The 72,089-nt window shown below is 40.4% G+C and overlaps 3 protein-coding genes and 1 long non-coding RNA gene across 4 annotated transcripts in view; 1 reads left to right on the plus strand and 3 right to left on the minus strand.

The window, feature by feature from the left end:
• Positions 1–8,211: 8,211 nt before the first annotated feature.
• Positions 8,212–21,378, minus strand: LOC138960908 (betaine--homocysteine S-methyltransferase 1-like). The gene is made up of 7 exons (XM_070332542.1): positions 21,238–21,378; positions 14,978–15,168; positions 13,668–13,862; positions 13,200–13,311; positions 11,023–11,201; positions 10,270–10,351; positions 8,212–8,847 (listed from the first exon to the last, which is right to left on the minus strand). The coding sequence occupies exons 1-7, from the start codon at positions 21,257–21,259 to the stop codon at positions 8,561–8,563; spliced, it is 1,068 nt and encodes a 355-aa protein (XP_070188643.1). The 5' UTR covers positions 21,260–21,378; the 3' UTR covers positions 8,212–8,560.
• Positions 21,379–27,428: 6,050 nt separating this feature from the next.
• On the plus strand, positions 27,429–47,874 carry LOC138962122 (coiled-coil domain-containing protein 83-like). The gene is made up of 12 exons (XM_070333841.1): positions 27,429–27,554; positions 30,837–30,930; positions 31,749–31,833; positions 33,670–33,838; positions 35,450–35,617; positions 38,033–38,124; positions 38,492–38,560; positions 39,868–39,989; positions 40,718–40,848; positions 44,682–44,768; positions 45,183–45,256; positions 45,555–47,874. Exons 2-12 carry the CDS (start codon positions 30,845–30,847, stop codon positions 45,735–45,737), a joined length of 1,266 nt encoding a protein of 421 aa, XP_070189942.1. The 5' UTR covers positions 27,429–27,554; positions 30,837–30,844; the 3' UTR covers positions 45,738–47,874.
• A 1,203-nt stretch (positions 47,875–49,077) lies between these two features.
• LOC138962123 (uncharacterized) lies at positions 49,078–54,222 on the minus strand. The gene is made up of 2 exons (XR_011454403.1): positions 49,842–54,222; positions 49,078–49,694 (listed from the first exon to the last, which is right to left on the minus strand). It is a non-coding gene; the product is annotated as an uncharacterized lncRNA (long non-coding RNA).
• A 12,802-nt stretch (positions 54,223–67,024) lies between these two features.
• The window catches only part of LOC138962124 (beta-1,4-N-acetylgalactosaminyltransferase bre-4-like), a 37,341-nt gene continuing 32,276 nt past the window's right edge, over positions 67,025–72,089 (minus strand). Inside the window, exons 3-4 of the mRNA XM_070333842.1 lie at positions 71,125–71,226; positions 67,025–69,621 (exon numbers count right to left, since the gene is read on the minus strand). Coding sequence (XP_070189943.1) covers positions 69,474–69,621; positions 71,125–71,226 — 250 coding nt within the window. The 3' untranslated portion in view covers positions 67,025–69,473. The remainder of the gene's footprint in view (positions 69,622–71,124; positions 71,227–72,089) is intronic.

Genomic DNA, 72,089 nt, shown 5'->3' on the forward strand with positions numbered 1-72,089 from the left:
TTTTTAATGACCAAAGTCATTAATTAATATTTAAGCCACCAAGCTGAAATGCAATACCGAAGTCCGGCCTTCGTCGAAGATTGCTTGGCCAAACTTTCAATCAATTTGTTTGAAAAATGAGGGTGTGACAGTGCCGCCTCAACTTTTACAAAAAGCCGGATATGACGTCATCAAAGACATTTATCAAAAAAAAGAAAAAAATATCCGGGGATATCATTCCCATGAACTCTCATGTCAAATTTCATAAAGATCGGTCCAGTAGTTTAGTCTGAATCGCTCTACACACACACACACTCACAGACAGACAGACACACACACACACACACACACATACACCACGACCCTCGTCTCGATTCCCCCTCCACGTTAAAACATTTAGTCAAAACTTGACTAAATGTAAAAATGCAAATGCCACACTGCACAAAATTATCAACATTACAGGAGAAAAATTCCAAACATAAAAAAATCCAAATTGTAAAGCAAAATAGAACACTCATTTTACGTAATCATTGACTGTGTAGAATATTTCAAAGGAAGACAACCCAACAAAATCTTCACATGTTACTGTTAGCTAGGGAGTCTGCAATCGTGTATCAACAGTCTGTTCTTTACCTTGAGCAGGCTCTATCTTTTCACTAAAATTTCTCAAAATCTATCTAATCATAATGATAAGTATATAGCTCGAATGAGTTAAGAATTGGAAAAAAACCTCTCAAATGGTATGTGTAACATTAACATATAGTTGCCTGCACAGTCACGTGAAAATGTAACGTCGTTACTAAAAATACATGTTCCATACCTATTTTGTTTTCACTCCACATTCCGACAGAAAAAAGAAAACAAGTCGCGTAAGGCGAAAATACAACATTTAGCAAGCTCAGTCGAACTCACAGAATGAAACTGAACGCATTGCATTTTTTCCGCAAGACCTGTCCACCGCTCGTGGCAAAGGCAGTGACATTAACAATCCAGAAAAGCGTGGTAGCGGTTGCGCTGAGGGGGATAGCACGCTTTTCTATATCTCTATTATTTTTAACTCTCTGAACGTGTTTTTAATCCAAACATATCATATCTATATGTTTTTGGAATCAGGAACCGACAAGGAATAAGATGAAATTGTTTTTAAATCAATTTCGGAAATTTAATTTTGATCATAATTTTTATATTTTTAATTTTCAGAGCTTGATTTTAATCTGAATATAACATATGTATATGTTTTTGGAATTAGAAAATGACGAAGAATAAGATGAAATTGTTTTTGGATCGTTTAATAAAAAAATAATTTTAATTACAAGTTTCCGATTTTTAATGACCAAACTCACTCATTAGTTTTTAAGACACCAAGCTGAAATGCAATACCAAACCCCGGCCTTCGTCGAAGATTGCTTTGCCAAAATTTCAATCAATTTAATTGAAAAATGAGGGTGTGACAGTGCCACCTCAACTTTTTACAAAAAGCCGGATATGACGTCATCAAAAGTATTTATCTAAAAAAAAAGAAAAGAAAAAGTCCGGGGATATCATTCTCAGGAACTCTCATGTCAAATTTCATAAAGATCGGTCCAGTAGTTTGGTCTGAATCGCTCCACACACACACACACGCACAGACACACACACACACAAACACACACACACACACACACACACACACACACACACACACACACACACACACACACACCACGACCCTCGTCTCGATTCCCCCTCTATGTTAAAACATTTAGTCAAAACTTGACTAAATGTAAACAAGTCGCGTAAGGCGAAATTACTACATTTAGTCAAGCTGTGGAACTCACAGAATGAAACTGAACGTAGTCCGCCGCTAGTGCAAAAGGCAGTGAAAGTGACGAGCCTGTTTGGCGCGGCAGCGGTTGCGCTGTGCTTCATTGCACGCTTTACTGTACCTCTCTTCGTTTGAACTTTCTGAGCATGTTTTTAATCCAAACATATCATATCTATACGTTTTTGGAATCAGGAACCGACAAGGAATAAGATGAAATAGTTTTTGAAACGATTTCGGAAATTTAATTTTAATCATAATTTTTATATTTTTAATTTTCAGAGCTTGTTTTTAATCCAAATATAACATATTTATATGTTTTTGGAATCAGAAAATGATGAAGAATAAGATGAACGTATATTTGGATCGTTTTATAAAAAAGTTTTTTTTTTACAATTTTCAGATTTTTAATGACCAAAGTCATTAATTAATTTTTAAGCCACCAAACTGAAATGCAATACCGAAGTCCGGCCTTCGTCGAAGATTGCTTGGCCAAACTTTCAATCAATTTGTTTGAAAAATGAGGGTGTGACAGTGCCGCCTCAACTTTTACAAAAAGCCGGATATGACGTCATCAAAGACATTTATTGAAAAAAAGAAAACAACGTCCTTGGATATCATTCCCATGAACTCTCATGTCAAATTTCATAAAGATCGGTCCAGTAGTTTAGTCTGAATCGCTCTACACACACACACACACACACACACGCACACACACACACACACACACACACACACACACACACACACACACACACACATACACACATACACCACGACCCTCGTCTCGATTCCCCCTCAAAACTTGACTAAATGTAAAAAACAGAATTTTCATTTAATTTTAACAAATCTGATATATATTGAAATTCATGTAGTTTTATGTCATTTTGGACCATTTTCAGTGTTAAAGGGGAAGCCTAACCCCATTAAAACTCAAAATTCAAAGAAAAAAATACGGCTACAAAACAGATCTGTTTTCTACCATTTTTTCCCCCAGTCTTTCATAGATCTAAAGCGAACCTGCAGACATATACACAACTTCAAAAAACTACGCTGCTGCTGTAACGGAATTAACGTTCATAAATTATGAGCTACCGGTACCAAAATGTTCAAAGTGAAGTAAATTCATCTTTATCTAAACAGACAGTACAAAACTCTGATGCCCGATGTGTAAAAAGAAAGTCAGTATCTACTGTGGTTTGATCTTGAAAGACTGTGCTTTCGTTTTTTCTGAGGTCGTTAATGTTCGATGAGAACAGTTTCTCAAATGCGAGGTGAATAACGCATGATCACGAACAATATAGGACATTTACTGAAAAGAAAACTCGGAACTTTCATACTACTGGCTTCTGGCTACATGAGCGGATAGGTGTGAATGCGTAGAGGTTACATCCCGAGTCTCAGTGATTATTAAAAATAATGGTCGAAGTTAGCGGATCATGAAAAATGCGAGCTTTAGCGAGCTTTTTCATGACCGCGAACTGAGACCATTATTTTTTATAATCACTGAGACGAGGTGTGTAACCTCTTTATTCCTCCTTTCTTCAGTTATTCAAAGAAAAGAGGAGTTTTTTTGCGAAAGTTTGATCGAATCCTATTCACTCAACCAGTCAACCTGCGCAGGCGATCGATTAATGCGCGGTTGTATAGTTCCGTGCAAATCATTCCATTCTGTTAACACTTCTTGTCAGTTTTCCTATTTTGGACTGAAATCAAGTACACAGATATGCTGTTATTCTGCTGTGGCGGCAAAGGCAGATATTGTGTGTTCTGTATATGTTTTGGTATCGCTTAGGATAGTGTTCTTTCGTCAAATGGGACCAGCAGACGAACTTTTGCACCCGTGTTCCAACGTTAAAAACTGTATGAAGTTCAGTTGTCTGGGGAAAATAGTGTATGAAACCGCTTTATGTTGTTTAAATTGATGAGATGTGTGCATTTGGTTGCGTGTGATCTGTTTATTAAATGAAATATTGTTGAAAACTGACCGTCGGATTGCAATCTGTTGTCGAAGAAACTGAGTGAAAAGAAATTTGAAAGGGGAACTACTCTTGTCGGTAGACAAAGTATGAGAGTTACTTGCCTTGGGAATTTGCTTGTGATGAACGTTTGTGCACAGCAGACCTAGATTCAGAAAACAACCAAACTCATGGATTTTATATGGAGATTCATGTGTTCAAGCCTGTAGTTGTTAATTTAAATGCGGTATGTTTGTATTGTTTGCTCCAGAGATGTATACTTCGTACATTAGAGCGTTCGGAACTTTTCAGTCGCAAAAGTAGTACCGACGCTTCTCAACCCATTGCGCTATCGAGGATTCAGGCTGTTGCTAGGTCGTTATTTGTTTGGTTGCTGGGTGTTTATCGAAAAATAACTAGCTCTACAAGTTTACAGAGGTAAAGAAGCAGAGGGGGGGATAAATACAAGTAATGTCTGTTTGTCTGTCTGTCTGTAAAAAATTCCATTTCAATCGGCAGAAATTAATATGTAAAGCGCGGAGAGCACAGTTGTGGTTCGCGCTATATAAGCTCCCCATAATAATAATAATAAATGATGATAAATAAATGAAAAAATTATTTACTTGAAAATTCGCGAACCGTCATTAGGGCCGCCATTTTGATTATTAATTCTACGCCAAACAGATTTCTATTAGAATGGTATATATCTGACAACTGTGGCAGTGCTTCGGAGTGACAAGAGACTCAATCGGTTTGGGATTGTTTTTGATTCATCATGTATTTTTTTGTATTATTTCCGGGATTATCTTTTTCAGCGCCGCTTCCGGTGAACATCGAGGTTGTGCTTGGGAATATCCTGTCGACTGCTAGACGTACAGACAGTGTTGACGAGTCTGTGGATATGTGATGCTTTCAGTTTTCGGGGTTCAACATTCGACTCCGAGAAGCTGCTTGCCCGAAACAGACCACAGGCGAAGGTGTCGTCCACTGGACTACTACTATCACAGAAAGACTACAAGGTACGTCACTCACCTTCGAGTCTTCTGTGTTCTTGGAGTCGCTTCCTGGGGAAAAATATTGTTCAAGACGGTTTGCCTCTTCCTACAGTCTGTGTAAGGTCAAATAAATACAGTTGAATGATTGTTTGAACTATATGCACCTTTAGTTTTCAGCTTCCATTCGCTGCAGGTTGTTTTTAACCATCATTTGGACGAATCTTCGTTTGCGAGCCGCCAATATCCACACGGCGTCTAATTATGCATCCGCACCGAATATGCATATGTTTTGGTTCCAGATATCCGAGTTTTTTGCTTAAGCGTGTTTCGTTTAGGCGAGTGCGGCTGTATATATATATGTGTTTTTGGTTTGATTTTTGTTTGTTTGTTTGTTTTTTTGCTTTTTTGTTTGACGGTATTATTAACTGACTGTATTATTATAAGCAGGTAATACGTCCATAATGTCAAGTATTGTAATCTGCATGTTATGTTAAGCTCCGGCCTTACTTGTAGGCGAACGGTATGTTGTAATTATGTCCGTCTGTCTGTTATGTCCTAATGTATACTTGCCATTTACATATTTATTATAAATGTTGATGGATGAATGATGATACATTGTAGACGGATGCATGTTATTGATTAAAAGCCTCACAATGATGTGCTTGGCAAAAAACAAAAAAACAAAAATTAAACATTTATTTAAATTAACAAAAAAGCGAAGATAATACAGATCACCATGCATATAAGTGCTAGTGAGACCTGGGACCTTTATTCACGAAGCATGGGTGCTTTTACTAAACATGGGTGTGTACACTAGTCAGATAATATATGTTTTAATTCGTTTCAGTTGTATTCAAACACGTTTTCAATTTAATGTGAACGTGTACGTCAACGCGCGTACGTCTTGGTTTGAAACACAGAATGAAAGACACAACTTATTTTCATTATAAAAACATTAATTTGTTAAACCGTCATTGCAGCATTTTAAAAAAATATTTTACGACGTTATGATTTGTACGCAAGCATATATAATAATGAAAAAAAGGTAATGTCTGAGATGGTTCCATGCTAAAATGGTCACGTGTTGAGTCACCTGTGGACTCGCTGCATTTTAGTATGACATTAATGTACTTTAACAAAGTGTTTCAGTTGAGATCTGACTTTTTCAATCTTCTTATCTAAGGGTTCTACAAAGTCAAAACTTACAGAGGAAATGCGCCTCAATTTGAATGTTTGATAATGAAAAAACACTTTTAAAAATGCACTTGCTCCATTTTGCCAGGACTTTGTAGAACCATCTTCATTATTTCTTTTTAAATAGGTTTTTGATCTGTGAGAGGTAGTGCAGTAAGTACTTTCCCAACTTCATTGGCGCAATTACGACTTTTCTCTCAAACAAACCCCAGTTTTGGGTAACCACTAGAGTTGTAGGAGTGGTTACGTGTTATACCATACTATACACCATTAATTTTTAGCTGAGGTAGTCAAGCTAATTAGCAATTTGCAAGGGTGCACAAATGTGAGCCAGAATGGTCGACCAAAACAGAAGATCGAACAAGGTAGGCCTGCCATTGTCTGCTTCTGAGATCAGTAGCCTTACAGACTCTCTTCTCTGGAATGGAAGAACATACAATTACATGCACACGGCTATAAGCTCTGGCTGGCTCATTCGGGAAGCCCCATCAAAACAGATGAACACCTATAATGCATGCCCAGACACACACACAGACAGACACGTACACATACACCACGACCCTCGTCTCGATTCCCCATCTATGTTGAAACTTGACTAAATTTAACAAGTATTTTATTCATTCGTTCGGCCCGGACGTAAAAAACACCAAATTTTGCCTTTGCAGGCGTTGTTCCACTCTAGTCTTGGTTTTTTTTACTCAGGACGCGTCCGTCTTATAGCGGCTTCATTGAGAAGACTTATGAGCATCTGAGATGGTACCCGACCAAAAAAAACCTGTAAATCCACGCCTATCAAAGATTTTTTTTTCTTCAAAAGCTATTTGCAAAATGAACAATCTATATGTCCATAACACATACTTTGATTAAAGTGAACTCGACTTGACAGCAAAGACCAATTTCTATCTTCCGTTTTTGCGACGACGACAAATTGCTCTATTTTCCAGCGGGAACGGCTCGCAAAGGCCCCGTCCCGACTGTGTGAGGGGGAAAAAAGAAGGTCACCGTCACTTGTCGTCGTGCTGAGTTGTCGGGCGTCTTCCCCGCAACGTCACTACTCCCAGATAAATTTAGATAAAAACACACACCCACACGCGACAACTATTCTTACACCCGAGAGCAGCTATGTACGCAGTTCTGTTTGGGTTCGTAATGTATTATCTGATCATTGTTAGCAAAGGCATGAAAGTTTGTAATAACATTATCCACTTTGCACAACAACAATAAAACTAATTATCTATCCAGCAAAGGCTTCATATTGATTTGTGTGTGTATTTCTTGCGTTACGGCATTCCTACTGACACATGTTCGGTCGAAAATGGAAGTTTTGTTGTGTAAATTGCGAGAGGTACCATCACAAAAGCGCAGTACTTCGACAATGATCTGTTGAATTTCTTTGAAACTTTCTGGATCTTATGCTATGGCTACATACGAAAAATACTTCAAGAACATGTTCTGATCGTCACAGGTATTTGTTAAGAGTGTATGGGCAAAAAAAAAAAAAAGGTCTGTTTACGGTAACCCGACCGACCCTATTTTTTTCGCGCGACCCTAGACATTTTTTTGGCATTTGGGGGAAAAAAAAATAAAAATAAAAAAATAACGTAAAAATATGGTTTTTTGGAAAAAAAATAAAAATAAAAAAAATAAAAAAAAATTCCCGACCTACCGACCCTATTTTTTTGGCCTATGTTACCGTAAACAGACCTTTTTTCTTTTTTGGCCATACAATCCTCCCTGGCCTCAGTGGAGGGGACACAGTAGTATGACGGCATAATTGCGACACATGTTTGAATAAATTGCCACGCGGCTCCAATTACACGGGGGTTGAACAAACAATGAGAACTGGTGCTACAAATGGTTACAAGTGTACTGTAACGTAATGTTGTTGAACCCTATTGTGCGTGTGTTCCATAAAAATAGTATTACTGTTTTAGTCAACAAAAGTCTCATTGTCCTGATTTCTGCACACCTCCTAAGAGGCTGAAAATAAAATCACCAAGGTTTTCGCTATTGACCCATTGACCTGTGGGACTGGGGATCTTCTTTCCAGTGCTGGTTTGAAACACTTGTCACAGGGACGAAAGAAAACTGTATTCACACACTGACACACACACACACACAGCGCACACACACACATACACACACACCGCACGCGCGCACATACACACACACATACACACACACACACACACACACACACACACACACACACACACACACACACACACACACACACACACACACACACAGCCTCTTCCGAGTAACACACATACGTACATATGTGTTAGAATTCATAATTGTATTATTGGCAGAACTCACTGAGTTTGATTGACAAAATGATCATTCGCTCGTGGCAATCTACAGACTGTCCAGACAAGCTGACACACCTGTTTACACACCAGTTTACCAGAAAATACAATTATTTGTTATAATTAAAAAAAAACTACACCTAGATGTTCACAAAACTTGCCGTTTCTTATTCACAAAACCTACACATCGATATTAAAAAAGCCTGCACTATTCACAAAACATACAGCTTGATAATTTTTTTTTAAACAAAAAAACTACAGCTTGTTATTCACAAAACTTAGATCTTGTTATTCACAAAACCTGTACTTTGTCGATCACAAAACCTAGACCTTGTTATTCAGGCTAACAGTTTCAATGAGTCCTTCCTGGTAGTATTTCTTGAAACTGGGATCCGATCCAAACACGTAGTGTTGACTCATATCCGGAGAGTATTTGCTGGAAGGCGGTGAACGGCCGTATCCTTCTGCCAGGACGCGCATGAAGTGTGAAGAGTTTCCGCAGCAAAGACCCGCGTACTGGACACCCATTGCACGACATGCACGTGCGAATTCTCCAATCTCTGTCCGACTGCACAAATGTGCTGGCAGGTCAACTGGGAACTCTCTTCGTCCTGAAATTATGCATGCAATCGATTAAGATTTAATTTCTTTTCACGTTAGAGATGATGTTCATCGTCAGCATTCCTACCAAAATGAATGCGAAATAAGCTTGTACTGTTCTTTTCGAGGTCTAAACTCTCTCTCTCTCTCTCTCTCTCTCTCTCTCTCTCTCTCTCTCTCTCTCTCTCTCTCTCTCTCTCTCTCTCTCTCTCTCTCTTTCCTACTCTGTGTGTGTGTGTGTGTGTGTGTGTGTGTGTGTGTGTGTGTGTGTGTGTGTGTGTGTGTGTGTGTGTGTGTGTGTGTGTGTGTGTGTGCGGCGATAGCGTTTTCGTATACATGTTCATGGTGATTATTTATTGTCAGGTTGAGATAATGAAGTATTGTGATGTATTGTATTGTATTGTAATAAAATGGATTGGATTGGATTAGATTGCCTTGTAGATTTGGTCAATTGGTGGGAAAGGTTTCGCTCGATGTGTTTGTTTGTTTGTTTGTTTGTGTTCGCATATAGATCTCAAGAATGAACGGACCGATCGTCACCAAACTTGGTGAACAGGTTCTATACATTCCTGAGACGGTCCTTACAAAAATTGGGACCAGTCAAACACACGGTTAGGGAGTTATTGGTGGATTAAAATTATACAAGGACTTATAGAGGAACATCTTAATGGTCAAAGGGAAATAACCATTCTCACTCAGTCACTGCCACCAACTGAGAAGGTTATTTCCCTTTGACGGGGGTGTTTTTCCTACCTCGTAGGAATTTCTTGTTGTGTTTGTGTTCAGAATAAAGCGAGATAATTCTTTACACGAGACTTGCAGATAAATGTCTATATTTTTAATCACAAATGTTGTTTGATGCCGGTGTATCGCCGACATTAACTTTGAAACATCTCTAAAGTTCCCGTCATTTCGGCAGAAAGATCGAACACCTTGTGTGTGTCGGTCCATGTTAGCGATTTTTGGGGTATATTTCCCATCCTCAGACTGTCATCAGTAGTAGGACGGGTAGGATGGCTTGGGCCTAACATAAATGGATGTGTGTGTGTGTGTGTGTGTGTGTGTGTGTGTGTGTGTGTGTGAAGGAAAGGGAGGGGGAGACTGAGAGGGTTAGGGGAAGTGTGTGTGTGTGTGTCGGTGTGTGTGTGTGTGTGCGTGCGTGTGTGTGTGTTTGTGTGTGTGTGTGTCGGTGTGTGTGTGCGTGCGTGTGTGCATGTGTATGTGTGTGTGCGCGTGTGTGTATAAGTGTGTGTGTAAGTGTGCGCGCGTACTTGGAACATGCGTTCGTGCGTGCGCCTATGGTTGTGTGCGCGCTTGTGCTTACCTTTGTCTATACGTCGGTCTGTTTGTCTGTCTGTCTGTCAGTTTGTTTGTTTGCTTGTTTGTTTGTCTGTCTGTCTGTACGAAAGGCGCATTCCCACCATTCTGCTTACCTGTGATGGGGTCTTTGAGGGACTGCATAGTAGCACACTCTTCAAAAGTACGGTAAGGTACTGGAAGACAGGCGATAGGACCCTGTAACAGGTAGAAATACATTGAAACAGTTCCCTCCTTTCTGCAGACATACACATTAACACGCGCGTACACATACAAATTCAAAGAGAGAGAGAGAGAGAGAGAGAGAGAGAGAGAGAGAGACACACACACACACTCACACGCACGCACGCACACGCACGCACGCACGCACGCACGCACGCACACACACACACACACACACACACACACACACACACACATCTCCACTGTACCTCACAACGAGGGAAGTCAACGAAGCAGCTAGTCTACGTTAGACCTGATGCCTTTTTGCATACATCTATACATGTGCATGCCCATTACCGGTAGCTCAGTTGGTAGAGCACTGGATTTGTGATCGGAAGGTCGCAGGTTCGAATTCGGGCCGGGACGGACACGGGTCAACTTTATGTGCAGACCCAGAGACGGAAGCCATGTCCCACCCCCGTGTCATCACAATGGCACGTAAAAGACCTTGGTCATTCTGCCATAAGTGCAGGTGGCTGAATACACCTAAACACGCAGACACCTGGGTAGCGCGACACCGTTGCTGCTAGCTTTCCACTGGGAGGAAGCGACCCGAATTTCCCAGCGATGGGACAATAAAGTAATGAAAAAAAAAAAAAATACCATTAACCCCCATGACAATTTTGATTTCTTATCTTGCCCTGTACCTTGCAAGCCCGCCGGACCTCAGTCATGAGAGGCAGAATGGTCTTAGGCCCTCTGTGACAGTTGAGACCCACCACGTCCGCCCCTCCCTCTTCTAGCTGCCGACACGCCTCCCCCATGGGCACGCCATCGTACGTCTTATCCGTGGCCTGAGGGGCGAGTGTCACCACTGCCGGCAGACCTGGGAGACACATTATTCTTTGTGATTTTTGTGTGAATTCTTTGCGATTTTTGATTGTGAATTCTTTGTGAACCTACTTGGCTCGCTGATTTTGTCGACACGCCGCTCCAATGGGCACGCCATCAAACATCGTACCAAAGAGACACATTTTTCAAAAGGAATTCAAACCAACTTGGCTTGCTGATGCTGTCGGCACGCCTCTCCCTTTGCCTTCGACAAACACGGGGCGTACCGTTTAAAACCATCCCAGCTACTTATGCGTTGCTAAATTGGAACGAAATCTCTATTAAATGATATGTGGCAAGCTGGTACATGTAGTTTGTGAAATAAATGTAACCGAGTGCCGGTGTGACGTTTTCATCTTTCGCCGTGTTGATATTTCGCTTCTCGGCCTCGTTGATCTAGTATAAACTCTACACTGAACAAAAAACACCCTTCGATAGTACTGATGAGCGACCTTGTGTACCTTACATTCATGGGGCCAAATTTGTCCAACCAATTTGTTTTATTTAACTTAGAAATTTGATTCATCCTGAAATGTTTCCTTCTTACTCAAGGGACGTAACCACTCAGTACACGTTTTCGAAGAATTCGATTTTGGGGTTGAAATCTATTAAATTTTACCACCAATTTTCTTCACATGCAAGAAACTGACATGCTTTTCGTCCTTAAATAATTTCACTTCTTAATTTTACCAGGAAACAACATTTCAGTCTTGAGTATATGTCGAGGGGGAAATAATTATGTACACAGGCGAAAGATGAAATCGTGACACCGGAACACAACAATCACCTTTGGAGGCGAAGTCCAATCAAACAGGATTGAACATTTTAGGGCTAATTTCTTTGCCCTATAAACACTGTTTTGGTTACGCTAATGAAACCAAGAACACACAGGAAGACAGCAGCCGCCAGACCCCATCACAAACAGAACTCTACAATCCACAGGTGTCCAGCCGGCGAGCTATAAATAGCTCGCACTCAAAGGCCAACAGCTATGCAGAGCCTGCTGTGAAGGGCGACGGTAGTCTAATACGGAACGTGGATAGTATCAACTGATGCAGGAAATTGATGCATTCAGAACCAAGAATTTGATGCATCATTTTCACAAAAGGATGCATCATTTTCAAAAAGGATGCATCATTTTCCAAAACTGATGCATCCGATACGAAAATGATGCATCCTTTTAGAAAATGATGCATCATTTTGATGCATCATTTTGATGCATCATTTTGATGCATCACTTTCGGTTTTGTATGCATGCGAATTATCATTAATTTCCGGTCTTTCCGTAAGAAATGCCTGAGCACGGAAAAACTTGAAATGACATTTTGACGAATATAAACAGATTGGTTAGATAAAACAAAAATAAACGTACAACATACCATTAAATAGGGAACAAGTCAAAGTCACGGCATTATGCATTTTAAGGCATTTTTTGTTTTGTTTGTGGTTTGTCTTTTGTGCACACGAAGTTTTGAGGGTCGACGCCCTTGACCTTCGACTCAAACTTTCGTTTTCCGACGTTTTCAACATGGCCGAAGAAGAATCGTTTTTGACTGGTGTTCGGCGAACCTTTTCTTATTGTGCAAATGTTTTGCGATCGGGATCTCACACACAAGAAGCCCTTGAACGGTAAGTGTTTTTTGAAATGTAAAGTGTATGTCTGTCTTAATGTTAACCCTCAGTTGTTGAGTGTTGACGTGACGCGCTGTGGGGGAATCACCGGCGGCGAGTGATGCATCCAAACGATGCATCAAATTCGTGGTTTTGGATGCATCAATTTCCTGCATCAGTTGATAAAAATAGCTCGTTTCGCTTCGTATTCCGGTTCAAATTTGGCTTTTTGTTTGGCACTTTCCGGGAAAACCCGAAAATTCTGATGTATCCAAACGATGCAGGAAATTCGTTTTGGATGCATCAATGTCCTGCATCAGTTGATACAATCCGCGTTCCGTAGTCTACCTGTCACATAAACATATGATATGCGTTGACAAACCTTTTCCGTATTCCTTGATGGCCTCCAGGGCTACCTTGGCTTCCCCCAGCTCGCTGAAGGTCTCGGCCACGATGAAGTCTGCTCCTTCCTGCACTGCCCACTCTATTTGCTCCTGAAGTCATCATCATCATCATCATCATCATCATCATCATCATCATCATCATCATCATCATCATCATCATCATCATCATCATCATCATCATTGTCGTCGTCGTCGTCATCATCATCGTCGTCGTCGTCATCATCATCATCATCATCATCATCATCATCATCATCATCATCATCATCATCATCATCATCATCATCATCATCATCAAATTGTTCATGCTGCGGCACTGAAACCGACCTACTGACCCAATTTTGTGTGTGTGGCCTTGTCATCGAAAACAAACATTGTTTTGCCTCATGATTTGCTCGAAAGGCCTTCCCTTCCTTTTACCCGATCTGCATCATAATGTATTTCTGTACCTTGAACATGGCGCGCGTCTTAGCAACGGCCTCCTTGTCGCCTCGCTGGAAGATGGTGGTGTTGCAGATGTTGCCGGCCATGAGGGTACCCGTCTTGTCGGCCACTTCACGCGCTATGCGCAGCGCGCCCACGTTGAGCGGCTCCAGAAGGTCCTCTTTGCCGATCAGCCTCATCTTCTCCCGATGCCCGTAGTACTGTGGATGTCAGCAAGTTGTCATGGTTCTAGGTTTTAGTTGGCTTAAGGCCCATAGGGCGTTTAAGCTAACATATCACACAGCTAAATAACACACACAAAATGTGAAGGTATGTAGTCGAGGGTCATTAGAGCTGACATAACATACAGCTAAATAACACACAAAATGTTAAGGTGTGTAGTCCAGGGCCATCAGGGCTGATGTGCGCGAGGCGAAACTAGGTGATTCCGACTTGTTGGGAATAAGCCGCGGGTCACGGTCTGATAAGTTGAAATCATTACAAAATCTCAATTTCAACCAAACCGATCCCGTGGCTGCGCACCACCTATGTAGGTGGCACATAGTTTCGCTTCGTGCATACCAGCCCTTGGGAGTATATGCCACGACATTTTGCTCTGCATTGCCTCTAGGGGTTAGTGTTGCAAGCACGTTTTGTGCACTTTAATATGTCTTATTAATAAGTTCATCGTATATTATGATGTAAGCCATGCCTGTTTGTAAACGTGTTTGACATAAATGGCACAAGTCCCAGCACTCACAGAATGCGTCAAGAAATTTTGAAAACTTTCAGGACAGGTATACAGGAGTCGAGTGTAGAGACTCTTGTCCGGAATAAACTGCATTGATGGTACAATTTATCTCGACTCTTGCATACCGGCCCAAATATCTACTGTTTGAAGTTTATATCAGAACATCAAATGTGACTCTCCACCACGGAATGAGTCGCATGTCACCTTTGCATGATTTTCATATATTTACATTTTCCTAAATAATTTTGTATGCTCTATCCAGTGGTGAAAACCGTTTTAGAAAAGAGCGAAAACTGTTTGAGTTATAAGCCTGTGACTAAGGTGACCCACAGGCTGTTACCAGACACTCCCCAGACACTCGCGCAGAACCGCGCGAGGTGACATGCGACTCATTTCGTGGTGGAGGGTCACAAATGTCTACTATATAGAGACTCTTGTCCGGAATAAACTGTATTGATGGTACAATTTATCTCGAGTCTTGCATACCGGCCCAAATATCTACTGTTTCAAGTGTATATCAAATCTTCAAATGTCTGCTGAATAAGTCTGAAATCATTTTCGGCCATATAATAACCTTCAACATACCGTGAAAGCCAAGACAACGTCACTTCCTGCGTGAACAAACTCCTCGTGGAGACTGCGCACCAGATCCGGGTGTTTGAGAACCACTTCCGGTACAAAGGCCCCGGCCTTCAAGTAGCCTCGCCTCTCAAACTCAAACAGGTAACCCTCTGCAACAAGCACATTTTCCCCGGCAGTCAACCGCTCCTTCAGACCTGTGTAAAACAAAGTAAAAAGACATTAAAATCGGTTGCAACGATGTACCGTGTGTGTGTGTGTGTGGTGTGTGTGTGTATGTGTGTGTGTGTGTGTGCGTGCGTGCGTGCGTGCGTGCGTGTGTGTTAATGTGTGTGTTTGTGTGTGTGTGTGTGAGAGAGTGTGTGTGTCACGGTGAGTTTGTGTGTGTGTGTGTGTGGAAGTAGGTAAGGCCAAACAAACAAAAAAAGTCTGTTTACAGTATCCCGACGACCGACCCTATTTTTTCGCGGGACCCTAGACTTTTTTTTTTTGGCATTTGGGGGGGAAAAAAAATAGAAGTCCGGTTTTTGGCAAAATAACTGAAAAAATATGTTTTATTTGGAGAAAAAAATAATAAAAAATCCCGACCTACCGACCCTATTTTTTTTGCCTATGTTACCGTAAACAGACTATTTTTATTTTGTTTTGTCTAAAAGTACTGTACAATTTGTCATTCATGGGGTACAACTCAGCAGCACCTCGGAAGACCTTTATGTTGAGTACTGTTGCCCCTTTGTAAAGTTAGGTGGGTTTTTTAATTCGAAGGGCTATGTGGGTGTGTTTAAAATATGCAGTTTGATGATTCTTTAAAAATAAAAACGAAAATATATACAAGTAAACAAACAACTTACCACATAACATCGACGACCAAAGCAAAAGCAAACACACACACACACACACACACACACACACACACACACACACACACACACACACACACACACACACTGATTCACACACACACACACACACACTGATTCACACACATACGCGCGCCGATACACCTACACTGCAGAGACAGTCTGAGAGAGGGTGGGGCGCGAAAATACAACGACGCACATGAACGGAGTTTCACGGTGTCAACTATCTGTTACCACTCTAAGGACACTATATAATTTAATCTGTCAGCCTAAAGTTCGTGAAAGCCTCAGTGGCCTTAGTATAATTATTATAATTTATGCCCGATTCCGATCCATAGAACGTCACTCTTTTCATGTGACCCCAATTTATATAGTAGCAGGTGTACGCAGTGTTTCATATGCGGGTTTGTGCACAACGCACCTATAGCTTCTTCGCGAGTGTCAGCATTTTGATTACATCGCTCAACGGCTATTGCCAGTTATCTCTCTGACCGGACGCAAAACTCCTACGCTAATCTATCAAAACAAGTTATCTCCCTTATGTTGTTTGCGAGCCGTGTTCGCGAGACAAAAATAGTTGCAGATTGGCCGACTTCGATAGTGATCTCCGTTCTGTTCTTCACAGTTATGATAAAGACATCGTTCTAAGGTCAAAACAAGTCGAAATTTTGGGACTGCTGCCGGAAGGAGACCGTAATATATGGTTGCATCACTACAGAAAAAATCGTCTGCTTCAGCGAACGCCGAAACCAAACAGTTGATTATCACGTGACACTTTTGCCATATTTCGAGTTGTTTGCACAGTAAATACAGCCGCGAAAATATAGCTCCCTTGAAACTGTCTTACAAATCAATTCCTTTGTAGTTTAAACATTAGACAACACCATGAAAAATCATTATCGACGATCGCGAATCTGCCTATATCAATAATACATTACAAAAAGCTCTAAATAATTATGTTAAAACAAATCGGTTTCCAACTCAAGGCATCCTGTCAGGGAGAGAATGAGCCGAACTCATTTTGACCTGAGGTCAGGATGGAGTGTCAGATGCATGTACACACAAATACGTCAAGGTTGAACGCACATGTTAAAAGGGGTGAGTTTGAAGGCATAGTCCTTCACATGTAAACGATTCGGCTTACTATCTCAGTTCTGGCCAGGCTTTTACATGAGTAACCGGGCGGGGATGTAGCTCAGTCGGTAGAGCGCTGGATTTGTATCCAGCTGGCCGCTGTCAGCGTGAGTTCGTCCCCACGTTCGGCGAGACTGAGATTTATTTCTCAGAGTCAACTTTGTGTGCAGACTCTCCTCGGTGTCCGAACACCCCCGTGTGTACACGCAAGCACAAGACCAAGTGCGCACGAAAAGGATCCTGTAATCCATGTCAGAGTTCGGTGGGGTTATAGAAACACGAAAATACCCAGCATGCTTCCTCCGAAAGCGGCATATGGCTGCCTAAATGGCGGAGTAAAAACGGTCATACACGTAAAAGCCGTGGGAGTTTCAGCCCATGAACGAACAAACAAACATGAGTAACCGCCTTTCCTCCACTTGCACACATAGCAAACATTATAATAAACAACCTGTACGCTTTTTAACTGACACTAGGTCAATAAGGGTCGGTCTACCCCCCAATTAATGTCGAACAAAAAGAGACCATAATTTTTAGGGTGAGTTTTTTTTTTTGGTACTGTGCATGTATTTTCTTTTTGTATTGTTCGTGCACTTTCGTACTTCGCACGTTTTTGGTACTTTTTATATTTAGTCAAGTTTTGACTAAATATTTTAACATCGAGGGGGGAATCGAGACGAGGGTCGTGGTGTATGTGTGTCTGTCTGTGCGTGTGTATGTGTGTGTGTGTGTGTGTGTGTGTAGAGCGATTCAGACTAAACTACTGGACCGATCTTTATGAAATTTGACATGAGAGTTCCTGGGTATGAAATCCCCATACGTTTTTTTCATTTTTTTGATAAATGTCTTTGATGACGTCATATTCGGCTTTTCGTGAAAGTTGAGGCGGCACTGTCACGCCCTCATTTTTCAACCAAATTGATTGAAATTTTGGTCAAGCAATCTTCGACGAAGCCCGGACTTCGGTATTGCATTTCAGCTTGGTGGCTTAAAAATTAATTAATGACTTTGGTCATTAAAAATCTGAAAATTGTAAAAAAAAATAAAAATGTATAAAACGATCCAAATTTACGTTCATCTTATTCTCCATCATTTTCTGATTCCAAAAACATATACATATGTTATATTTGAATTAAAAACAAGCTCTGAAAATTAAATATATAAAAATTATTATCAAAATTAAATTGTCGAAATCAATTTAAAAACACTTTCATCTTATTCCTTGTCGGTTCCTGATTCCAAAAACATATAGATATGATATGTTTGGATTAAAAACACGCTCAGAAAGTTAAAACAAAGAGAGGTACAGAAAAGCGTGCTATCCTTCTTAGCGCAACTACTACCCCGCTCTTGTCAATTTCACTGCCTATGCCGTGAGCGGTGGACTACGAGTGTACGGTCTTGCTGCGTTGCATTGCGTTCAGTTTCATTCTGTGAGTTCGACAGCTACTTGACTAAATATCGTATTTTCGCCTTACGCGACTTGTTCTTGTCTTTCTGTTTCTTTTTATATTTAATCAAGTTTTGACTAAATATTTTAACATCGAGGGGGAATCGAAACGAGGGTCGTGGTGTATGTGTGTGTGTATGTGTGTGTGTGTGTGTGTGTGTGTGTGTGTGTGTGTGTGTGTGTGTGTGTGTGTGTGCGTGCGTGCGTGCGTGCGTGCGTGCGTGCGTGCGTGTGTGCGTGCGTGCGTGTAGAGCGATTCAGACCAAACTACTGGACCGATCTTTATGAAATTTGACATGAGAGTTCCTGGGATTGATATCCCCGAACGTTTTTTTCCTTTTTTCGATAAATGTCTTTGATGACGTCATATCCGGCTTTTCGTGAAAGTTGAGGCGGCACTGTCACGCCCTCATTTTTCAACCAGATTGGTTGAAATTTTGGTCAATTAATCTTCGACGAAGCCCGGACTTCGGTATTGCATTTCAGCTTGGTGGCTTAAAAATTAATTAATGACTTGGGTCATTAAAAATCTGAAAATTGTAAAAAAAAAAAAACATTTATAAAACGATCCAAATTTACGTTCATCTTATTCTCCATCATTTGCTGATTCCAAAAACATATAAATATGTTATATTTGGATTAAAAACAAGCTCTGAAAATTAAATATATAAAAGTTATTATCAAAATTAAATTGTCGAAATCAATTTAAAAACACTTTCATCTTATTCCTTGTCGGTTCCTGATTCCAAAAACATATAGATATGATATGTTTGGATTAAAAACACGCTCAGAAAGTTAAAACAAAGAGAGGTACAGAAAAGCGTGCTATCCTTCTTAGCGCAACTACTACCCCGCTCTTCTTGTCAATTTCACTGCCTTTGCCATGAGCGGTGGACTGACGATGCTACGAGTATACGGTCTTGCTGAAAAATGGCATTGCGTTCAGTTTCATTCTGTGAGTTCGACAGCTACTTGACTAAATATTGTATTTTCGCCTTACGCGACTTGTTTGTTTCGTACACATACTTGTTTAACTGTGCATGTTTAATTTACTATGTATCTATTCTTTGCACTGTACTGACGTGCTAGTACAATAGATATATGCAGGACTCCCCACAAACCCTCCGCATAGAGGGTCCCGGTACCCCCTACCGCTCCCATGGGGTCGCCTTCACGCGGCGGGAGTTTCCACAGAGCTACCCCACCCCTTTACTTCTCTTCTTTTGTCTTATTTCTGCCTTACCAGTCCTTTCACCTATATTTCCTTCCAAGAAAACTCTCCCTACTATTCCCTGCAGTTTTCCAATTCTTTTCTTGTTGTCTTATTTCTACCTGACTGGATCCATCACCTTTATTTCACTTACCAAAAGTCTTCTTTTCCACATCCTTATTTCTCTGCCCCCCGCATGTCGTAAGAGGCGACTAACGGATTCTGTTTCTCCTTTTACCCTTGTTGAGTGGTTCTTGTATAGAATATAGTCAATGTTTGTAAAGATTTTAGTCAAGCAGTATGTAAGAAATGTTTAGTCCTTTGTACTGGAAACTTGCATTCTCCCAGTAAGGTCATATATTGTACTACGTTGCAAGCCCCTGGAGCAATTTTTTAATTAGTGCTTTTGTGAACAAGAAACACTTAACAAGTGGCTCTATCCCATCTCCCCCCTTTCCCCTATCCCATCTCCCCCCTTTCCCTCGTCGCGATATAACCTTCGTGGTTGAAAACGACGTTAAACACCAAATAAAGAAAGAAAGAAAGAAAGAAAGGTACCCTCTACCTTTATGTATAGGGGTATCTTGGATTCCCTCAGAGAAACATCAAGGGTTTCACATTCTTGTTTTCGGAAGGCACGTAGATTTCTCTTGTACACAGGATCTTTGGCACACTCATGTCAATGTAACACCGACTTTTGGAAGATCTCTGAGCCCTTCAAAAAACTATTATTTGTATGTCAATTAGATTATCTCTGTAAACTTGATTCGGTAAATTTTCTGAAAACAGAACCGACGGTACGCATGATAACGGAATAGTTAAGGCCCGTCCAGACACTCCCGGCAGACCCTGTCCACATTTGACTTATGCTCAAAACGGCGCGCCGCAGCGTGCCATGATCGCGAAGCGTTATTTGCAGAAGAATAGCGCGTGTTCTAATTTCTATGACACAGACATAGAACGACGGAAATTTGACCAATCAGAGCAAACCAGAGCGATGACGTCAGCCGCTCGCGGCGCGCCTGTCGAATGCAACTGAACCTTCTTGTCAGGTGACCCGCTTGACTGATACCGCGTTGTGAAAAGAATCGTCGATGTGTGGCCACTCGGCAAATCCTGCGCGACGCACAAAACGGCCTGCGGCGCATAGAGCGTAAAGCGGCGGCCAAGTCTGGACAGGGCTTTAGTGTGTCCCGGGACCTGCTCTTTTCAGCCGGGTTTACTTCGTCACGGAGCCCCTGCATGAATATCTATACAGTACGTTTTTTAGGCTTCTTGTGCGTATGTTACAGGCTGAAAGTTTCCAAGAATAAACATGATTCTGACTTTTTTCTTTAACTAAAGAAATATAACTTGTTTGGGCATCGTATAGTGGTTTTTAAAAATTCGATTAAATGGCTTTTTCTTTCGTTCTCATGCTGTTCTTTCTTGCGTTTTAGCATTTACTTTGTGTCCTATCCTAACATCAAGTAATTTGTTCCCATAAAAGAAAGGTTGCCTCCATCGTTTTGCCACGCTTGCATTTGTCAGTAGTAAACACACGAGTTTAGAATGTGCATCAGACCAAAAGTAAATATACCAGCAGCGGTAAAACTGCAAGTAATGTTCTTACCTCGTTTGTCTAGTGATGACATGCTGAGACTGAAGAACTCTTCACTTTCTAGGTCTGTGCAGAACAGCAGCTTTGATACGCACGTAGGTATTCTGATTTTGAAATGTTTAACGAGAGTATATGTATACCAGCAAGCTGCAAGGAGAATGATATAATCCCACCAATGCAGTTGTGCGGCAGCTAGGTCAGTGTGCAACTCTTAAAGGCACAGTCCCTCCCGCGAAAGAAAAATAGGCTCACCATCTCAGACCTGGTCGGATTTTTCCGTGGGACAAGAACAGCCTTTTAATTCAATTAATATTTTGTGTCACTGAGTCTCGGTTGGTTCGTGGTTTGTACTGTATCTTCCTTCCCGTGTAGACTAAAACATGCCCATAGCTCTGTCTAGGCTTGTGTACCAGGGATAAGAGCGTTCTTCCTCTTGGACACATATCAAAATTCAACATCCTGACTGTTTCCTGTGCAAAATAATAATGTTTTCAATTCGTGCAGGTTACACGTGAGTTGTAGTATCTTTTGTACGTTTTAGCTAATCACGTGCATTAACTGCTGTAAAGTGATTTGTATCAAATTGATAAAAATCGCGTACTTTATTTCCAGATTGACAAAGGTTTAAATCATCAAATTAATTCAGCCAAAATGTCCCTCTCTGCTTCAAGGGCGCGCGCTGTGTGTGTGTGTGTGTGTGTGTGTGTGTGTGTGTGTGTGTGTGTGTGTGTGTGTGTGTGTGTGTGTGTGTGTGTGTGTGTGTGTATGTGGATTTGTTTATACTAAGGCATGCTCCTATCTTGTGTCACACTCGATGGCGGAACGGTCTTGTACAATAAGGGGGTTAAACAACGTTGTTTGGAGGTCAAGGACAACGCTACGGGAGACTTTCGTGATGTAAAAACGTGTATAGCTTTCAGAATCAGCGAAGCGTTAGTCAAACTGAACTATCCAACCATACATGCAAAGATATTGCAAAGCTGAATACAAAGTTTCCCATAAAGTGTTTTTTTGTTATATCTTTTTTGGGAGGGGTTGTTTTTAATTTAGTTTTTAGTTGGTTTTTTATATTTAGTCAAGTTTTGACTAAATATTTTAACATCGAGGGGGAATCGAAACGAGGGTCGTGGTGTATGTGCGTGTGTGCGTGTGTGCGTGTGTGCGTGTGTGCGTGTGTGTGTGTGTGTGTGTGTAGAGCGATTCAGACTAAACTACTGGACCGATCTTTATGAAATTTGACATGAGAGTTCCTGGGTATGAAATCCCCATACGTTTTTTTCATTTTTTTGATAAATGTCTTTGATGACGTCATATCCGGCTTTTCGTGAAAGTTGAGGCGGCACTGTCACGCCCTCATTTTTCAACCAAATTGGTTGAAATTTTGGTCAAGTAATCTTCGACGAAGCCCGGACTTCGGTATTGCATTTCAGCTTGGTGGCTTAAAAATTAATTAATGACTTTGGTCATTAAAAATCTGAAAATTGTAAAAAAAAATAAAAATGTATAAAACGATCCATATTTACGTTTATCTTATTCTCCATCATTTGCTGATTCCAAAAACATATAAATATGTTATATTTGGATTAAAAACAAGCTCTGAAAATTAAATATATAAAAATTATTATCAAAATCAAATTGTCGAAATCAATTCCAAAAACACTTTCATCTTATTCCTTGTCGGTTCCTGATTCCAAAACATATAGATATGATATGTTTGGATTAAAAACACGCTCAGAAAGTTAAAACAAAGAGAGGTACAGAAAAGCGTGCTATCCTTCTTAGCGCAACTACTACCCCGCTCTTCTTGTCAATTTCACTGCCTTTGCGTTCAGTTTCATTCTGTGAGTTCGACAGCTACTTGACTAAATATTGTATTTTCGCCTTACGCGACTTGTTTTTACATTTAGTCAAGATTTGACTAAATGTTTTAACATAGACGGGGAATCAAGACGAAGGTCGTGGTGTATGTATGTGTGTGTGTATGTATGTGCGTGTGTGTGTGTAGAGAGATTCAACGAAAACTATTGGACCGATCTTCATGAAATTTCACATGAGAGTTCCTTGGTATGATATCCCCGGATGTTTTTCATTTTTTCGATAAATGTCTTTGATGACGTCCTATCCGGCTTTTTGTGAAAATTGAGGCCGCACTGTCACGCCCTCATTTTTCGTGTGTGTGTGTGTGTCAGTATGTGTGTGTCAGTGTATGTGTGTGTGTGTATGTGTGTGTGTGTGTGTGTGTGTGGGTGTGGGTGTGTGTGAGTATGTGTGTGTCAGTGTATGTGTGTGTGTGTGTGTGTGTGTATGTGTGTGTGTGTGCGTGCGTGTGTGTGTGTTTAAAAGGAGAGAGACAGACAGACAGACTCGGACAGAGACTGACAGAGACAAGGAGACAGAGACAGACAAAGACAGAGAGACAGAGACAGTTTACAGACAGACACAGGGAGAGATAGAGAGAGTGCTCTTGTACTGTCGTTTTAAACTGACTATTTTGTGTATGATCTTTCTGGCCTAGATTCAACAACATTAAGCCTATTAACAGTCAACTTATATTTCAAGGCCAAGTAAACTGTCGATAAACTTACAAGTGTATAAACCTCGAGCTAGAATTAGATGCATGAACTTCAACAGCTTTTGTAGGGTTCATTCAACTATATGCTTAGGTACGGGGCACCGTTTTCATGTTTGACTTACATTTTCTCCGTATAGTGCTTATCTTGGGTGGAGAAGTGAGAGGAATAGGCCTTATTTAGATTATTAGAAAGCGTCATATAGCATGCACATGAACAAAAGGGCCTTGCAATTCAAATCCGAACGTCCCTGATCCTGTTTCAGTTGTGTCGTAGTGTTTTGTCTTGTCTTGTTTTGTTTTGTTTTGTTTGTCGGCATGACAGACACCGTCGAATTCGATCACCACTTTCACCCAATTTGTGTCTGATCTTGGCAGTACCTTCAGATTACTATTCCTTTTTGAATGTTATACTAGACCCAGGGGCGGATCACGTCATTTCTAAGGGGGGGGGGGGGTTCACATTTTTATAGGGACAATTCGACGACTCGAAGCGTTTAGTTGATGGTGCGAAGCGTTCGAACCTTCAAAAGGGGTCCGGGGGCAAGCCCAGTGAAAATGGAGCAATCTGAGTTAAGAAACTTCCCCTAATACACCTTCCAAAAGGCAAATTTAAGAAGACAAATTCGGATCTAAACAAAGACAATTGACCGATCTGGTGCAACCTGAGCCAACAAATGACCCAACTTCTTTTCAAAACCCTCACTTAGAAGACAAAGACCGGCTCCTATGGGGGTCTGGGGGCATGCCCCCCCCCCCCCCCCGGAAAAAGTTGATAAAAATTATGGAAAATGGAGGAATCTGGTGCAATCTAAGCCATAATTTTTTTTATTTTCAATTTTTGTTGTTGTAGGGTGGAGGGAGGGGGGGGGGGGGTGTGTTCCGAAAACGCTTAGAGTGTAGGTCACTGAACCTACAATTACTCAACGGGCCACGCTAGCTTCAGGCGCTTACTCATAGTTTACCACCTTTTGTTTATTTAAACGAAAAGATAAGACATATTGATATGCAACTGGAGAGAACCAGTTTTGAAGAACCAAATTTGGCACACCGAATGGGTAAATATCAAGAGCAGAAATTGGTGCAAAAGAAAAGACCGTCGATGCGTGCGACACCATTTATACACGCACACACACACACACACACACACACACACACACACACACACACACACACACATTCCCTGTCTTAGACATGCCCAAGAAAGCTCCTCTGAGACACATTCCACAAATCAACATCCTCACTGATCATTTGTGCAGAGTGGGACTTTTTATATGTATTCAACAACAACAAATATTATTATGATTTGTTTTAGATTTGTAGATTTTTTTTTGGTACTTAATTTCCAACTTTTCATAAGATTAGTTCATGATGCAATTCTTACTCTGAACAGATATGTTAGGATTGGGGATTTTGGTTTGTGACCAAGTGGACGGATGGACTTATCTCATGTATAAGTCGATCTGGCAAGATATGAGGTTGTGAGTCCAATCGTTGCACGTGAAGGAGAAGCTTAGCGCTCCCTTTGCAGGGCCTCCCGTCGTGGGTGAAAGTGGTTGAAATCGACTTAATTGGCGTCAGTCAGTACGAGTATATGCCTAAGTTTCGTGTAGTCTCTGATCTTACTTACTTTTCTGTGTTGCATAAGCCAACAGAAACACTTGAACAACAACAACAACAACAACAACAACAACAACAACAACAACAACAACGTGCGCACACACAAAACACTCACACACACACACACACACACACACACACACACACACACACACACACACACACCAGATTAATACAAATGAACTATTAGATTTATCAAAAATGTTTAAAGAATGCATGACTTGTAAATATCAACATGAAAAAGTTCATTCAAAATTCTGTAAACAAATTCTTGGGGTACATAAGAAAACTATGGTAGTACCAGTACTAGGAGAATTAGGAAGATTCCCAGTTAGCATTACAATAATATGTAATATCATTGCGTACTGGTTACACATATTGGATCTTCCAAAAACATCTCATCTGAGCAAAGTATATAATCTTATGTACACCAAAGGCAGTGAAACATATCCATGGATATCATTTGTAAAACAATTGTTACAAGTCATTGGATTAGATCATGTGTGGAAAAATCAATCCACTTTTAATGTCAAAAGGTTAAAATATGTTATATGTCAAAACTGATTGGAACTCCAATAAAATTAGATACAATTCTGGAAAGGTCAAATAAGAAGTTCACCAAAGTTAAATTTTTATCAAAAAATAGTAACAAATTATAAAACGGAACCATATCTGTTAAGCATAAAACAAAGAAAATATAAACAATCGTTGTGTAAACTGAGAATAAGTGCCCACGACCTGAAAATTGAAACTGGTAGATACAGCAATACAGAGGGCCCCAAAGGGTTTAAAATCGTGATCGTGATTGGCGTTTTTTTACCTTTCTGTGACCGTGATTGCCGAAATTTCCATTTCTGTGATCGTGATGGGACTTTGCCCGTGATCCGTGATGACAAAAAAAATCAAGTCTCGTGATCGTGATCGTGATGGGCATTATTGCAAAGCATTTTATTTTCAACGTACATTTTTCACAGCTGTATCACTCTGTGATCCTCTATTCGTCAAGGTGTTTGTGATCGTGAAAACAAAAAATCAAGGTAACTGTGATCGTGAAAGCTAAAATTTCCCTTCCCGTGATCGTGATGATACCCCCCCCCTTTAGGGCCCTCAATACACCTAGGGAAAATAGATTATGTGAAACATGTGGAGTAATAGAAGATGAAATACATTTTCTAGATAACTGCATAGAAAACAACCAATTACGAAAATCTTTCATGAGTGAAATTAATCTACCTATATATTCATATGATGTACCAAATCACTTTTGCAAGTAGACAAAGTACAAACTAAATTGGGAGAATTTGTATATAATTGCTTCAAAAAAAAGAAACAATGTAATCATTTGGTTATTTATCTTCCCGTGTCTTATAAACACTACGTTTCATGACAATAAAGTTTATTCGTATTCGTATTCGTATTCGTATTCAAACACACACACACAGTATGATCACAGGGGATCGAGTGTTGGGGGGGGGGGGGGGGGGAGATTTGAGTCTTATTAACAGAGCTATTGTATATTAGTTTCTTTTCTCTTTTTTTGTTTGTTAAAGCAAGCACTGTACGCACAATGCATCGAGTCAAAAAACCAATACTGAGGCAGTTCGATCGGTATACGGTAGAGCCGAATAAAGCTGACGTTATTTCAAAGAAATAAAACGAACAGCATGCAAGGAACGAAGGAGAAGTTAACACAATTATGCTTATTCTCATGGGTGTTTTTTTACTCAACCACGCCATGCTGAAGCGGCCTACGCACCACACCAAACAACTACAAACAACTACAAGCTGTGACAGCAGTGTTGTTTCAAGGGAGACAACCATGTGACTATGAAGGAGAAGTGATTGTGTGTGTGTGTGTGGATTAGTTTATGAGTCCCCCCCCCCCCCAAAAAAAAAAAAAAAAAAAAAAAGCCACCCTGATCGATTTCGGGCAAGTTTTTGATTTTTAATTCTCTTAATTAAAATCTGTTGCAAGTATATAGACAGAAGCCAATGAAAAATTTTCGCTTCCCTCCCCTGTAGTTTGGTTGCTAAAAGAAACAAAGATGGCGGCAAACCCTAATGTCTGACAGCTAACACTAGATGTTTCTGAATTAGACGCCTTAGACTAACGTCAGTTAAGCAGTGACACGCTGTTAAGGTGAGCCCGTACACACATTAAGAGTCCATCCTTAGTATGCTACTAGTTTAACCCATTTCCTCTAGCAAGTACATTTTCAACTTGATAAAGTTGACTCGGAATGCTGTTTCGGTGAACAAGAAGATCTCCAGCCATTGCGTTACCTGTGACTTCGACAAGAGGCTCGTTAGATTAAGCTCTCCAACATTCTGGAAAACATAATAGTTTGTACTGAAAGAACCAACGCGGATGATCTACCGATGTAAATTTCTAAGCAAAAGAACACACTTCGGTGTCAAAGGTTCTTGATCTTGATCTTGATAAGTTACGCCAACAGGTCCCAAGCTTGGGAATATACGTTGGCGGAATTTGGGGAGAGCACTTGGTGTTTTAGTCAGCGGTTGGCAGTTTTCCTCTGAATTCGTTGACCGTTGACGACTGGATCGTGTTGTCATCAAGGTTGTTCCAGTCAATAACTGTTCTTGTGAAAAAAGAGTACTTGTACACTGGTGTTTTAGTACACTCCACAGTAAAGCACTGGCTGTTGTTTCTTGTGATATTTCTGACTGTGGCTGATGATGTAAAGTCTTTGTTCACTCGTTGTTTCACTTGTCTTTTTGATTTTTGTTGCTGGATGAATTTCTCAGGGGGTACTGCGGGGACCAGCCCTCTGACCACTTTGAACAGAAATGTGAGTCTCTGTTGTTTCCGGCGTTCCTGGAGTGGGGGAAGCTGTAGTCTGCTGAGCATCTCTGAGACACATCCTGGGTTTCGGTCCCTGTAGTTTTGGGTAATGAATCTGGCTGCTCGTTTCTGTACATTTTCCAGGCTGTCTATATCGCCTTGTTTGTACGGATCCCAGACAAGACAGCTGTACTCCAGGGTTGAGCGGATGAGGGACACATAGGCAGTACGTCTACAGCTTTGTGGGCAGGAACGGAGGTTTCTTCTAAGTAGGCCGAGGGTGGAATTTGCCTTTTTGACGATTTTGTTGATGTGTGTGGTCCAGCTGAGGTCATCAGTAAAGGTGACGCCTAAGTAGGGATTGCTATTGACTTTCTGGAGAATGTGGTTGTCCAGGTTGTAGAAAAAGCTGGACTTGTTTCTGATGCTAAGGATGTAGCATTTTTTTGCGTTAAAGCGCATGCCCCAGGTGTTTGCCCATTCTTCCAGGGTTTTCAAGTCGGCTTGGAGTATGTGGTGGTCACTGTAGGAGTTGATGGTGCGGTACAGGAGGCAGTCATCTGCAAATAAGCGCACTTGTGACTTCACAGACGCTGGCAAGTCGTTGATGTGGCAGAGGAATAGGACTGGTCCGAGTACGGTACCCTGTGGTACGCCTGAATCTACAGGGACTTCAACTGACTCCTCTCCGTCGACTACCACTCTCATCAGTCTTTTCGTCAGGAAGTTTTGCAGCCAGCTGTGCAGGTTGCCTTTCACACCATAACTCTGTAATTTATACAGCAGGCTTGGGTGTGGCACAGTGTCGAAGGCTTTTCAAAGACAGCCAAACTAGTAACTACTCCGTGATTTGAGTAAAGTCCAAAAACAGGTGAAGTGTTATCATTCGGGGATCCTACATATTCTGTGCTGTTCTATAACACATTCCTAACTTTCAAGATTTCAGCTAAAACTTGCTTCCGTACTTGAAATCCATAACAGCATCATTTTAACCATGCATCCTTGTCTTATCAATCATATGATATCCAATATTTGACTTAATTTATTGCTGTAATCTTTGATTTGAGAGACAGCTTAGAATGTATGTGTGTGTCTAAAGGAAAGAAAAAGCACCACAAAAACAACAGCAACCGAACAGATAATAATGACATTTTTCACATGATTTCTTTGAGATGATAACCCTAAGTTTTTTTCTTTTTTCTCCATGTTTTTCATATCTATCTATCCATTAAAAAGATTGAAGCCGCACTGTTGCAAGAGCATTTTTAATTCATTTCATCAGATTTTTTAATTTTCATCAAACAATAAAAATATCACGCATTCCAGACTATGACGTTGTAGATCAGCTTCTAAGACTATAAAACTGATTAAGTGCTGTTCACATGGCAGACTTGCAACCAACTTTCAACCCAACTTTCAAGCGATTGTAGTCATGCAGTGGCAATTTGTCAAATCAAAATCGCTGCTCATGGTAACAGCACAAACGCGCAAACTAGTTTTAAGCGATATAGTGGAATTCCCCTGTATATCTATATATATATATATATACGACTTGTGTCTGTGTGTGTGTGTGTGTGTGTGTGTGTCCGCGATGCATGGCCAAAGTTCTCAATGGATCTCTTTCAAATTTGGTGGCCATATTCAGGTACACCCTGGACACAACCTGGTCGATGAGATATTTCAACACGTGCTCTCAGCGCGCAGCGCTGAACCAATTTTGGTTTTTCTCTGGATCCATTCCCAGTAACTCTTCCTTATCTTCTCCAGTGTTTTCAGCGTTTATCTCCCTTCCTTCGTGTGGCGTCAATCCATATTCCCGTTTCTATTTTTAGAAGGTCACTGTCGACAACGCTCAATCCATATTCCCGTTATACTATTTTTACAAGGTCACTGTCCCGGCGAAGCCGGGTATTACTCTTCTCCAGTGTTTTGCGCGTTTATCTCCCTTCCTTCATGCGGTGCGCCGGCTAAGCCGGCGTACACCCGGCAAAGCCGGGTCCCCGGCGCAGCCGGGTATTTGGCTCGACTTCTTCCCGGCAAAGCCGTACCCGGCGAAGCGGGTATTCATCTAGTATATATGTATATGTGCAAGTAAGGCCACGTATTGTAAAGAGAAAAAGGATATATGTTAGCAAAACTGAAAATTTTGTTGTTGTTTGTTTGCTTGCTTGTTTTTTTGTTTTGTTGTTGTTGTTTTTTTGACTTTAGTTTTTAGATTTGACAGTTTTTGCTGCATCTTTAGAATACATTTTCTCACATCATAGATTATTAGTTCCATGCGACTGATACATCTGCATTAAATGTGAATAATATTTGTTGTAGCTTTCATAATTCGAAATTCCTGCTATTTTTTTTCTTAAAAGGGTTTGACAGATTTTGTTTTGTTCATTAAACTCTTTCTGACATGTCGTTTTAAAGGATAAGTTATACAACAGGAATAATCATGAAATTTGTGGTGTTTTTTCCTGGTGTGTTAAGCACCATACGTATCAGGTTGTTGTTCTCCATTGATATGGTTATATGCATGCGGGACTGTTCCTCACAAAATATTTGAATAAATGATTGAAACCGAATTGAGGTAGATCATATGCACAATACCTTGTACATTTTCCCTTTCAGAAACCATCATGGGGAAGAAAAAGAAGAGTGGGAAGAAGAAGGGGAAGTCCAAGGAGCCCCAAATGACCGCTAAGGAAGCCATCCTAGCATACCAGTTAGTTATTTTCTGGTTGTTTAATTAACCTTCGCCGGTGGTCATGGGTCTCTGTGGAACCAGAAGGGTGTTTAATTGCAAATATCTCTTAAACTAGTTGGAATTTTTTAATGAGCTTTTAAGAATGCCTCAGGCACCTAAAAAGCACTATGTCCTAAATTTCAGCGAGAAGTAATTACAAACAAAAGTTCATATCTAGACTACAAACATCGTGGGGCCGTTCGGACCCATGTTTCTCAAAGAAGGAAATGAGAAGCATGGGACCGCACGACCCCACGATGACTTCTGTGTGTAGTCGATAACCCGGATGGGCTAAGGTTAATCTTTCTCTTTTTGTTTTACTTAAAAAATTCACCTGAGGGTGTTATTTTTCATTGGAAACCTCCTGTCTCTCCACACACCCCATATCCCTCTACCCCAAATCCCATCATGTGTGTTTATGTGTGTGTGTGAGTGTGTACGTGTGTGTGTGTGTGTGTGTGTGTGTGTGTGTGTGACTGTGAGGTAATAAATGTCTGCAATTGGTTTTAAACAAGATCTGATGTGCTTATTCTTGTGGCTTCACCTTGTTTAGCTTAACAAAAAAAAGTGAAAAGATATTGTTGAATTAGTGGATGTTTTGGGAGATATATGGGTTCATATGAAATCAAAAGAAATGATTGTGTCTCTGTTTTCGGCTTAAATTATTATTGATCTTTTATAGATCTGTAGATAAGAGCATGACATAATATGACGCAATAGACGAGACTTAACAAGATGTTAATGGTTTAACTTTTGGTTACAGAATGTGATTTGAATGGTCTATCTTTTGGTTACAGAATCAACATCGTAGAAAAGAAACTGGAGGATATGAGATATGAAATTCGGGGATGGGAGGAAAAGAATAAGAGGCACGAAGAAAGGGTGAGTCTTTGGTGCTGCAAGTCTCTAAATTCTTCTTCTACGTTCCGCATGGGCTGAAACTCCCACGGCTTAATTTACATGTATGACCGTTTTTACACCGTCATTTGGGCTGCCTTATGCCGCTTTTGGGGGATTCATGCTTGGTTATTATGTGTTTCTATAGCCCACAGAACTGAGATGGATTACAGGATCTTTTCCGTGCACACTTGCAGTCTTGTGCTTGCGTGTACACTTGAAGGTCTGCACATCAGTTGACCTGGGAGATCAGAAAAATCTCCACCCTTAACTCGATCATCCGGCGCGGCTGGGATCCGAACCCACGAACTTCTTCTTAGGAGACCGGGGTCTTATCCACTAGGCCATTGCGCCCGTCAGTCTTTAATTCATTGAGCAGCTTTTCTAATATAGCAGGCAGTACTGGTCTTCCGATGTTGTTTGTCTGCACGCTTATGTCAAAACATGACAATTAATTCAACCTCCAGCGTTTTTACATTTAGTCAAGTTTTGACTAAATGTTTTAACATAGAGGGGGAATCGAGACGAGGGTCGTGGTGTATGTGTGTCTGTGTGTGTGTGTGTGCGTGTGTGTGTGTAGAGCGATTGAGAGTAAACTACTAGACCGATCTTTATGAAATTTGACATGAGAGTTCCTGGGTATGATATCCCCGGACGTATTTTTTCTTTTGTTCGATAAATGTCTTTGATGACGTCATATCCGGCTTTTTGTAAAAGTTGAGGCGGCACTGTCACACCCTCATTTTTCAATCAAATTGATTGAAATTTTGGCCAAGCAATCTTCGACAAAGGCCGGACTTCGGTATTGCATTTCAGCTTAGTGGCTTAAAAATTAATTATTGACTTTGGTCATTAAAAATCTGAAAATTGTAATTAAAATTATTTTTTTATAACACGATCCAAATTTACATTCACCTTATTCTTCATCATTTTCTGATTCCAAAAACATATAAATATGTTATATTCTGATTAAAAACAAGGTCTGAAAATTAAAAATATAAAAATTATGATCAAAATCAAATTTCCGAAATCGATTTAAAAACAATTTCATCTTATTCCTTGTCGGTTCCTGATTCCAAAAACATATAGATATGATATGTTTGGATTAAAAACACGCTCAGAAAGTTCAAACGAAGAGAGGTACAGAAAAGCGTGCTATGCAGCACAGCGAAACCACTACCGCGCTGAACAGGCTCGTCAGTTTCACTCCGTTTTGCACAAGCGGCGGACTACAGCCATTGTGAAAAAATGCAGTGCGTTCAGTTTCATTCTGTGAGTTCCACAGCTTGACTAAATGTAGTAATTTTGCCTTATGCGACTTGTTTAATCTGCAAATATCCAGTATTTTACCAGTTATGGGGTGAAAATAAAGGAAAAGAAATTGTGAACTGGTCGGCCCTTCCGGTTTTTAGTACTGATCGAATGACATATCCAGTTCCTGTCCTTGTAGGATAGGGTGAGGGAAGTGTGATGCTGATGACGATGATGGTCGTGTTGATAATGCATGATAACAAAATGATGTTGACCATGACTTTGTTGAAGACACAACAGATGATTATATACCTGCATGTACAACCATATAGATTGATGAGAATGACAATGTCTTTTTAATGATGGTGATGATTTCAGTGATGATCATCGATGCTGATGAAGATGAAGTTTCATTTTATTTAAATAAAAAGAAAACACACCAGTTACCAGGTTAAGTACGTTTATATAGATATAATCAATATTTCGGCACGTTACAGCCTTCTTCGGGATGGTAAGCTTATCATAAGCTTAATTTTATTGTGTGTTTTTTTCTTTTTCTTTTTTAAACAGAATGAGAAGCTGAAAGAAGAACAAGAACTTCTGCTGCAACATTTGCTGAAGACCTCTAGAGAAACCAAACGTCTTTTTGAAAATGAGGAAATCAAAACACGAGAGCATGTTATCATATCCATGAAAGACAAGTGGGGTCGACAGAGAGACAGGGAAAAAGAGCTTCAAGGTTTTTTGTTATATTTTGATGAATGATAAATAATGTTTATTTAGCCTGTTTTTGCTTGTTGGTCTTAGTTTATGCCTCACGTAACAAGAAAATGGTTAGTAGAACACAGTAACACAGAGTATTATGTATGTGAACAGTTTCCCCATAAGTGTGCAGTAATTAACTTGTTTTAGGCAAACAAAAGTCTTTTCCATGATACATCATTACATGCTTAAACATCTAACATTATAAGTTATTGCTTGGAATCTGATACGGTTCACTATGAACATAATATGATGTTTTATGCAAATATTCAGAATTTGTTTTTAATAAAATCCCTGTTTGACATAAATGAATATCAAACTATATATTTTCACTGACCATATAAACATGCAAATTAAGCCATTGTACTTTTAATTTTAAACTAGTCTGTATTCAAATAATATAATAAATCAAATATGTTAAAATTATTACAAAAATGTGCGTTAAACATATTGACTTCATGTGGATACACTCTTGTGGTTGTATTTATAGAACCAAACAACAAGGAATGCAACTTAATTGTTACAATGTTTAATCATAGACATAACTCATTCTGATAATCATCAGTCCACGGCTATTGCCAGTTTCTCTCAAACAGCATGCTAAATTATTGCGCGAATCTATCAAAACAAGAATACAGAGTTATCTCCCATATGTTTTTCGCGAGCACTGATCTGAATTTGAGATCAGTGTTCGGGAGACAAAAATGATTGCAGATTGGCCGACTTCGACAGTGATCTCCGTTCTGTTCTTCACAGTTATCAGAAAGACATCGTTCTAAGGTCAAAACAAGTCGAAATTTTGAGACTGCTGTCGGAAGGAGACCGTGATATATGGTTGCATCACTCTCAACTGCATGGCTATATTACAGAAAAAATCGTCTGCTCTGGCGCGCGCGGAAGCCAAAGTTGATTATCACGTGACACTTTAAAGTTGTTTGCACAGTAAATACATCCGCGAAAGATAGCTCGCTTGAAACTGTCTTACATATCAATTCCTTTGTAATTTAAGAATTACACAACACCATGAAAAATCATTATCGACGATCGCAAATCTGCTTATATCCATAACACATTACGAAAAGATCTAAAGATGTAAAAAATTGATTTCTTACCCACAGAAAGAAAACGAAGGCATCCTGTCAGGAATAGAATGAGACCCGAAGGGAAGTAACTCATTTTTGACCTGAGTTCAGGATGAGACATAACTATGCATTCATTAGTACCTCAATCCAGCAGATTTTAAGGTGGACGGATAAACAAATAATGATGCGACACTGAGAAAGAACTAATTATCTCAGTTAATTGCTTCGATCCATCTAAAGGTGACAATTAATAGTCTGAAAAGACGAAAGAAAACTCTTTTGGTTGTAGATAGTCAATACTGTATAGACAAGTTTCACTGTATAAGGAATGCATGTTAAAGCCTGTCCGTAACTGGACGAAGTCGACTTTGCGAAGTATACTTCGTGAAGCTAGCCGCATGAAGCTTTAGCACTGAGTTTTGGTAAAAAAGACTTTGCGAAGTCCTTGCGAAGGCCACTTTGGAATCAATTAAGGACCAACTTAAAATACACTCATTTGGTTTCAGAGCTGAAGAGCCAGATAGCACGCAAGGTGGTGGAGATTGAAGAGGTGCAGCGAGAGGTCGACACCTGGGATCAGTTCCGTGATGTCGGAAGCCACTTGCATCAGACGCAAATCAGAATTCTGGAGCAGGAGTTGCGAGACATGCAGTTGTCCTTTGATGAAATGTCAAGTCAGTTTGTACATTAAATGCCTTTCCAGTTGATTTTTAAAGGGGTTATATATAGTAAACCTGCACTTACGGGCACCTCTCATAAAGCAATCACCTACCCACAACGACCATGCACATACAGTGGTACCTGCGATGAAAGGACACCCTTGGGACCAGCCAAAAGTGTCCCTACATTGCAGGTGGCCTTTCATGACATGTACACTTTGGTAGAGATAATACAAAAAGGGACAAAAGAAGTACGTGTCCTTTTAAGGGAGGTGTCCTCTCATGGGAGGGTCCACACATCGCAGGTACTGCTGTACTCCAAAGGATCCCAGACAAGTTTTTATTTTAAATGATTCATCTTTCCATTAAGCAACCACCTGTCTAAATAAATAACACTTTTGGACAGTCCTTTGAAGCCCGCTACTAACTACAGCCGAACCAAGCCGAACTAGGTTTGGCGAACGTTGCACTACATCGATCATCAAATCAGGGGATTCCCCTATTTTTGAGTTGCAGCTGCAACGTTTGAGGTTCGCCGATTCACTCCTGCAAACCTTGCAGCTCATCATGCATCTGTTACCTTAGGCGAACTGACTGTTCATTGGTTTGAATATTTGTGTATCTTCATCCTTGAAGAGTGACAATAATGGCGGCTATAATGCTGTCAACTTATCACAAGTCTGAATCTCGCGTGATATTTCTTGATCATGTGACCGGTGTCACCGAAACATTCGCCACTATATAGTTACAATGTAGTGCATGAACAATGAACAAGGCACGGTGTAACATTCGCCGAACCCAGTTCACTCGGTTCGGCTGTATAGTTAGTAGCGGGCTTGAGGGGTCAGTTATAGACAGGTGTATTTCAAGTGCTCAGGACAATCACAGTCAGTAGTTATCGAATCCGATATCTATATATATATACGACTTGTGTCTGTCTGTCTGTCTGTCTGTGTGTGTGTGTGTGTATTCGCCATGCACGGCCAAAGTTCTCGATGGATCTGCTTCAAATTTGGTGGGCTTATTCAGAGAGACCCCGGACACAACCTCATCGACGAGATATTTCAACACGTGCTCTCAGCGCGCAGCGCTAAACCGATTTTGGTTCCACCTGAGCTACCCGGGCCCCCATACCGACACACCAAAGCCAAAGTTCTCGGTGTATCTTTTTCAAATTTGGACACAGTATTCAGCCACACCCCGGACACAATATCATCGATGAGATATTTCAACAAGTGCTCTCAGCGCGCAGCGCTGAACCGATTTTGGTTTTTCTGTTCATTTCACCATTCCCAGTAACTCTTCCTTATCTTCTCCAGTGTTTTGCGTTTATCTCCCTTCCTTCGTGTGGCTTCAATCCATATTCCCGTTTCTACGTTACTATTTTTAGAATGTCACTGCGCTGTCCAGAACGCTTCCCTTGCACCCGTAAGTTGTTCTTACTGTCAAAGTGAAAAGGTCGAATCAATTTATAGCCACGCGAAAAATACACTGTCACCTATCTCTATATATTTATAGATATAGGTATATATAAATATATACGGCTTCTCTCTGTGTGTGTGTGTTTGTGTGTGTGTGTGGGCAAAACCTGTGGATTGTAGAGTTCTGTTTGTGATGGGGTCTAGCGGCTTTTGTCTGTCTGTATGTTCTGGCATTTGAGAAGCCACAACAGATAATATAGGGCTAAGAAATAAGCTCTAAAATTCTCAATCCCGTTTGACAGGACTTCGCCTTCAAAGGTAAACCGCCACGCTGTCTGTGTCTGTCTCGCGATTCACCCCGGCGAAGCCGGGTATTCCTCTAGTTTAATATATATATATTCTTATAGGAAACTGGCAATCATATTAATTGATTGGAAACTAAATAACATGCACATCAGAACTCATATATATATTCACTTAAAGGCATACTAACGCACTCCCGTGTTTACAAAGTGTAGTTTGCCCACAATCGATGTCAAACGCACCATAAGACCATATAATGACGATACGTCACCATGCGCGGACCATAATACATGCATTACAGCTTGTTCTAGCCTCTGAAAAAGTGAGGATGTCAACAAAGCCGCGGTGTTAGCTCCCTTGCATCAACGTTACATGTGTTGCCAAATCTATAAATAGGACGATCCAGATCAAAATGAAAATTCAAATATCTCAACATTTAAGGGGTCCTAGACCACAATATTTTGCAGGGAACTTAATTTAGTCTGTCTCCAGCAATTAGCAATTAGCGTGTATAGTCATCGAGTACATATGGCTTTAAGAATATTGATTGTGAAAAAAAGGAGAAGAGTATATGAACAAGCACCTAATTGTCAGAAGTGAAATGGAAAACAGAAGGCAAAAGCATAATACCTTTGAGGGTGGATGGACTTGCTAGCTGGGGTGTTTCGATCTTCAAACCTCAGATTTTCATTTTGTTCTGTTGCAGCTCACCTTCATCAAAATCTACTACAAACCAAAGCAGACATTGAGAAATACACTGAAGAGACATTGGCTCAGCAGAAGGATAAAGCTTCAGATGTAAGTTAATTGCAGCAACCTGGACAGAAAAAATAAGAATTTATTATTATTTCATTGTGTCATTTTTGGTAACATTTCTGATTTAATGTTTTGTTTGGATTAAAACAAAAAGTATTGGTGATGGAGAGGATATATAAGTCACAGGCCAGGGACAGATGGGGTTTGATGGAAGTGGGTTACAGTCTGCGGATGAGCATCACTGAGACTTGGTGTGCATGGATGTATGTGTGGGTGCATGTGTGCGTGTATGTGCGTGCATGCGTGTGTGCAAGTGTGTGTGTGTGCGCATGCACCCCTGATATAATGGCAGCATGAATCTATTAGCACATGTATGATGATGCTGATATATTTTATTGTGTTGTTTCAGAAAGCCATGGCACAGCTGGATAAGAATGATAGACAGGAAGTGCTTGACAATGACTGGCTGAAAAAAGAGGTGATATATCCGCTTGTTGTTGTTGTTTCATTTTAGATTGGTCTTGTAGCTAATGTTACACCCATTTGAAAGATTATAATGACCTCAATGTGGACCCCTTCAGCTGAATGAACCTCACATCTTCTTCTTCTTCTCCTTCTTCTGTGTTCATGGGTCGGACTCCCCCGTGGACTCGTAGGCACAAGTGGGCTTTTACTAAGTGTGTGTGTGTGTGTGTGTGTGTGTGTGTGTGTGTGTGTGTGTGTGTGTGTGTGTGTGTGTGTGTGTGTGTGTGTGTGTGTGTGTGTGTGTGTGTGCATGCGCACACCAGTTGGCTTCAGCTTTTCTTCACAGAGCAATGTAACTTCAAGTGATATTGTTCATTGACTAAAAAACAGTGAGACTTAAGCCGCCACTACCTGATGCAGGTTTTTGACAGTAGCATATTGAATGTGGAAAGCAGTGATTAAACCCAGTAAGGTTAACAAAAAAACCCACCATTGTTTCAGTTCACTTGCATTCATAGAAGCTAACAGCAATTCAAAATCTGGTGTTTAATTGTGACACAACTGTAGTTAACAAAACTTGATCAGTCTAGGCAAAAATTTAAACACATATCAGTGAAAATTTAAGTGCATATATAACTGCATGTTGTCGGGTATTACTCTGCAAATGTTTTTGAGTGCAGACCGTGGGAGTAATGAATGCCAGTAATCAATTATCACATTCCTGTATCACTGTTATCAGTATTGTGTCAGAGGGGCTATAATCTCCAGATGTGTAGCCCTGGGGAAATTATACATCACTGTCAATGAAAGAAGAGCAAATGCCCCAGAAACACAGAGTATGACAGTCTTCACAGTGGGGGAAAAACGGTCATACAATATAAAGCCCACGCGTGCCAATGAATCTACCTGGGAGTCACAGCCCATGAATGCCACAGAAGAAGAAGATGTGAGACTCAGTCTGAGTGTTGCGATGAACCTATAGATACCGGATTGAAGGTTAATTACTAGACAATCAGGGCATTTAAATGTCTTCCATGTGGAAGAGTAAACGTGCAGGAACTTGCACCTCCGGGACAACCTGTGTCTGGTCTGTCTGAAAACACCTCCGCATGAGGGATTTTGCAGCCAGCGCAGTGAAGATAAAGAGGGAAATTTTTTCTCTGCTCGTGCGGCAGCAAGCAGGATCTTCGATGTCTCTGAACTAAGTTGGTTAAACTTCGATGATTGTTCACATGCGGGTTTTTTTTTCATTTAAATTTTGTTGTTGTATACCTCAACATGCATCTGTACCTGCATGTGCCTGCCCTTTTATCATTTCAGGTACAAATCCACAGAGGAGAAACAGCGAAGGTGGGAGAAAGAGTGGAAGATCTGGAACGGACCAATCTGGAAATGATGAGCAAACTCTTTGACTGCAAAGTGGAGGATCTCAAAGTTTCAAGGTAGTCTTTTTGTTGACATTTGTCAGATCTGTATGATTGCGGTGAAGGTGGGGGTGAGTTGAGCAGGGGTCGATAAGTCGACCAAACGTGGGGGCATTCCCTGTAGGCACAGTTCCTCTAGGTGTTTTTCCTGTATACAGGGAATGCACCCGGGTGCATTTAATGCTGTTGTGTTTCACCAACACTCCCATCGCTAGTGATTGGCTCCTCCAATGTTTGGCAGAGGTTTTGCAAGAAAAGCTCACTCTTCCACAACCCATACAAACCCGACGGAGTTATATATTTCCGAAAAGCGTCTATTGACCGGCGACTGACGTACAAGAAACGTTGAGCTACTATAAACAGCCCACGCTCAAGCCGTCGAGGCAGGCAGACAACTCTGTCAGTGCAGAGCTGCTGAGAAGGGAGACTACTGCGTATCACCCTGTCACTCATGGTTGCATTCCTTGTATACAGGAAACAAGCCTACAGGAAGTGTGCCTACAAGGGAAGGCACCCATTTTTGGTTGACTAATAGACCCGAGGTTCTGCGTGAGTGGGTCCCAGGTGCACCGTCCGTCTTCAGGGTTTGAATTCTGTTTCACCTGTGTGCCACAGTATAAAATAAGTCTGTATTATTTTAATCACTGCGAGCTGCCTCTCAGGAACTAGCAAAATTAACACATTCCGGCTTAATTGTTCGATCGCAGGTCATGAAATTAATTCAAATGATGGTTTGCTTGTTTCAGGAATTTCTACCTTACACAGTGTGATGAGGCAGAAAACTTGGACCGGACAGGGATTTTGGAGATGGACCTGAGATGCCTCTCACCCTTGGACCCGAACAAGGATTCCATGGCTTCTCTACCTATCAAAAAGGGTGAGTTTTTGATAGTACATACGTGGTACCTCAACGTACTGTCTAATTGACTTTTGAAATGTAACCGGAATTTGGTCGTTATATGGAGGGGTGTAATATAGAGTTTTGGTTTGTTGTGTCGATGTCCGTGTCCGTAAATGATTCAGTCGAATGACATGGGCATTTTGCTTGATGCCACCCGCAAAGTGATCATGTTATTCTTTCTTTAAATGATTATAGTAACCAGTTGACTATTCAATTAATCCCCCACATATAGTTTTTTTGCTTGTTTAATCTAGCCCCGTAACTACTCGTCGGTGAAGGTTTCCAATAAACACACAGAAGTCGAATATAATATAATACGACGGGCGCTGTGGTGGGGTGGTAAGACGTCGGCCTCTTAATCGGAAGGTCGAGGGTTCGAATCCCGGCCGCGGCCGCCTAGTGGGTTAACTCTTACCAGTTCAGGGGTTTTAGGGCATATTTTACAGTGCTGTTGGTGCCTACTTGCCGAGTGGCTGGGTCATATTCTAAATGAAAAAATATAGAAAGTTATATATCAAATGAAAGGAAAATGAATAAGCTTTTCATCTTTGCAAAGATAATTGTGCTATCTTTAAAGGTAAAAAAGGTTATGGGGGTGACAACATGATTTTTGTTGAAATTTGTACTCCCATTTTTTGACTCACATGCGAAGCAAAAGTGAGTCTATGTACTCACCCGAGTCGTCCGTCCGTCCGTCCGTCCGTCCGTCCGGAAAACTTTAACGTTGGATATTTCTTGGACACTATTCAGTCTATCAGTATCAAATTTGGCAAGATGGTGTATGATGACAAGGCCCCAAAAAACATACATAGCATCTTGACCTTGCTTCAAGGTCAAGGTCGCAGGGGCCATAAATGTTGCCTAAAAAACAGCTATTTTTCACATTTTTCCCATTTTCTCTGAAGTTTTTGAGATTGAATACCTCACCTATATATGATATATAGGGCAAAGTAAACCCCATCTTTTGATACCAGTTTGGTTTACCTTGCTTTAAGGTCAAGGTCACAGGAGCTCTTCAAAGTTGGATTGTATACATATTTTGAAGTGACCTTGACCCTGAACTATGGAAGATAACTGTTTCAAACTTAAACATTATGTGGGGCACATGTTATGCTTTCATCATGAGACACATTTGGTCACATATGATCAAGGTCAAGGTCACTTTGACCCTTAAGAAATGTGACCAAAATAAGGCAGTGAACCACTAAAAGTGACCATATCTCATGGTAGAAAGAGCCAATAAGCACCATTGTACTTCCTATGTCTTGAATTAACAGCTTTGTGTTCCATGCTAGGTTTAGTTATTTGACCTTGACCCTGAAGGTCAAGGTCATGTAAAGGTCAAGGTCAAGCATGTGAGTCGTATGGGCTTTGCCCTTCTTGTTGGAACACGCGACAAACACAAAGAAGAAATTGTTTTTGTGTTCAGTTTATTTTAGATATGCTGCTAACTAGTCTGTTTTGGCATTCATTTTACATAACATAGCAAAGTTTTATTGAGTTTTGCTGATAAACAAAAAAGTTATTGTCACCTGAATACCCCCACCCAAATTTCAAAGTTGGACATTTCATGACATACGCATGCCTAAGGCAAAAAAAAAACCAAGTCGCGTAAGGCGAAAATACAACATTTAGTCAAGTAGCTGTCGAACTCACAGAATGAAACTGAACGCAATGCAACGCAGCAAGACCGTATACTCGTAGCATCGTCAGTCCACCGCTCATGGCAAAGGCAGTGAAATTGACAAGAAGAGCAGGGTAGTAGTTGCGCTGAGAAGGATAGCACGCTTTTCTGTACCTCTCTTCGTTTTAACTTTCTGAGCGTGTTTTCAATCCAAACATATCATATCTATATGTTTTTGGAATCAGGAACCGACAAGGAATAAGATGAAAGTGTTTTTAAATTGATTTTGAAAATTTAATTTTGATCATAATTTTAATTTTTTTAATTTTCAGAGCTTGTTTTTAATCCAAATATAACATATTTATATGTTTTTGGAATCAGAAAATGATGGAGAATAAGATGAACGTAAATTTGGATCGTTTTATAAAAAAAATAATTTTTTTACAATTTTCAGATTTTTAATGACCAAAGTCATTAATTAATTTTTAAGCCACCAAGCTGAAATGCAATACCGAAGTCCGGGCTTCGTCGGAGATTACTTGACCAAATTTTCAACCAATTTGGTTGAAAAATGAGAGCGTGACAGTGCCGCCTCAACTTTCACGAAAAGCCGGATATGACGTCATCAAAGACATTTATCAAAAAAATGAAGAAAACGTCTGAGGATATCATACCCAGGAACTTTCATGTCAAATTTCATAAAGATCGGTCCAGTAGTTTAGTCTGAATCGCTCTACACACACACACAGACACACATACACCACGACCCCCGTCTCGATTCCCCCCTCTATGTTAAAACATTTAGTCAAAACTTGACTAAATGTAAAAATAGTATGTTTATGGTATCCCGACCGACCCTATTTTTTCGCCACCCTAGACTTTTTTTTGGCATTTGGGGGGGGGGGGGGGGGGGAAATCTGTTTTTTGGCAAAATAACTTAAAAATATGTTTTTTGGGAGGAAAAAAAGGTCTGTTTTGTTGGCAAAATAACTTAAAAATATGTTTTTGTGGAGAAAAAAAAAAAAAAGTGCCGAACTAACGACCCTATTTTTTTGGCCTATGTTACCGTTAACAGACTATTTTTTGTGTGTGCCTAATAATGCATTCCTATAACTAACTTATAACAAAAACCCAGCTTGTTTCTGTCATAAAGTGTGTCTAACATATGAGTTTATCCACTGTCCGACCCATCCAATGTAAAATAACCCATTCTTTTTGATAATTAGATAATTGGTCAGTGGAAAACTACAGGGGGGGGCATCGTAAGCTTGCTTACGATGGGTAAGGGAGCGAACTGGTAAGAGTTAAGTGTGGAGATTTTTCCGATCTCCCAGGTCAACTTATGTGCAGACCTGCTCGTGGCTTATCCCCCTTCGTGTGTACACGCAAGCAAAAGACCAAGTGCGCACGGAAAAGATCCTGTAATCCATGTCAGAGTTCGCGGTGGGTTATAGAAACACGAAAATACCCAGCATGCTTCCTCCGAAAGCGGCGTATGGCTGCCTAAATGGCGGGGTAAAAACGGTCATACACGTAAAATTCCACTCGTGCAAAAACACGAGTGTACGTGGGAGTTTCAGCCGACGAACGCAGAAGAAGAAGAAGAAGAATATAATACTCTTGTATAAAGCCTTTATCCTAGCGAAGCTGGAGGTATCCCACGAACGCTATACTGTTCGACTTGAGAACTGTTCATGCCGATGATACATGATAAAGATGGAATCTTTGTGCCCGAACTCAGCCTACAGTTGGAGATGGAAGTTCATGAAAAATTGGAAACATACTAACTAAAATACGGTGGGTGCCGACCAATTCTTCGATTTTCGATCCAACGCCACCCAGGGCCGCTTTGTTGGGGTAGAATGTCCGAGACTACAGCAATTATGTTCGCACAATTAGACGACTTCACGATGTTTTTACATCAATGCATCTCTGGGGCCTTTCTCTCGCGCACGTGGCGTGTGTGTGTTTGCGTGTTTGTGTGCACAAGTGTGTGTGTGTGTGTGTGTGTGTGTGTGTGTGTGTGTGTGTGTGTGTGTGTATGTGAGGGGTTAAATGTGAAGGCTCACTAACTGACTGAATTTATGCTTTATGTCTTCGCACACAACTAAACCCACTTTGGGAGATTTATCTCTTATGTACTTTTCCTTCTAGTGTCTATACTTTGTGCTGTTTGTTTTGTCAGACAAACGTCCAAGAAGTTCTACACAGAAGGCTGTGGAAGATAAAGTCTTCTCCCTCACTGATCAAGCTACGTCTGAGGTATCCGAAGGTACGAGTATAACTCAAACTGATAAAAGGTACTGACTGACAAACAGACAAAACTACGACAGGCAGACAGATCAACAAACAGGCAGGAAGCATGTTTGCAGGCAGGTATGCCTGCATGCATGTAGACAGACATGTTTGACAGGCAGGCAGGCAGGCAGACAGGCAGGCAGGCAGGCAGGCAGGCAGGCAGGCAGGCAGGCAGGCAGGCAGGCAGACAGACAGACAGACAGAGACAGACAGGCAGACAGACAGACAAAGATGATAGACCTCTGAACAAAGAAAGAGAAAGCGCTTGATTACTGCAGCCTCTGAACCTCCAAACTTCAAAATGCAATTATTCATAGTTAGTGTTGTTTTCAAAGAGAACTCTGTTTTCTTGTTGGTGTAATTAAATATATATAATATTGTGTTTCAGCTGCTGATGCCGAGACTGACGAAGACGAGTATGATGCTGAGAGTGATTTTATGCTGGAGGTAGAAGACTTTGATGTGAGTTGTTGGTTTTGTAAATTAGACCCTTGATTTTTTTTATGTGACATCGCTGTGCATGTTTATGCAGGTAACATATGCTAGTATGATCAGTGCGTGTGTGTGCGTACATGTGTGTGTGTGTGTGTGTGTGTGTGTGTGTGTGTGTGTGTGTGTGTATGAGTGTGTTTATGCGTGTGTGCATCACAGTACAGGTGGATGTGTGTGTGTCACAGTGTGTGAATGCACCGTGCTAGTACTACGTTTTGCATGCTCTTCATATCTGCCCACAGACTTAATTTCATATGTACATGTGCAGGACTATTTGCGCCTGGGTCCAGTGGAACTGAAACTGCTGAGTATCGCTGGCGCCCATAAGCCCATCCACCAGATGAGTCGGCCGTCTTCCGCAGAAATGGCGCTGAAAGACTGCAAGCCTGACATGTGGCCCGTCACGCAGCCCATGCTAAAGAAAGTCGTTACACCAAGGCCGATCATCTAATTCAACTGTCCCTGTCCCCTTTTTGCTCCCCCTACCCCCTAGCACCTGGACACTTACCCCCTCACCACACCTTGTCCAGCAATGCATGATCCCACTCCAAACCAACACATTGCCCTCATTCCATGCTCCTTTGTTTTTGCGTTCATCCTGTTGACTGAAGAATATAATGGTGATCAGAGTCATATCACACTGTGAAATTGTGTTTAAGACAGTGGTTTGCATTATCTCTAAATTAACTTACCTTCGGTCTTCCTGTCATGCTGTTCTGCTAAATCCACCTGGTCGGCGAAGCCTGTGGTTGACGAATATAATGGTGATCATGAGTCATATCACAGTGAAATTAACTTAAGACAGTGGTTTGCATTATCTCCAAATACTTACCTTCGGTCTTCCTGTCATACTGTTCTTCTGCTAAACCCACCTGGTCGCGCAGCCTGCGATCACAAATTTCTTCCAAATCGGCTGAATGATGCACATTTATTTATGTTTCGACAGACCAGTTATACCTGGCAGTCAGTGGTGTAGTGAATCATCTTAAAGGCACCCTCCTTTTCACGAAAACAGTTATACCTGGCAGTCAGTGGTGTAGTGAATCATCTTAAAGGCACCCTCCTTTTCACGAAAACAGTTATACCTGGCAGTCAGTGGTGTAGTGAATCATCTTAAAGGCACCCTCCTTTTCACGAAAACAGTTATACCTGGCAGTCAGTGGTGTAGTGAATCATCTTAAAGGCACCCTCCTTTTCACGAAAACAGTTATACCTGGCAGTCAGTGGTGTAAGTGAATCATCTTAAAGGCACCCTCCTTTTCACGAAAACTGTTAGGCCGACTGTCGCAGATCTTCCCAGTCTTTTACATGGAATATAATTATTATATATGAGCATCCGTCCACTTGGATACATAGAAAAAATAAGCAGTCTGGGTTTTTATCTGTGCACAGTGAAGATTTTTTTTATGAATTCATTTTTTAGAGAGTAATTCATAAATAAAATCCCAAGTCACCACAGCATTGCAGTCATGAAGTTGATTTTTGATATGTGACCAAGTGGAGGAATAGTCTCATCCCTTGTAACGTCCTAGGCCTAAAATCTGAGATGGTTAATGGCCTAGATGCTTTCAGAGGAAGGAGTGTGTCTTTAAAAAAAACCACAGTGCTGTTCTTCTTTGAAAACCTGATGGTGATGTCATGGTGTAACAAAACAAAGCAATGTGCACACACAGGCTTGATTTCCCCTTGGTTCATTCTACAGTGCAAACTCAGCATTTCACTTGCTTCTTCCATTTCTCCTTTGGTTCGTTATATTTATTTGTTATTGTCTACCCGTCCGTGCATGTCGATCTGGCCTTTTTTTTTCTTCATGTGTTTTTTTTTTTTTTTTTGAACATTCTGTTGCTTGCATTTTCTTTTTTTTTTCTTTTTGATTGTACATGAAGAAGACAAAAAGAAGAAGAAGTACATTAATATTACCTTCTTTTTTTTGTAAGGCATTTTATTCTTTGTTGAATTGATAACAGATGCCCAAAAGTGACAACTTAGTTGATTATAAATGATAATATTTGTATACTTTTGGTAATTATCTAAAACAATGACAGGTATTGCCTGTCTATGTCCAACATGAGAACATAATAAGCAGTGGTTAATAACTCCTGTGGAATGGAGTATTTACTGATTAGACGAGTAATGAGTGAACATTGTATTTCTGACAAATGCAGTCTTGGGATAACCTGTTTGGTCTGTGATAACCTTGTCTTTACTTTAATTTGGGTTAAAACCAAGAGTGTTGTCAATTTCAATTTGGATTGTGTTGTGAGCTGACTTCTGTCTAAACTATTATTTTGGTGAATTTGTTTTTATACATTTCCATTCAGATTATGCAGAGGTTTTAATATGAACGCATGTGGGTGATCTGCTCAAAACGGCTGTTTGCATGCAATACTAAAATATGGTATTGTGTTTGTGTGCATGGTCTTTTTTTAAAATGCCTTTTTATTGTACATGCATGGGTATTTTGATATGCAGGCCATTGACTGGGTCATTTTTAGTTTTTATATGCTTGTTTCAAAACAGTAAAAGCATGCTACTCACACTTCCATTCACCAATGAAATAAGCGCAGTAAAGAGATTTTAAATTGAAACATGTGGTGTATAATTATTATATTTGTGTTTGTGTGTGTTTGTGTGTGTGTGTGTGTGTGTTTTCGTCTTTTTTTTGTTGTTCAGTGCTCGGTACATTTGTTTATTATTACTTTTTGTACACTTTTCTATTTTGTTGTTGAAATTCAGATCTTGTCAAAGTAAAAAAGTGTCTCTTCATCATCCAGATGTGACGAACGTTTTTGTTTTTTGTTTTTTGGGGACAGTAAAGGCTCAAACCTTTTACGTAAACTTCATTGATTATTGTTAACAATTATTCTTATGTATCATGACATTAATGATGTCTACAGCGATTTCACAGTGGCTTAAAATGCGCACAACTAAGATTTTGAGCTGCAAATTAACTCATTCGCTGCGTGTCGGAACTGGAATTCCGACACCTGTGTTTAGCGTTGGCTGCGTGCCGGTACTTGAGTTCCGACGGATATCACGAATTTTTAACGGTGTAAACGGTCCTGCTGACCAAGGGAAACAACCCCTGCAATGAACTTCTATCTGTCTACAGTGGTACCATTCACTGTAAACAGTTCCTTCCCTTAAATTGTTGGGATTAATAAAAATTTTGTTGACGGTGTGCGACCCACGTGTTTTGACTTTTCCAAGATGGCGGATCGTTCTGCTGAGACGTAGTAACTTGAAAAGAGTGCTAGAACGTGTTATTCAGTACGGTTCTGATCTTGACCTCAGTGATGATGATAGTGGAGATGATATTTTAGATTCTGGTGACGATTTTGTGCCAATGGACGATCATTTGGGTGATGATTCGGGCAATGCAAGTGTCGATCATGACATTGTGTATGATGAACCCATGACGTAGAAAGTTTTTTTGTTTTGCTTCAAATTGGATATTTTGCCTGGATATGAAGACAACAAAAGGTATGTACTTTCAAATGTTTCATATATTTTCTAAAAGAGTAAGTTCCAAACTTTGCAAAAACATAAGGTATGTAAGGTTATCTTGTGTTGTTGATTTTTAATAATTTTTTCAAAATGGCTCTAAATCGCGCGTTGGCAGGGAACACAGGGGAAATTTAGACGCGCAGCGAATGAGTTAAGAAAGCTCACCAAATAAAGACAGAAAGAAAGACCAAGACAGATGACAGACTGATAGACATACACATTCACACAAACACACACACACATTCAGACACATGCATGCATGTACCCACCCAGTGTACACAGTATTGACAAAAGGAAGATCATTTATTGCTTCAACATTCAAAACACCCCATACAGCAAGAATATGCAATATAGGTGCAAGCTAGGGGGTCGAGGATTTGAACCCTGAACACAGTCAACAAATGATGAAGTGTTGAGGTCACTGGCAAGCAAAGAGAAAATCATCCACACATCTGCCATCTCTCCCCAGACCACCCCCACCCAATCCCTCCCCTTTACAGGCACGGTCCTTCATTTGTAAGCAATTTGGCTCACCATCTTAGATCTGGCTAGGCTAGGCTTTTTTTTTCTTTTCTTCTTTTTCATTACTTTATTGTCCCGCCATCGCTGGCAAATTCGGGACGCTTCCTCCCAGTGGAAAGCAAGCAGCAACGGAGTCACGCCACACAGGTGTCTGCGTGTTTAGGTGTATTCAGCCACCTGCACTTATGGCAGAATGACCAAGGTCTTTTACGAGCCGTGTGACACGGGGGTGGGACATGGCTACTGTCTCTGCACATAGAGTTGACCCGTGTCCGTTCCGGCCCGAATTCGAACCTGCGACCTTCCGATCACAAGTCCATTGCTCTACCAACTGAGCTACCGGGCCCCCTACATGGGATAAATAGAGAATACTACATGGCTTGCTGTGTCGTACCAGATTTACACGAGTTATTTTTTTAAATATTGAACTGCGAGCGAAAGCGAGCTGTTCACTATTTGAAAAAGCAATGAGTGTAAATCTGGTACGACACAGCAAGCCATGTAGTATTCTGTTTATCCTACATACTGTACTTACGTGTATTTTACTGAAAATGTCCTGCATTCGAGGCAGCTAAATTGAAGACGCTTGTTTTGGAACCTCGATCTCTTCTAGCCTCGTGCAATCTTTTACGTCAAAGCAAAGAAACGTCACTCTGAAAGTTTGGCGTGACGTGTTAGTTCTAAAGATTCATCGAGGGTAATTAGCAAGCGCAATTTGTGTTTCTATAATGACGTTTGTCTCGGTGACTTTGGCATAAGCAGTGGAAAAACAGGTCCCTGCCAGACTTGCTTGACATGACCTCATTTACATGATATACCCACGTGTGATTTGAACGATTATTATCTCACGGGTGTCTCTCTCACGTATGTAGGATAAGACTCCTCCTTTTGGACATTACCAAAAGTCAACAGCACAGGCAGCATTCAGGGTGTTGATTTGTCCTATGTGTCAAAGTGGTGTGATAGTCTTTGTTCTATGTAAAAGCCTGACCACACCAGAGGTTAGTGAGCAGAATTTTTTCTAGGGAAGGACTATGAGTGTGCCTTAACATGTTCTCACAGCGCAACAGACAATCTTCCAGTAATACTGCAGGGATGGTATGGTACTGGCTTAATTAAACATTAATTGTTTCACAGTTCAACAGACATCCTTCGCTTAAAATGCAAGGATGGTATGTTGGCTTTAATATTATCTTACATTCCAACAGACACCCTTCCCTCGTGATGAAGGCGTGGTACTTTGACTGGTATGGCACAGACTTTAATTATAAACCATTACAAATTAAACAAAGGAAACAAATCAATGTCAACACTGAGCAAAACATTTTGAGGTGATGGATACTTACAACAAAGGAACATATATACATTCTGTTATGACATTAAATATCCTTAAATTAAGAACTTCTCTGAAGCAATCGTCTGCCTTTAAAAACATAACAAAATTAAGATAAAATTCCTGGTGGCTGCCCAAAGTCTTGCGTCTTGCTATCTAAGCCAAGGGAAGATAGCAAGAACTTCGGATAAGGCGCTATATAAATAAAGAGAATAAAAAGGGAAGCAATTATGCTTCGGAGAAAGTCAATAATTTTAGTGATTGCCTCCCTTGGTTCAGTGTCGCTCCAACTACGCGCAAAGTCATTGAATAATGACCCTTGCACTTCTGTGAATGTTTCTTTCTTTCACACACTAACAAACAAAAGTTAACTACAAAAGTGTAATTTCATGAGCAAAACGTACCATGGTCATATAAAAATAATGGTGACATCATGTTCCAAATTTTGTGAGAGAGAAAGTTATCTGTGTTATTTTTCGCCCTTCTGCCAGATATAAACTGTAAGAAAAACAAATCAACAACAACAAACTTGAAAACAAATGAAAGAAACTAAGAAGATTTTCGCATGATCAGCTCAATGTTCAGGCTCAGGATTGAAAGCTTCAACAAGAAATATAACGCGCAGCAGTAAAACTGCCAAAAAAAATAAATAAATAAAAAAAATAAGGACTACAATTGATAAACAAGTCGGAGATTTCAATGAAGTGAAATCAAACATAAAATCCGTTTGCTTCATTATTGCACCCACTAAAATGTGTTTACCGTACACAATATGATGTTCCTCCGACTTTAAGAAGGAAAATGATCATTACCGTATATTTGTTCCTGTTAGCTTCAGCAATTATGATTAAAATAATGGGAAAATAAAATAACCAGTACATAAAAAAAAAACGCTGGTTGAAGTCAGGCAATTTACATTTATAAAACAAAACAGGAAAACAGCAAATCAAAACAGACAGGCAATTACAAAATTAAAGCGCTTTACCAAAGATGGAATCACTTCAGGATATATCATAACAGAAAACCAAAGTATAATCCTGAGAGATTAAAACAGTGAACTGTATGAACTGAAGTGTGTATGTGTGTGTGTGTGAAGAGAGAGAGAGAGAGAGAGAGAGAGAGAGAGAGAGAGAGAGAGAGAGAGAGAGCTAGAGCTAGAGAGAGAGAGAGAGAGAGAGAGAGCTTGTGTGTGTGTGTGTGTGTGTGTGTGTGTGTGTGGAGAGAGAGAGAGAGAGAGAGAGAGAGAGAGAGAGAGGGGGGGGGGCGTAACCTTACTGTTACGTCACCTTGTTTTGTCTGAAGAGATGCGTTGTTTTAAAGATATGGTACGCTTTACTGGATAACTTTTTTTTAGCTTTAGCCTTTAGCTGTTGTCTTCATGGTCGTATTACCTTTTGAATGTCACTGCTATATATGCAATATTTACACGATGAAAAGAATCAATTTAAAGATCGCATACTCAAACAGAACAAGAATTGAAGACAAACAGACGCACACTGACACAGACAGACAAGCTCTACTGACTGAAAAATTCATGTCACCAGAAGAAATGAAATATTTACTCCATGTCAATTAAGAACAGCCACAATGTTAATCATTCTTTCACAGGCAGACCTGTGAACTGTAACCCCGGTCCTCCAACAGAACAAAAATCCACTGAATCAAAAACACTGACATTTTTTTGGCAGTTTAACAATGGACGTTACTGCCACCAACTGAATCTACTTCGGATAATGTGCGGTGATAAGACCCCCTACCCCTAAACACAGATACGTACACACACACACAGATCGACACATGCAGTCATATTCGTGAGACAGGCTTTTGCTCTTCGACTAAATGTTTTAACATAGACTGGGAATCGACACCAGGGTCGTTGTGTATACATGTGTGTATATATGTGTGTGTGTGTGTAGATCGATTCCGAGGAAACTACTGGACCGATCGTCTCGAACCTTTTCATAAAATTTCTTCCATATCCCCAGACCATTTTTTTCTCTTTTTTTTTTCTCGATAAATGCCTTTGTAGACGTCATATCCGGCTTTTAGTGAAAGTTGAGGCGACACTGCACTGTCACGCCCTCATTTTCAATCAAATTGATTGACATTTTGGTCAACACAATCGTCGACGAGGCCCGGCCTATATATAACTTTCTACTGTGTTACTACTCCCATTAGGATCAGCATTTTTCTCAGTGCTAACCACATCTGCGTCCTGATAATTAAAGACAGGCACCGTGACAACACAAGCCTAACACACGAGCAACAGGACAGCATGGCATTTAAACAACATCTGTCACACAATACAACACTCGTTGTTGAAGGAGCGAAGTTCGCTGTTATTGCGGGTTTGTTAAAGATACCTTCTCTTTTGTGTGGACCAATTGTTGCAAATCTGATTTTTGGCTCACGTAAGTGTAGCCTATGCGATCGTCATTTTTGTCTGTCTGTGCGTATGTATGTCTGTCTGTGGTAGAAACTTTAACATTTGACTAAACACCGAAATACTCATTTTACCTGGTTATTTTTCAAGCACCATCTTCAAACTATTAAAGTAATGATCAACATTTTGTCGGCATGTGTGTAGTTAAAGTGTGTATCCAAAGAAAACGGGTGGTGGTTTTTTTTTTGAGGGGGTAAAAGCAGGTGACTGGTTTGTGTCGTGTGTGGTATGTAGACAAGGTCAGGGGTCAAGATCAGGTCAGGTCGCGTGAAGGATTGTGGTATAGATTCACTTTTCAGTTCTCACCTCTGCATTCGCCGATTCGGGGAAGGCGATTTCCACATTGTTCGGTTTCTTAGCTCCAGAAAAATAGATAAAGAAGACACCAAAGGAGATTTCCCACAGTTTGTTCTGCACAGCGTGTTTCCAGTGTCTGCGCGAGGAAGAGCTGTCGAAAACGCAGTGTCGATCTGGCAGTCGTGTCCCCGGTAAGTACAGACAGATCTAGTGTTTCCCACTCTTAAAACGTGTCATCTAAGGTTACTCAGTTACTGATAATCCGTTTTGTTTAATTTCTTTTTATTTCAGCAGACACGGATATATATCAAACATAGTGCTAGGCAGTCACCTCTAGTGAAATGAGTTGATCTAAAGTGCCTGTAATGTTTGGATCTTTGTTCTTGGTTCGGTTTATGTGAATTTCAAGACTTGCAGTAGAGTCTCAAGTTTTATAACTGTCCACCATTTATTTGAACATGCAGATATAAGGAAACGGAATGAATCTGTTCTCAAAGTAAAAATTATTACGATTTTGCCTCAGTTTCAAAACATGCTCTCGATTCTGTCTGTAAAATTTGGTACCTTGCAACAACTTCCTTAATGCTAGATCTACCTAGATCTGTATCGCGTTTCATTCCAGACTCCTCTCTTTGATTGTACTGTTCGCTGTTTACGCACTTTCATTATTCGCTAATGTCTGTAACGTTTGGTAAACTTACCTTGCAACTGCTAATTCCTTGTCTTTGTTGGTATTTTTTTTCAAGATAGCACAACGTAAGATAGCTTCTTTTGGACAGCAGGTAGAATGCGAGTTTTGAGACAACGACAGATAGCTTCTTTTGGATAGCAATCCGAATGGTGCAAAAGTCCCTTTTAGCTCTTGATGTCTAAATAACACATTCCACTTCTCGTAGTTTACCGAAACTACGTGATTTGTGAGATGCGCACACCGCCGGAAACACGCCATTCCCGTACGACTTCCGGCCGCCATAGCAGCTTCTCCAAAATTCGGTCTTACTTTATCAGGTTAATCCTTCCTTTTAGGATCCTTTTTTCCTAACTTGACTGATTTATTCCTTCGGTTACCCATTTGTTTTAACCTGCGGTAAGTGTATTTTCCTTATTTGTTGTCGCAAATGCTTAGAATTTGTTCGAACAATGGACAGCACTGAATCAGTGCCTGAAATCCAAATCCACGCGGATGAAGTGGATCAATTGTTAGACTTGCCTTGTTCAAGTCAAAAGGACAAACATGTGTCAAACGAAAAAGAAGGGAAGAAAAAGAATAAGAAAAAACCTCGGTTAGAGGCAGTGACCATTCCAATCAGCGATTGGAATAACATGAAAAAACAAAACGAACGTATCCTAGCGCTGCTAGGTCAGGGCCAAGGCCAGACCGAAGGCGAATCGCCTGATGATCATGGTTCGAAGTTGACACAAAGACAAAAGCGAAAAGCAGAGTCACAAGAATCTGGAGACGAATCTGATTCGTTCGAAGATTATGATGATCAAATAGAATCGATGATCAGAGTGAACGAAGGTGAAACTTGTGGTCAAACTTGTGGCACTAGTAATTCTGACACTGAAATGGCAGAAATAGAACAAGAGTTCGACAATGCTGAAAAGCTTGCACCAGAAATACCGGAAGGTATCGCGAAGCTGGTTGATGAGACCATGGCAAAAGGTCAAATTTCAGAAGAAAAAATGAAAGAAAAAATGAACAAGTATGCCAGACCTAAAAACTTGAAGGTTGTTGTTCCAAAGGTCAATCCGGAGATATGGTCAATACTTGACCGTGCAACAAGAGGTGCAGATTTGAAACTACAGCAGTATTAGAAAGCGCTGTGTACAGCGACCTATGCACTCACAAACATATGGAAAACCATACTGAAAAGTGAATCACCCGAAATTCGGGGACTCATGAAAGGTGTAGCAGATTCTATTGCACTTGTACAGAAAACAAACCATGATTTGTCAATTGACAGAAAGGGGAAAATTTCAAATGCTCAACTGAACAAAAAGTACAAAAAACTTGGTTCAGCTGAAGTTCCAATCACAGATATGTTGTTTGGCAATGACCTGAAAGCTGCATGTGCAAACATTGATACAACAGCTAGAATGGGCCTGGGTCTCAGTCAGTCAAGTGGAGTAAAAGGTCAAAAGTTTTTTCCACAAAACAACCCCTTTGCAAAAAACGATTGGAATTGGAGGCCAAGAGGTGCAGGAAGAACCTGGACACCAAGAGGCAGAATGAGAGGGAGAGGACCTTACCGTGCACGGGGCAGAATGAACTACCGCGGCAGCGGAAGAACCGAGTGGCAACAAGGCCAGCAGTAGCTCCACTACCTTCTCTGCCAAAATCTGTAAGTAAAGATACAATACCTAACCGCCCTTTTGAAGCAGTAGACTAAAAAAGTTTGTTCAAAAATGGGAAGAAATAACATCAGACCCATTTATTCTTGACATGGTGTGCGGTGCTGATATTCCAATAGATGAGTTTTCTGACTTAAATTCTGAAAATCTTTCTTACTTGAAAAATCAAGTACAAGGAAATCTATGGACAAAAATGGATTCGGAAATTGAAAAACTGTTATCCTTGGGAGTTATTGAAAAATCGGTGCATCAGGAAGATGAAATTATCTCCCCTGTTTTCATGGTCCCAAAACCTGATGGCTCCTACCGTCTCATTTTGAATCTAAAAAAGTTTAATGATTCAGTACAATATGAGCACTTTAAGATGGACAATCTTACGTCAGCAACTCAAATGATGATAAGAGGCTGCTACATGGCTTCAGTGGATCTCAGACATGCATACTACTCTGTACCAATAAAAGCAGATTGCAGGAAATACCTCAAATTCATGTGGAGAAACAAACTTTATCAGTATACCTGCTTCCCAAATGGACTAAGTAACTGCCCTCGTTATTTCACAAAGTTAATGAAACCAGTCTATGCCACACTCAGATCACAGGGATATTTATCCACTTCCTTTATTGATGATAGTTATCTGCAAGGTAATTCTTTTGAAGAGTGTGCAGAGAATGTGTCAAAGACAGTGAAATTACTCGATTCACTGGGATTTATTATCCACACAGAGAAATCAGTCCTCAAACCCTGCAAGAAACTGAGGTACTTGGGGTTTCTTTTAAACTCTGAAGATATGACAGTTACTTTACCCCTGGAAAGAAAGCAAAAAGTTGTGCTCGCATGTTCAGAACTCAAAAGAAAGAAGAGGGTGACCATAAGAGAACTGGCACAAGTTATAGGCCAGTTGGTAGCAACTTTTCCAGCTGTTCAGTGGGGCCCACTGTTTTATAGGAGTTTAGACAGACTGAAATCCATATCGTTAAAATTTTCTGCAGGAAATTTTGAATCGCTGACAAGCTTGACAGATAAGACAACAGAAGAACTAGACTGGTGGATTGAAAATTCAGATTCCTCTTTTTTCCCCATTGAAAAAACTAATCCTGAAGTTGAAATCCAGACGGATGCTGCAAGTTCAGGTGGTTGGGGAGCTGTTTGTGGTCAAATTAAGACTGGAGGGCGATGGTCCGAAACAGAAATGAATTTGCACATCAATGTTCTAGAAATGATGGCAATTTTGTACGCTTTGAAAAGTTTCAAAGAAATGATCACAGGAAAACATGTAAAAGTCTTGACAGACAACACATGTGCAGTCTCCTATATATCCAATATGGGAGGATCGCGTTCTCCAGATTGCAATAACGTTGCAAAACAAATTTGGATGTGGTGCAAGGAAAATGGTATTTGGATATCAATTTCACATATCCCAGGAATACTGAATACAGAAGCTGACGTTTTGTCAAGACAATTCAATGATCGTACTGAGTGGAAATTGAATCATGATATTTTCTGCAAATTAAAAGATCGTCTGCTGAAGCCAGACATCGATCTATTTGCATCACGATTAAATTTTCAGATGAAACCATTCGTGTCCTGGATACCAGACCCAGAAGCCTTGGCCATTGATGCCTTTATCCAAGATTGGTCAAAATGGTTAATATATGCCTTTCCGCCTTTCAGCTTGCTGCAGAAAGTGCTCAACAAATGGCAGCGCGACAGAGCGGAAGGAATCTTGATCGTTCCAAAGTGACCTACGGCAGTATAGTACCCCCAGATGTTGAAAATGCTGACACAAGAGCCTGTTCTTCTTCCAAAGGGAAAGCTTACCATTCATCTACCACATACGCAAGATGTGCATCCGCTCCACAGGACTCTGCAACTTCTGGCTTGTTGCTTATCAGGAAATCCCTTGAAGCAAGAGGAGTTCAAGGTGAGACTTTCCAAGTTATCTGGGCATCGTGGCGACCTTCAACCAGACAGCAGTATGCCTCCTACCTCAGCAGATGGAGCAAGTTTTGTGTGCAGTGCCAGTGTGATCCCCTTCGTCCGACTATAGATGAGGTGTTACAGTTCTTGACTAAGCTGTATGAAGATGGCTTAGGATACAGTGCTATAAACACTGCAAGGAGTGCACTATCTGCAGTGGTTATTCTACCAGACAATAAAACAGTAGGATGTCACCCTTTAGTAATTCGATTTCTAAAGGGAATCTTTGAACTGCGTACACCACAACCAAGATACAATGAAACTTGGGATGTAGACACAGTTTTGCAGTTTTTCAGAAACATGGGAGAAAATTCTGAACTTTCATTGAAGGATTTGACTTTAAAATTGTGTTCCTTGTTGTTGTTAATTACTGCCCACAGAGTGCAGACAATTCATTTGATCAGGTTGAGAAATATTTGTTTTCATGATGATGGATGTACAATTTACATAACTGAAAAGTTGAAGCAGTCTAGACCTGGCTTTCATCCAAAACCTTTGCAGTTACCGTTTTATACAGAAGACAAAACTTTGTGTGTGGTGACTTGTCTTCGACAGTACATTAATAGTACTGTAGAATTCAGATGTGAGAGTGATGAGACTGACCAGTTACTTTTGTGTTACCAACAGCCACATGGGCCAGCGGCGAAAGACACCATAGCTAAGGGGCTAAAAACTGTCATACGCGCAGGAATTACAAATTTTGCACCCCACAGCTTTCGGGGCGCATCATCTTCAGCAATGTTCAAGTCGGGTGTTGCTGTTGAAGATATTTTGAAAGTGGCAGGCTGGTCAAATGTATCCACTTTCAAAAAGTTCTATAACAAACCACTGGAAAGTAAAGATAAATCAAACACTATCTTAAACTATTATGCGAAAGTTGGAAAATAAAAAACTTCCAGCTCAGTAATCTAAGTTTGATTACATTCTGATAATTTGCATTGGGAAAGGTTAAAATTCAAGACAAGGGAGCTAACAAATGGAGATCTAGAGACAATTATCTCCCTGTCTCCATGTAAAAGAAAATGCAAATGGTTTTGTGGACAATTGATCCATTGTTTTCAAATGTGTTGTAGTGTTTATTGTTTCTTTGGTTATGAAGAAATTGCAATTCCCATAATGAATGAAAAATAAATGCATCACTTATTTGTGTAATACATGGTTGTTTTCAAACAATGTATGTTTGGTGCAAAAGCCAAGACAGGTGTTCACTATTCTCATGTTGTCCTTTGAGAATAAATGTTTGATATTTAACTTTAGTGTGACTTCGATTATTCCTTTGTTTGAATTATAATCTTTAATCAACCAACTTTAAAATCTCACAAATCACGTAGTTTCGGTAAACTACGAGAAGTGGAATTCAAAACATAAACGAGTACTCACCTGAGTCGAAGTTTGTGTAGAATTCCACGATGTAGTTAACAGGAACGGAGGGATATGTGCCCGCCCTTCAGTTTCACCTCTCCATTAATGGAAATAACAAACTAATTTATGAAGTGTAAATGCAACTAAAAAATGTTTGTTGCTTAAAGATAAGTCAGATCATCTGATATGATTATATATGATGACCTGAGCTGTGAAAAATGGCGTGTTTCCGGCGGTGTGCGCATCTCACATATCCCTCCGTTCCTGTAAACTACATCGTGGAATTCTACACAAACTTCGACTCAGGTGAGTACTCGTTTATGTTTTGAATTATTTAGCTAAATAACGCGTTATTTAGCTAAACAATGCTTTATTTAGCTATATCATGCATTATTTAGCTAAATAATGCATTGTTTAAATTAAACAATGCATTATTTACAGATACAGAAAAAAGAGAGCCCAGAGCACTAAATAATGCATTGTTTAGCATAAATAAGAGATTGTGTTTGTAAATAACTCATTATTTATAAATAATTACGCGTTTTCTCTAAACAATATATTATATGTAAATAAAGTGTTATTTAAATAAATAAAATATTATTTAGATAAATAAAATATTATTTATCTAAATAAAATATTATTTAGATAAATAAAATATTATATGTAAATAAAATATTATTTATCTAAATAAAATATTATTTATCTAAATAAAATATTATTTAGATAAATAATTTATTATTTAGATAAATAATTTATTATTTAGATAAATAATTTATCATTTAGATAAGTAATTTATTATTTACTGTTTTTGCCTTGAAATAGTATTATTACACTAAATAATGCTTTATATAGCTATATAATAGGTTTCCGCTATATAATTCATGATTTGGTAAATAATACATTATATACCGTAAATAAAATATTATATACCGTAAACAATTCATTGTTTAGCGCATCGCGAAGCCGTTTTTTCTCTTGTTGTTTTTTTCCACGTGTTTCCGTGGATCCACGAGAGCTCTGTTGATTCTCAAACTGACCAATCAGACAACTAGCATCTGTACACTAATTAAAGTCCCATTGTTGAGTGTGACGAAAACTCGTGGTGACGATTTTAAAACATGTTGGGTCACGCATGGTCCAATCTTACATGGTCCAATCTTACATGGTCCAACCTTACATGGTCCAACCTTACATGGTCCAATCTTACATGGTCCAACCTTACATGGTCCAACCTTACATGGTCCAATCTTACATGGTCCAATCTTGCATGGTCCAATCTTGCATGGTCCAACCTTACATGGTCCAATCTTACATGGTCCAACCTTACATGGTCCAACCTTACATGGTCCAATCTTACATGGTCCAATCTTACATGGTCCAATCTTACATGGTCCAACCTTACATGGTTCAACCTTACATGGTCCAATCTTACATGGTCCAATCTTGCATGGTCCAATCTTACATGGTCCAACCTTGCATGGTCCAACCTTGCATGGTCCAATCTTACATGGTCCAACCTTACATGGTCCAACCTTACATGGTCCAACCTTACATGGTCCAATCTTACATGGTCCAACCTTACATGGTCCAACCTTACATGGTCCAATCTTACATGGTCCAATCTTGCATGGTCCAATCTTGCATGGTCCAACCTTGCATGGTCCAATCTTACATGGTCCAACCTTGCATGGTCCAATCTTACATGGTCCAACCTTACATGGTCCAATCTTACATGGTCCAATCTTGCATGGTCCAATCTTACATGGTCCAACCTTGCATGGTCCAATCTTACATGGTCCAACCTTACATGGTCCAACCTTACATGGTCCAACCTTACATGGTCCAATTTTACATGGTCCAACCTTACATGGTCCAACCTTGCATGGTCCAATCTTACATGGTCCAATCTTACATGGTCCAACCTTACATGGTCCAATCTTACATGGTCCAATCTTACATGGTCCAACCTTACATGGTCCAACCTTACATGGTCCAATCTTGCATGGTCCAATCTTGCATGGTCCAATCTTGCATGGTCCAATCTTACATGGTCCAACCTTGCATGGTCCAACCTTACATGGTCCAACCTTACATGGTCCAACCTTACATGGTCCAATCTTACATGGTCCAACCTTACATGGTCCAACCTTACATGGTCCAATCTTACATGGTCCAATCTTACATGGTCCAACCTTACATGGTTCAACCTTACATGGTCCAATCTTACATGGTCCAATCTTGCATGGTCCAATCTTACATGGTCCAACCTTGCATGGTCCAACCTTGCATGGTCCAATCTTACATGGTCCAACCTTACATGGTCCAACCTTACATGGTCCAACCTTACATGGTCCAATCTTACATGGTCCAACCTTACATGGTCCAACCTTACATGGTCCAATCTTACATGGTCCAATCTTGCATGGTCCAATCTTGCATGGTCCAACCTTGCATGGTCCAATCTTGCATGGTCCAATCTTACATGGTCCAACCTTACATGGTCCAATCTTACATGGTCCAACCTTACATGGTCCAACCTTGCATGGTCCAATCTTACATGGTCCAATAATATATATGGACCATGTAAGATTGGACCATGTAAGGTTGGACCATGTAAGATTGGACCATGTAAGGTTGGACCATGCAAGATTGGACCATGTAAGGTTGGACCATGTAAGATTGGACCATGCAAGGTTGGACCATGTAAGGTTGGACCATGTAAGATTGGACCATGCAAGGTTGGACCATGCAAGGTTGGACCATGTAAGATTGGACCATGCAAGATTGGACCATGTAAGATTGGACCATGTAAGGTTGAACCATGTAAGGTTGGACCATGTAAGGTTGGACCATGTAAGATTGGACCATGTAAGGTTGGACCATGTAAGGTTGGACCATGTAAGATTGGACCATGTAAGGTTGGACCATGTAAGGTTGGACCATGTAAGGTTGGACCATGCAAGGTTGGACCATGTAAGATTGGACCATGCAAGATTGGACCATGCAAGATTGGACCATGTAAGATTGGACCATGTAAGGTTGGACCATGTAAGGTTGGACCATGTAAGGTTGGACCATGTAAGGTTGGACCATGTAAGATTGGACCATGTAAGATTGGACCATGCAAGGTTGGACCATGTAAGGTTGGATCATGTAAGATTGGACCATGTAAGGTTGGACCATGTAAGGTTGGACCATGTAAGGTTGGACCATGTAAGATTGGACCATGTAAGATTGGACCATGCAAGGTTGGACCATGTAAGGTTGGACCATGCAAGGTTGGACCATGTAAGATTGGACCATGTAAGGTTGAACCATGTAAGGTTGGACCATGTAAGATTGGACCATGTAAGATTGGACCATGCAAGGTTGGACCATGCAAGGTTGGACCATGTAAGATTGGACCATGCAAGATTGGACCATGTAAGATTGGACCATGTAAGGTTGGACCATGTAAGGTTAGACTATGTAAGGTTGGACCATGTAAGATTGGACCATGCAAGGTTGGACCATGCAAGATTGGACCATGCAAGATTGGACCATGTAAGGTTGGACCATGTAAGGTTGGACCATGTAAGATTGGACCATGTAAGGTTGGACCATGTAAGGTTGGACCATGTAAGGTTGGACCATGCAAGGTTGGACCATGCAAGGTTGGACCATGTAAGATTGGACCATGCAAGATTGGACCATGTAAGATTGGACCATGTAAGGTTGGACCATGTAAGGTTGGACCATGTAAGGTTGGACCATGTAAGGTTGGACCAAGTAAGATTGGACCATGTAAGGTTGGACCATGTAAGGTTGGACCATGTAAGATTGGACCATGTAAGGTTGGACCATGTAAGGTTGGACCATGTAAGGTTGGACCATGTAAGATTGGACCATGTAAGATTGGACCATGCAAGGTTGGACCATGCAAGGTTGGACCATGTAAGATTGGACCATGCAAGATTGGACCATGTAAGGTTGGACCATGTAAGGTTGGACCATGTAAGGTTGGACCATGTAAGGTTGGACCATGTAAGATTGGACCATGTAAGATTGGACCATGCAAGGTTGGACCATGCAAGGTTGGACCATGTAAGATTGGACCATGCAAGATTGGACCATGTAAGATTGGACCATGTAAGGTTGAACCATGTAAGGTTGGACCATGTAAGATTGGACCATGTAAGATTGGACCATGTAAGGTTGGACCATGTAAGGTTGGACCATGTAAGATTGGACCATGTAAGATTGGACCATGCGTGACCCAACATGTTTTAAAATCGTCACCACGAGTTTTCGTCACACTCAACAATGGGACTTTAATTAGTGTACAGATGCTAGTTGTCTGATTGGTCAGTTTGAGAATCAACAGAGCTCTCGTGGATCCACGGAAACACGTGGAAAAAAACAACAAGAGAAAAAACGGCTTCGCGATGCGCTAAACAATGAATTGTTTACGGTATATAATATTTTATTTACGGTATATAATGTATTATTTACCAAATCATGAATTATATAGCGGAAACCTATTATATAGCTATATAAAGCATTATTTAGTGTAATAATACTATTTCAAGGCAAAAACAGTAAATAATAAATTATTTATCTAAATAATAAATTATTTATCTAAATAATAAATTATTTATCTAAATAATAAATTATTTATCTAAATAATATTTTATTTTGATAAATAATATTTTATTTAGATAAATAATATTTTATTTACATATAATATTTTATTTATCTAAATAATATTTTATTTAGATAAATAATATTTTATTTATCTAAATAATATTTTATTTATTTAAATAACACTTTATTTACATATAATATATTGTTTAGAGAAAACGCGTAATTATTTATAAATAATGAGTTATTTACAAACACAATCTCTTATTTATGCTAAACAATGCATTATTTAGTGCTCTGGGCTCTCTTTTTTCTGTATCTGTAAATAATGCATTGTTTAATTTAAACAATGCATTATTTAGCTAAATAATGCATGATATAGCTAAATAAAGCATTGTTTAGCTAAATAACGCGTTATTTAGCTAAATAATGTGTTATTTAGACATCAAGAGCTAAAAGGGACTTTTGCACCATTCGGATTGCCATACTTTTGGATAGCAGGTAGAATGCGAGTTTTGAGACAACGACAGTCGTCCAAAGAAAGCTTGCTGTGGAATTTTGTTCTACATAATGGTACATGTGATTCTGTATTTTTCTGCGGTTAATGTTAAAGCTTAATGGGGTTTTTTTTCCTCTGTTGGTTTCTTCCTCCTGAGTTGATCGTTATCACTCAAACAAGACCACCGTCAGAGAGTACCTCAGTTTCTCCTCAAAATGGACTGTGAAGAGTGTGTTGACTGTGTTGACCGTCAGAATTATTGTAAGAACCAGGCTGCTGCAGTCAGTTGACATGTTCCACATATTGTAGGGTTCCCATGCTGCATGGGTAAAGTGGCTTGTATAACCCGACTGTTCAGTATCAAAACACTGTTTATATTAGTGTAGATTGTAGTCATCACAACTAATCGCATTTTGCCTTTTGTTTCAGAAAGGAGGATAAGCTACAACAAGATCGACGCTATGTCAGACATGCCTCAGCCACATGACGACTTCCGAATTTAGACCCACTCGGCATGGTGACAAGTCTTGATGAAAAGTATAAGACTGAGGACAGCAGTGGAAAAAGTGGCCACATGGCAGGGACCTATTGCTTTGTGTCTGCAGTGCAAAAGACAGATAAGTTGATGGTAGATTTCCAAATGAACACAGTACCCACAGATCTACTGCTGATTAACGACGGGCAAGCTACAATCCAGGGCAGAGAAAACTGCAGCGTTGTAATCCAACTCTTCATTTGTTTCCATATCTTTAACTCTTAGTCGTATGACAATTCCAAGAATATATTATCTTGATACGCAAGCTCTAGGGTAGGTTAATGATTGTAGATAAGCTTTTCCATGATAATTATGCTGAAAAGGTGTGTGTGTGTGTGTGTGTGTGTGTGTGTGTGTGTGTGTGTGTGTGTGTGTGTGTGTGTGAGGATTGCACAAGATCTTCAGGGACAACTACACCAACACCAAATACACAGTCATCTTATCTGTTTGCCTTCTTTTGAAAATTATACATGGAGTAGATATGATGCGTTAGTTTTAACTGTGTGTGTGTGTGTGTGTGTGTGTGTGTGTGTGTGTGTGTGCGTGTGACGGAGTGATTGAGTTTGTGTTACTGTTTGTCTATTTCTTACGGAAGCCTTAATTGAAGGCTTCGCCTCTTGTTATTTATTAAAAAGAAAAATTTGGCGGATTTGTAAAAGATAACTTCTTTTTTGTGGGGACCAATTCTCGAAAACCTGATTTGTATTTCTTCAAAACAAAAACATTCTTGTCGTTTGTTTGCTTTGTGTCTCGGCATTTATTTGCTGTGTGCTGCCGTAAGGTAATGTTCAAAATAAGCGCTTACATTTTTCTACACCATGAGACTGAATGTAAGACTAAGAGTCGGAAAAGTTGTTAGAAGAGCTACCATGCACCAGTCAGCCTTGAATACAGATACATGTAGTGAGCTGTGTGTTTATGTATGCAGAAAAAAGAAAAAAGACCCCCAAAAAATGTGTTCAAGAAAGAAAAAAGTCAACTCACCTATTTACACCCTAGTTTTTAAAGCCATCTCTTTACTGAAATGACTGAAACCATTTAATCTCGCAGACCAATACCAGATTGTCAAACCTCAAACACGGCCGGGTACATGCAAGCGCAAGAACATGTGAAGGGCGCCAATCATAAGAATTACTGTTATTTTTGGATTGCTCTTAATTCTCACTGCGATGGGATAGAAATAAATGTAAACTACAAATCTTGGAAGTGTCTTCGTGGTATCTTATTCCAGGCACGAGGAGCAAAGACTTGGCTAGATTAGCAAGACAGAACTTAAAACTGCGAACAGGCAACAGGCATGGGAATTAAAAATTGTAAAAAAGGCGGAAAATTTATAACTGAAGACGCGAAGCGTCAAGTCGACGGCGCGAAGCGCCTAGCCTTACTAAGGGGGTCCGGGGGCATGCCCCCCCGGAAATTTTTTTTATCCAAAGAACCCAGATGGTGCAATCTGGTGTCATCTGAGCTCCAAGTTTGCCATTAAATTCTGTTTTTAGAATCAGAGTTTTTAGTACAAAAATGTACCAATTTTTGCTTTTTTGAAGAAAAAAAAATATACATGTATTATTATATGGTTTAAATTTGTAAAAAAATTGATCTGTTGAGACAAACAGGAAAATGTAACTTGTAACACAATCTGTGCAATCTGGTTTACTTTTAAACATAAAAGTTCAATAACTGAGGCGGGCGGTAGCAGTGCGTGAACAAAGTACGGAAAGTTTTCGCGGACTTTTGCGCAAAGGCCAAAGTAACCGGTGCTTTTTTTGTGTGCCTCCCCCCTTTATTTTTTCGGCGGACACTTTTGCATTTTCGGCGGAACAAAAAAAAAATTCGGCGGAAATCCGCCATTCGGCGGACAATTCCCATGCCTGAGGCAAACAAAAACAAAAACAACACAGGAATGCATCCAAATTAAGAAAGGAAAAATAGGACTTAAAAAACAGAAAACAAAGAAAAAGAAGCTGTGTTGAGTTTGTTAGAACCCTCACCAATAACAGACATGACCATCTGTATAGATCCAGCTTTATGGAAGCGTATAGTGTGTATCATACCGTTGCGTTCTGTAAGCCACCACCATTCAAACTTTTCCTCACACTTTTTCGGCGTAGTCTTACTTTCTGTGTTGCAAGGCACCGGTAACATGGGCAACACATGCACAACACACACATTTCACTGTCACACAGAAACCAATATCAATAAATATCATCCACCGAATAAATACTCATACAACTTCCTAACATTAATTGTCAAAACAAAACAGGCCATCCATCGAGTTACCAGAGCACATATTATGAGTATTGACGTCATATATTCTTGTTGGTTCACAACAATGAAAAACATTTAACAAAGTGATTAGATACACAGTTTGTTTATGCACAGCTTGTGTAACCTTCCAAAACAATTCTAGGCAAATCAGTGAAATTGGAATCATGTCAACAATACAGTGAATTATTGTCTTTGTAAGGTGAAGTCATTAGAGCATTTTCTTCTCGACTCCACACACACTATAGGCTTTCGTTCGCTTCTTTTACGCAATATAGTCCTTAATGCTGGGCTTTCAGATGCCTTGTTTGATGTTGACATGACAAAAGAATTCACATTCTGCCGGTAATGCTTGGCTCAAGCGTATAGCCTAGGTATGTATGAAACAAGTTCCTCGACTCACTGTTTAGAGTCCCTAAACTCACACTTGATCTCCATTCATGGCAGCATTAACACACAATGTTGAATCTCTTTATCTTCTCTCTTGGGTCTGATGTTCAAACACGCGGCTCTGGCCAATCCTGAAAGTGTTCCACCAGCTCTGTTGAAAACACCCACGCAATTTGCTGGAATACGGCTTGAAGTGAAAATAACATTCCACATCACTCTGATGATTTGACATCGGCACTCATGTCACCCACCCTTCAAAAAGGCTGAAAAGAGTTGTCCATTGATGCCGTGGTTAAACAGTAGCGTAATAGTGACTCAGCGACTATCAGATATGTGTCACAAGACCAAACTTACTGTAATCGAAATCAGATCCTTTTGATGACAGATGAAAACCACGCCACAAAACATTCTTCATAACAAGCTCTTTCATGCATCACTGGCACAGCATGTTCAATCACGTTTTTGAGTGTTTTGTTTTTGCGGGACGGGCTCATGCGGAGCGCTTCTCTCTGAACATATATTAACATGGGCATATAGTTGGTCGGATCCACAAACTGCGACGCGCCATTGGCATAGTATTGATACTTAAACTTTGCACTATGCATTGGAATAGAATTCCTGCTGATCTTGACTAACAGCAGGTAATATGAACATTCTACATCCACTATGTTGGCAAACTGAGCATTCTGAGCCAGTGCATGTCCATTGCACAATCCTTCTCTCAGTCCCAACAGTTTTGTTCATTTGAGCATTCTGGATTAACCTCTGTTGGTAAACTCAGCATTATGAGAAAGTGTCCATGTTAAAATCTCCCTCTCACTGTCTCAGTTCGATAGTTTTGTTCTTTTTAACATTCTGCATCAAACTCTCTTGGCAAACGTAGCTAGCATTCCAAACCAATGTTCATAGCAAAGTCCGTCTCTCAGTCTGTCAGTTTTGTTCCTTTAATCATCCGGCATTAAATTCTGTTGCCAAACTCGATCAGCATTCCGAGTCAGTGTCCATGACAATTTTCATCAAAGTCCAGCGATATTGTTCACTTTAATATGGAATGAGGTTTCTGCGCACCATGGGGTTGCAAGAAGCCCCAAAGAGCACTTGTGTATTTGGACTTAACGTCCCACATCATACAGTGTCCAGTATTCGCTGATCTTTACGACAAAAGCCATCCTTTAGGATGTTAACCTTAAACCACAAACTTAATCCACTCTTGACACACTCTGATGCCAGATATTCATGCCCCTTGAAGTTTTGTTCGTACACGCTGACGTCCACAGCTTTCCAGAGACATTGATGATGATCTTGGATGTCGAGCGCCTGCTCTTTCCTGACGTCATTCTTGCTCAAATCCAAGTGTATCTGACTCTCTCACACCCACAGCCAAATCCACTGGCAAACTAGCACTCTCACATCCACAGCTGTATTCATGTGTAGCAAGCTGGCACTCTCATATCAACTAAATACAAGTGTAGCTGGCACTCTCAACTCCACGGCCACCAGAAGTTGGCACTATCAACTCCGCAGCCAAATCCAGATGTAGCTGGCACTCTCACATCCACAGCCAAATATAGATGTAGCTGGCACTCTCAATTCTTCAGGCAAATCTAAATGTATCTGGCACTCTCAACTCCACAGCCAAATTAATCCACCAGTATAATTGGCACCCTCAATTCCACAACCAAATCCAAATGTAGCTGGCACTCTCAACTCCACAGCCAAGTTCAAATATAGCCGGCACTCTCACATCCACAGCCAAATCCATCAGTAGCTGGTACTTTCAACTCCGCAGCCAAATCCCAATCCGAATTTAACTGGCACCCTTACACCCACAGCCAAATCCTCCAGTTGCTGGTAATCTCAGACCCCAAGCCGAATCCATCCTTAGCTGGCAGTCTCACATCTAAAGGCAAATCCACCAGTAGCTGTCAATCTCACGCCCACAGCCAAATCCAACACCAACCAGCTGGCACTTAATTGCACACCATCACACACACACACACACCGAAAGGCATGGGAGAACCCGGAACTATCTATAGATCCTTATCAGAAACAGACAGGTAAGGCCATTCAGTTCATGGTGTGGGGTTAACTACGCATCTTGAAGTCTGGCTTGCCAATGTCCACCATGATGTGTGTGTAGAGCGGGTCATTGTGGATGAACTTCACTGTGTATTTGACACTGTTGAGACCGTCTATATGGTAGCGTTTCACTGCCGTCCGTAACAGTCGGCCCCTGGAACATAACAGACGTATGATCAACAACGTGTCAGTGTGACATGTAGACCTGTTAACCCCCCAAACCTGACAAGAGTAATCGTCAAGTCAAAAATAGTAATCTGAGGGCCAAAATAAACTTGGCCAAAACATTATTGCAACAAATTTCGCACCCAAATTAAAGCATTAATTCCCGTGTAATTTCATTAACGTGATCCCTGTAACAGATATCTTTAATCCTTCTTCTTCTTCTTCAGCGTTCCAGAATTGTCTGGTTACGTGTGAGCTCGTTTGCCCATTTGGGTTCCCCACACTATACTCTGAGAGCATAGTCAGCTTCACTCCGCTTTCGTTGAGTAGGATCTTTAATCCAACAAGTGATCCTGATAGTCAAGTGAACGTCCTTATAACTGGCATACGAAGTTTTAATAAATTACACGGGAATTAATGCTTTAATTTGTGTGCGAAATTTGTTCTAAAAATCAACCGGTAGGTCATACCGGCAGCCAATTTTGTTCCGGTATTTTCTTATTTCAACCAGTATAATACCAGTAATTACCAGTTAACGCCAATACTGGGTCTACAGGGTTTGTTTGTCTCTTGGGGGTTCATCGGATTGCATCCCATCTCATCTGTTTTGCCTCTACGTATGAGGCAACCACTGGCACTTATTTAAAAGGGAGGTATTTGGTAGGACTGCCCGAAAGAATATGTATTTCTACATCTCTATAACCACTCAAAAACTAAAGAATTCTTTCATCACTGGACACAGGTGCTTTTGGTCTAGCGGCATTTAACACACATGCGGGCAAAATAAAAAAAATTAAAAAAATACTAACGAGTTTTTCCCTTCAAACATATTAGGAGGCGTGGAAAATAATTGGTATGAGCATCTAAGAAAAAAACATTTAAAGATAAAATATGTAAAAAAAAGACCAAGAGATCAGAAAAGTACAGGCGACTCTCTTTTGATAACTGTCACCAGCCTCAAGAACTACTCGGCACCTCATACCAATAAGAGAGAGAGAGAGAGAGAGAGAGAGAGAGAGAGAGAGAGAGAGAGAGAGAGAGAGAGAGAGAGAGAGAGAGAGAGACAATAAGAGAAGAGAGAGACAATAAGAGAAGAGAGAGAGAAAAAATAAGAGGGAGAGAGAGAATAGATAGAGAGTGCAAGAGAAAGAGAGTGAGAGTGCAGAGCCCTAGAATGTTCAGTTTCACGCATGTAAAGATTCGGACGGGAGAGATGGAGGGGGGGGGGGGGGGTGAGGGGGAAGGGGAAGTGGGTGTAGTCTGGCTCCATTCCAAGTCAGCCTGCAAAAAGTTTTCCCTTGTGCGTGTCTCTGTCTACCCATACAGTAAGATCTGTACATATGCAGTAAGGTCACAGTGTGCTCCTGTGTGAACAATGCAGTGCATCACGTGCAATCCCCCCACCACCCTCAATCGCCTACACACTGCAACACCCCCCCCCCCCCCCCGCCAAAAAAGAATAAGAAAAAAAGAAGAAGATAAAGTCACTGACCGTATGTCCCAGGCACTAGGTTGCCGTTTTTTGTGTTTTATCATCTGGTACCTCGCGATGTTGGCTGGGGGCCGGAAGATTTTCAGTCCCACGTGCAGAATTCTGAAACAGCGCAAAACACAGCTCTCTTTAGAATGTCAACTCTGCAAGGCTGACGCTGACACCAGTCATCCAATGCGCAAACTGCATTCCGTTTTGAAATGTCAACTGTCTGTACATGCAAGCGCCTGCACGAAAATCAGGAAACTGTTCTTGTAAAACGTCAAAAGTAAAGGAAATGTCGAGATAGAAAAAAAAGAAAAAAAAGCAAGTTGCTATAAGAACCCTTGAGGGGCAGAAGATGGAGCTTACATTATCATATACAAAGGCACACACACACACGCGAACACACATACGGACGACAACAGAGAGAGAGAGAGAGAGAGAGAGAGAGAGAGAGAGAGAGAGAGAGAGAGAGAGAGAGAGAGAGAGAGAGAGAGAGAGAGAGAGAGAGAGAGAGAGAGAGAGAGAGAGAGAGAGAGGAACAAACAGTGAAACACATACGTACGAACACGCACATAATCGTTCTCTGTCCTCTCTGTCTCTTGCTGTCTCTCTGTATCGGTTTCTCTCTATCTATCTCTGACCCCCCCTCACACGCACACACACACACACACACACAGACACACACAGACACACACAGACACACACACAGACACACACACACACACAATGCCCAATCTCTTATGTTTATCTGGGATAATCTAACACGTGCAACAGGACACAGTGAACAGATTAAAATGAAAGCTTTGCGGCTTGACAAGTTGTGGCAATATTGTAATGGATTTGGGAAAAATCGTACACAGCTGGAAGGCATAACTTTTTTGGCTCGAGCTCTGAAGATGAAATTGAAGGATTGTGTTGATGAAAAAGTCCAATCCTGTGAGATATGGGCAGAATTGTAAAATAAATAATTAAACAGCGGT

This window comes from Littorina saxatilis, linkage group LG3 (genome assembly GCF_037325665.1).
Source record: "Littorina saxatilis isolate snail1 linkage group LG3, US_GU_Lsax_2.0, whole genome shotgun sequence".
Classification (NCBI taxonomy): domain Eukaryota; kingdom Metazoa; phylum Mollusca; class Gastropoda; order Littorinimorpha; family Littorinidae; genus Littorina; species Littorina saxatilis.

What these genes read in the sequence shown, in the direction of transcription:
- LOC138962122 (XM_070333841.1), top strand. Translation starts at nt 30,845, where the DNA reads ATGGGGAAGAAAAAGAAGAGTGGGAAGAAGAAGGGGAAGTCCAAGGAG. An exon ending in GAAGCCATCCTAGCATACCA is followed by an intron (nt 30,931 to 31,748) that starts GTTAGTTATTTT and finishes TTTTGGTTACAG; the next exon opens with AATCAACATCGTAGAAAAGA. An exon ending in TACGTCTGAGGTATCCGAAG is followed by an intron (nt 44,769 to 45,182) that starts GTACGAGTATAA and finishes ATTGTGTTTCAG; the next exon opens with CTGCTGATGCCGAGACTGAC.
- LOC138960908 (XM_070332542.1), bottom strand. Translation starts at nt 21,259, where the DNA reads ATGTCATCACTAGACAAACGAG. An exon ending in AGACGCGCGCCATGTTCAAG is followed by an intron (nt 13,312 to 13,667) that starts GTACAGAAATAC and finishes TGATGACTTCAG; the next exon opens with GAGCAAATAGAGTGGGCAGT. An exon ending in CCTCAAAGACCCCATCACAG is followed by an intron (nt 8,848 to 10,269) that starts GTAAGCAGAATG and finishes GCATAATTTCAG; the next exon opens with GACGAAGAGAGTTCCCAGTT.